Source organism: Pinus tabuliformis, chromosome 7 (genome assembly GCF_031772625.1).
Source record: "Pinus tabuliformis cultivar Carrire ecotype Pingquan chromosome 7, CPIR1, whole genome shotgun sequence".
NCBI lineage: Eukaryota > Viridiplantae > Streptophyta > Pinopsida > Pinales > Pinaceae > Pinus > Pinus tabuliformis.
In genome coordinates this window covers 1,180,460,486-1,180,532,574 of record NC_142293.1, presented here as the reverse complement: position 1 = coordinate 1,180,532,574, position 72,089 = coordinate 1,180,460,486, and the positions used below count along the sequence as shown (strand labels likewise).

At 37.5% G+C, this 72,089-nt stretch overlaps 1 protein-coding gene and 1 pseudogene across 1 annotated transcript; both read right to left on the bottom strand.

Annotated features, from left to right (window-relative positions):
* Positions 1-22,139: 22,139 nt before the first annotated feature.
* On the bottom strand, positions 22,140-22,706 carry LOC149251661 (uncharacterized). Its single transcript, XM_089453956.1, has one exon. It carries the CDS (start codon positions 22,704-22,706, stop codon positions 22,140-22,142), a length of 567 nt encoding a protein of 188 aa, XP_089310082.1.
* Positions 22,707-27,450: 4,744 nt separating this feature from the next.
* LOC149251660 (EID1-like F-box protein 2 pseudogene) lies at positions 27,451-28,203 on the bottom strand (annotated as a pseudogene).
* Positions 28,204-72,089: the final 43,886 nt, after the last annotated feature.

Below are 72,089 nucleotides of genomic sequence, written 5' to 3'. Positions count from 1 at the left end.
TTCTCTTCAAGAAAGAAACTTTTCTCTACATGAAAGTGTGTGAACTTTTCTCTATATGAAAGAAACTTTTCTCTGCATGAAAGTGTGTGAAATTTTCTCTACATGAAAGAAACTTTTATCTTCATGAAAGTGCGTGAACTTTTCTCTACATGAAAGAAACTTTTATCTTCATGAAAGTGCGTGAACTTTGCTACACTGTAATTTATCATCTGAGATGATTGGGTTTCCATCAAGTACAACATATGTATCATAATGCCAACAATTAGGTAGGGACCTGCAGCGTCGATGTTTCTTTGCTTTTTTAGTAAAATATTCCCGAGACTTTAATTTATTGAAAGTTGTAGAATTTAGAATTTATGAATTTTCAAGGTTTAATTTTTAATAGTCTAATTCTTTAAAGGGTGCTAGCTCAATGGAAGAGAACCTGCTTTATGTCAAGCGATAAAAAGGTGTCTTTTTAACTCCTAATTACCTTCACATTAATTGTCAACCCAGGGATGACTTTTTATTTCAAGAGTGTACTCAGTCTGAGGCGGATATTTACTCAAGAGTAATGTTTTACAATATAGTGCTTAAAATCCAAAAGTAAATGAATGCTTGGAAAGAAATCTAACTACAAAAACATAAACTCAAATGCTTGGAAATCCAACTATTCACTCAGCAATCATCAATCGAGGATACAGTAGCAATAACTCATTCCTCTAGAGATTGATACAATTGAAATCAAACTAGGACAAGACAATCAATCTGAGAACGAGGAAGCAATAACCCATGTTCTGTACAATTGACAGCCCTGTATTAAATCAATTAAAAAGGAAATATAATTTAAACTAAAGCTGATATTGAAAGTAAATTAGGAAAACTCTTTTAAAAGGAACTCTTGCAATTAACCAACGGAAATGAACAACAAAGTAAATGGGCAGCAAACTGTAATTAAAGGAATCTGAACAACAAACTCTAATTAATGAAAATGAACAACAGCAAAGCCAAATTAATAGCAATCTTTACTCTAAGAATAAATTGGACAGCACACGGAAATGGAATAGCAGATTAAATCTGAATGTACAACAACCCAAATCAAGCACGCAACACACTTATCATTAAAAGGAATAGTAATCTGAGCTTCGATACAATATGGCTGAATCACAGCTATAAAGTAACAACAATTGTAATGGAACAACCAACCCGAATAAACAACAGTCACAATTTAAGAATACATCATACAATTGTACCGATTTAGGAGCATACAGCGCAGTTAATCTGTAATCGAATGACAATCTGAAAGGAACAACAATGTTATATCAACTATCAAAAGGAACAGCGATGTGATACAAAGTTAAAATGATAACATAGCATTCCTGTTGCAGATAACGATAGTATCCAATCAAGTATATATAACAGCACTGATATGTAAAACAGTAAAGGGCGTCAGATTACTAAACAGATTAAATGAAAGATATCAAACCACACATGAATCGTAAAGATATAATACGGCAGCATACTCCACCAAAGGCTCGACCCTTAGCCGCTAACGGACGCTGCTGGGTTACTTCAGATGAAAAGAATGAACAGCAACTCCCAAATCAGGTATTAATCATTAAATGGTGAAATCATTACAACAGATGAAGCTTTGAGACTTACAGCATGAAACAATCCTTTCTTCCACCTATCCTATCATGAATTCTTAATTCTAAATATCTAATTCTAAATCTTCAATTCTCCATTCTCTTAGCCATCATTTTTCCATCATTTTTCCATCATTGTTCCATCCTCAAATCATCCCCATCTCTGATCTCTATTTTCATTTAAATAGAGAGGGATCAGAGAGAAGTTACAATAAAGATAAGTACAACATAATTTCGATTACAAAATTGGTTTGCTTCCAACCAATTGATCAACAAGAGCAAGGTGAATTTGGCTTTGCAGTTGAGATTTGGAGGACGGCCGCAACAACAAATCTGAGAAAATTATGCTCAAAGAACCCTGTGTTTCTCTTAGCACAAGCCGAATTTGGGCAAACCGTTCTTCGTTAAAGTTAGTTGGGTCTGTTCTAGACGAAACCCATGTTCCAGATTTTATTAACTCTTCTCAATTTGCCCAGAATCTCAACCGCAAAACTGTCACTTATTATTCCAGCGAATTTCTGAGTTGGCATTTCTAATGATCAAATCTTCAATTTGGAAATTATCTTGGAGGTTTAAAAGTGGTGAATAATGTTACAACCAATTTATTGAAACTATCATTGATAAAATCATTCATAATCATCAATTTATTATAAATAAAGGAGAAGAAATAATATTCATCCATAAGAGCATAAATCATTATAAAATAGAATTATATGATAAACTGTGATTAATAACATGATAAAGAAAAGTAAAAATGGATGAAATAAGTGTTAAAAAGGTGGTCGTATTCATGGCCCAACACACCCCCACACCAAATATATTGCATGTCCTCATGCAACAAAAGTTGAATATGTTGCATGTCCTCATGCAACCCAAAGACAAAACCCATGCGTTAACCAAGCAATAAAAAAATTGTTCATCTCATCTCATAGAAAAAATAAATTCTTCCTCACTTAATAAATATTCAAACTTAGCGATTTTGATGAAAGAATAACAATGAAGTTGCAGCAAAATATGATATAAGTGACAACAACCTCATAAACCATTTTCTCAAAACTACAAACCATCTTTTGTTGAAACGTTGCAAGTAGATTTGTAATATATGAATGCCTTTATGATCCAAAAATAAAATCGTTTTGATGCACAGATCATGAGACATAAACAAAATGATTGTAGGTGAGAGTGTATGATTTCCAAAATTTTATCAACCAATTTAACTTGAAATTATTTGGGTTTGTGTATTTTAATGAGACATCTGTGTTATATAGAAATCACAAGAATTGAGTTCATAGTTTTAAAAATATTATGGAAATCAATTTCTACACTGAAATTGTAAGCCTTAAATGAGAAAGAAAATAGAAAACATTCATCATGTGTAGCAATTCCTCCCCCTCTCTGAAAAATTAGCATGCCCTCATGCGATGCGAGAAAACAAATTAAGGTGGTTGCTACCATCTGTTGAATGCTATGCTTGGTGTAAAACAACACGGAATAAGGGAGGTGTTGAGAATGAATAAGAGTAGCAATGGATGATAAAGAATATGAATGACATGGTTATAAGAAAGAAATGAATGAAAGCAACACTCCCCCAAGATGATATGCTGCTGAAAAAAATGGGAAGTGGTAAAGATGTGGAATGAATGATGATAAATAATGCTCAATGGATTTCCATTAAATTCTCCTAAATTCGCAATAAATTAGAAAATTATGCTATTTTACCTCAAGTTTTACCTCAAAAAAAAATGTGGAATGACATATATGTACTGGCAGTTGTTGAAGCTGATGTAGGCAAAGTTGGTGCTGAAAGTGATGCAAAAGGTGGAATCCAGGTAAGCACATCATGTCTGAAGAATTGTTCGTGTTCACGAGTTGCTCGAGCCTCTTCTGTTAGTTGCAATAGTGTGGTCATGCTGTGAATAGAATTTCCCTCGCATACTTGTTGTTCTCCTGTAAACAAATCACACTTGTGCATACAATGTTCTTGAATCCATAGTGTTAGGTTTGAATAGCAACAGATAAGATGCATGCAAAAATTTCAATTAGAAAAACTTTTGTATACATGCAATACTGATATTTTGTCAAATCAACAAGTTATGGCAGAGTGTAGTAATCATATCGCATGCTATCCCATAATGCATACATTCCTCCCTCCAATTGGAAAAGGAATTCCATGACCATAAAGCGTATGAGAGGGGTTATGCTGAAGGCAAGGCAAGGGAATGAACATTACAACAATGAATGAAGCAGAGTACACATATCGATGATAGGATAGCGAGAGTTATGGTTATAATGAAAGCACAGTGTATAAACATAGTTATGAATAAGATATAGGATGCTTTAGATTGATGATAAGTTGTGAAAAAGGAAAAGGACAACAATATGCCAAAAAAATGCTTTGTTGATGGTATTCTAGCTGAAAAATGATGTGATTGATCGGAAAACAATTTCTCATGCGTAAAGGTTCAAAACAGGGAAAAAAATTAAGGAAATAATTTCTCTGATAAAAAGAAAAAATAAGAAAATGGTATTATAGTAATAACTGAGGATAAGATATAACTTCAATACCATAAGCAGAGCCTCTGCTGCCAGTAGGTGTCCATAGCCTTGGCAGGGTTGCTTTTTAACCCATACGAGCCAGGATCATCAATTTATAAATGAAGAGTTACAGTTCTGTTCTACAGAAGAGATCAGTGTGCTAGCGTGGTAACCGGATAACCACAGTGCCATTCACTGGGATGTAGCAAAAGTGATCAAGCCGGCTCGTGATGAGACCTCATGTTCCAAGGATAATTTGGATATCCAATGGATCATAACCCTGGTGTGGTGGCCATAATGGGAATGTCACTCTATTACAACTTTATGAACATGGTAGGCTGGCTCGTAATGAGACCCCCTATCCTCGATTTGCGAACAAAATTTTGTTGTTATTACACATTTTTATGATAAAAAGAGGGAGGCTTAGCACTCCTTAAGAGCGGGGATGGTGGAAGAAGTTGAACGTGTCAATAGAAAAAAATATATCCATAATCTCATTTATTATAGACAGAGAAGATTATAACCAAGGAGGATGGAACCAGCATGGTATTAAGATGACCAATCAATATCATGTATAGCAAAAAACAATGCAGTAAAGTAATATATAAATAATTGTGTCCCTTTTGAAAAGAATCTATCATCAATGAGCTGTCCTGTTAAAAATCATAATGTGAATGATATTAACTCTCTTCAATAGAATCCATAATTCTTGTCCTCAGAAAAATAGTGTACTTCATGCCATGAAACAGAATCAGTAAAATGTGGTTGAGATGAACTAGAAATAATCCCGCAAGAGGAAGGAAAGGCTGCTCTCAAAAATACTCCCAAAGTCTTTCTCTTTTGAAGCAACAACAAAAACACTCAAAAACTGGTGTTCCGTGTAGGGAACAACAAAGAAAATGCATACTAGAAAGCGGAAAGACACATACAAAGTGTTGTTCCCTGTAGGGAACAACGAAAAAATGCATGTGAAAAAGTGTTGTTCCTTAAGAGGAACAAAAAAAATGCGAAAATGTTGTTCCTTTGAAAAGGAACAACAAAAATGTGAAAGTGTTGTTCCTTCAGAAAGGAACAACAAAAATGTGAAAGTGCAGAAGTGTTGTTCCATTTGGAAAGGAACAGCAAAATGTGAAAGTGCAGAAGTGTTGTTTCATTCGGAAAAGAACAGCAACATGAAAGTGCAGAAGCGCTGTTCCATTTCGAAAAAGAACAACAAAACGTCAAATTGCAAAAGTGTTTTTCCATTTGGAAATGAACAACAGCAAGTGAAAGTGCAGAAGTGTTGTTCCATTTGGAAAGGAACAACAAAACATGAAAGTGCAGAAGTGTTGTTCCATTCGAAAAGGAACAACAAAACATGAAAGTGCAGAAGTGCTGTTCCATTCGGAAAGGAACAGCAAAAAGTGAAAGTGCAGAAGCGCTGTTCCATTCAAAAAGGAACAACAAAATGTGAAAAATGAACATCAAAATGAACCGTGGAAAAAGAACGGCAAAATGAACTGTGAGAAAAGAACATCAAAATGAACCATGGAAAAGGAACAGAAAAATGAACTGTGAGAAAGGAACAACAAAATGAACTGTGGAAAAGGAACAACAAAATGGACCGTGAGAAAGGAACAACAAAATGAACCGTGAGAAAGGAACAACAAAATGAACTGCTGACCCAAAAGGTGTTGTTCCTTTGGAAAAGCAACAACAAAATGAAAATGTTGTCCCTTTGAAAAAGGAACAGCAGAAACGACAAAAGCGCACACAAATGTTGTCCCTTCAGAAAAGGAACAACAAAATGCACAAGCATAAAATGCAAGCACGTAAAGAATGAATTAGTTGTTCACTGTATTGATGCTGAGGATGGGTTTCAATTTGAATGAAGCAACACTTGAAACACAAATATAAGAGAAATCAGAAAAGAAACAACAAAAAACAATATGTAAATAAACAAATTAAGTTACAACAACTATGATATTATGTAAAAAAATTGATCTCTTTAAAAAAATGTTTTCGCAGCAGTGATAAGACATGAATCTTCAAATTGAAATCACTTCATTTTTTCTGTTATGAATCCGTTGGGTAATGAGTTGGATGAAATTCCTTTGTTTCACAATATTTCTTTTAAAAATCACTCGTCCATAAATTGATCTTCTTTATTTTCCTAGGACCTGCAAAAAAACGAGTGTTTACCTGCAATAAAACATTAAATCATGGAGAAAGAGAGGTGATCGGGCTCCCCTAATCCAAGAATTATGTAAAAAACAACAAGTAGTTACTCTGTATAACAAATCCACTGATAAAATAACAAAGTAAGATTTATTTCTCACCTGTGGGAGAGCAATGGCCAATCATGCTAACCTGCAGTGTTTTAATCACAACTTCTTTGTTTTTCATCCAAATTGAGTGATTCAAAAACTAGATGAAATATAATTCAAAGGTGTATCTCCAATAGAAACATGTTTTAAAAATTCAATAATATGATATGTCAATTTTAGTTAGAGCAACCTGCATAACATAGTCATTTTCGATTACCCAGCTTAGACCAACAATTGATATTTCAAGCATAAGTTTTTTGTTTGATGTCGGATTCAAATGATTCAAATTAAAAATGAAACTAGGTTCATTTATTTATTTCCAATAGAAACATGTTTTGAAGACAAGAAGAATTGATAGGTCAAATATTGTAAGGAACAGCCGAAAAGACATAGTTTTAAGGGTGCTGATTTACGATAGACAGTTAGTGTTTTGATCATAACTTTCCCATACGATATCGAAAATGAGTGATTCAAATCACATTGTAAACTAGATTTATAGGGGAATCTATCATAGTAACAGGTTTTAAAAATTGAACATTTAGGCCTCCAAAAATTGACTGTCCCAACTCTCTTTCTGAGCTACCCACTAGACGCCCTGTCAATGTTTTGTTTCTAACTTTTTCCTTTCAAATCCAAATTGAGTGATTAAAATTGGGTTAGAAAGTAGAAATCAAGGGCTACTTAGGGTATAAACAGGTTTTAAAAATATTCACTTTTGGTCCCTCAAAGCATGACTGTCCCGACTATTTTTCCAGAAATTTCATCAAGCCCGCAAGCCAAAAAAATGATATTCAAGCATTTTTTCATATTGATGATAAAAATGAATATAAGTGTTTGCAGAATTTTTATTTTTATTATAAATTATCTACATACACAAATGAATTGAAACATTTATCATCGATGTTGATTTCGATAGCGTGTTGCTACAAAAGAAACAACTAGTTTTCCAAAAATAAAAAAATGTGTTTGTTTTATTTCTTTATTTATTTTATTTCTTTATTTATTTTATTTTTTACACTAAGCTATTTTGATTTGAAAAATGAATATGACTACATATATGAGTACTTCCAGTGGATCCATCTTCGAAATAGGGCTTCATGTATGCACATACCCAAATTTGAAAGATGCATATTAATGGATATTAGGGTATGAGAAGCCAACTTCCCTTGAAAAGATGGTATCAAAAATTGTTGAAGCATAGAGTGATGTTGCAAACAAATGATGGAGTGAAACCAATCTTCAATGTATCTGTTACTTTCTTGATTTCCCATAGCCATCATACCATGAAGTTCTTGAGCTTTTAAAATGGCTTGTTGATGCAAACTAAAAGAAACTCCATGTTTTTCCATAACTTCTACAATTTTTGAATTTGAAACATTTTGAATCTCATTGTATGTTTTCTCTAATGGCGCATGTGAGATAGAATGGGTGGGAATGGTGGGTAAATTTTGCAGTTCAACATTGTAAGCATGTTGTACTGGTTTATTGTGGTGAGGGTGTGGAATTAGTTGAGCAGGAAAATGTGTAAGGAATGGAGCATTGTGATGATGTTGTTGATTGGGTTGAGTGGATGAATTTGGTATGCAAGCAGGATGTTGTGGAAGAGCTGGTGAAAAATATGGAGAATATGTTTGTGCTACAAGATGAGGGAGAGTAATCATACAATCATAAGGTCAACCATGCCCAACTTGTAGACAAGATTGGTGGTTATATTGAAATTGACATGGCTTCCCTAACAAATTAGTATTCCATAATGGATTATGCAAGTAAGAGAATGAAGAGGAAGTGTTTTGAACCATACCTATTGACCTTGTTGCAGCTCCCCCATCTCTTTGATATGCCACTTCCAGATTAGATAAGGAAGAACAACCATCTATGGTATGCTCCTTTCGGTCATGAGGGCAAAACACTTCATCAAATTCTTGATTTTTATGAACCTGCAAAGCATCCAATTTTGTATTTAGAGAGCTAATAAAATCAACTTTAAAATTTTCAAATAAAGCATTGATTTCAGCTCTTATGTTCCCTATTCTTGTAGCAGATTTGGAAAACAAAGAACAAACATATCTAGAATTCTTACCAGCCTTGGATATTCCTCTTGAATACCTTATGCACAACTCACAAACATCATCATATGACAACTGAAAAACATCTCCTCTTCCTATCAAATTTAAAAATTCTAAAAATTCATCTTTGATTCCTTTGAGAAGGAGTGTTTTTAAGATCTCTTTTTCCAAATGGTTATGTTTTGATTTTTGAAGGTTGTATTGAAATCAATCTACATAATCCTCCAAGCTTTCATCTTCCCCTTGTGTCATATTGAAAATATCTTCATTGGCCTTGCAATAGTCTTCGTACTTCTTCAAGAATATTTTCTTCATGTCCTCCCATGTTTGGATGCAATTCCCACCTAGGCTCATGAACCATGGGAGAACTGCTCCTTTTAGAGTAAGAGGAAACACTTTCAACCTTTGATCGCTAGTGTAATAATCATATCCTCTACAAAGTATTTTGAATTCAAATAAGAATGTATCTGGATATTCATTTGTCGAGCCATGAAAATTTGGTAGAGAAGATGGGGGAATTATGTGCATTTGTCTCACTCCTCCTAGATCTTTGATAGGAAATTCAAAAGTAGAAATGTGAGTCATTTCTTACCATAATAGAAGATGTTCTTCATGTGTTTCTTTGAGGCTCCTTCTTCAAATGTTCCTGTCAATTGGTTGGTGAAATGGGTGGTGCTTACATCACCACTTGAGAAAAATCATGAGATTTGTTTTTCAAAATTTATATATTTTTTTTTTAGCTATTCACACAAAAACTCAAACATCTATTTCTACCCTAAGTTCTTTAAGAATTCTGTTGGAAAGTGGGTGGGGGAGCAGGGCTTTTACATGCTCATGTACGCAGGTTCTTACCTTCTGTTTTTAATACCCAATTCTTTCCTAACAGGCACTCATCAGATGCACACTATTCTTTAGAAATAGCTACACTCTCCCCGGCAACGGTGCCAAAATGTCGAGCGATAAAAAGGTGTCTTTTTAACTCCTAATTACCTTCACATTAATTGTCAACCCAGGGACGACTTTTTATTTCAAGAGTGTACTCAGTCTGAGGCGGCTATTTACTCAAGAGTAATGTTTTGCAGTATAGTGCTTAAAATCCAAAAGTAAATGAATGCTTGGAAAGAAATCTAACTACAAAAACATAAACTCAAATGCTTGGAAATCAAACTATTCACTCAGCAAACATCAATCGAGGATACAGTAGCAATAACTCATTCCTCTAGAGATTGATACAATTGAAATCAAACTAGGACAATACAATCAATCTGAGAACGAGGAAGCAGTAACCCATGTTCTCTACAGTTGACAGCCCTGTATTAAAGCAATTAAAAAGGAAATAGAATTTAAACTAAAGCTTTTATTGAAAGTAAATTAGGAAAACTCTTTTAAAAGGAACTCTTGCAATTAACCAACGGAAATGAACAACAAAGTAAATGGGTAGCAAACTGTAATTAAAGGAATATGAACAACAAACTCTAATTAATGAAAATTAGCAACAACAAAACCAAATTAATAGCAATCTTTACTCTAAGAATAAGTCATACAACACATGGAAATGGAACAGTAGATTAAATCTGAATGTACAACAACCCAAATCAAGCACGCAACACACTTATCATTAAAAGGAATAGTAATCTGAGCTTCGATACAATATGCATGAATCACAACTATAAAGTAACAACAATTGTAATGGAACAGCAATCCCGAATAAATAACAATCACAATTTAAGAATACATCATATAGTTGTACTGATTTAGGAACAGACAGCGCAGTTAATCTGTAATCGAATGACAATCTGTAAGGAACATCAATGTTATTTCAACTATCAAAAGGAATAGCAATGCGATACAAAGTTAAAATGATAACATAGCATTCCTGTTGCAGATAATGATAATATCCAATCAAGTATATATAACAGCGCTGATATGTAAAATAGTAAAGGGCGTCAGATTACTAAACAGATTAAATGAAAGAAATCAAACCACACATGAATCGTAAAGATATAATACAACAGCAGCAGCAGCATACTCCACCAGAGGCTGGGCCCTTAGCTGCCAGCGGACGCTGCTGGGTTACCTCAGATGAAAAGAATGAACAACAACTCCCAAATCAGGTATTAATCATTAAATGGTGAAATCATTACAATAGCTGAAGCTTTGAGACTTACAACATGAAACAATCCTTTCTTCCTCCTATCCTATCATGAATTCTTAATTCTAAATGTCTAATTCTAAATCCTCAATTCTCCATTCTCTTACCCATCATTTTTCCATCATTGTTCCATCCTCAAATCATCCCCATCTCTGATCTCTATTTTCATTTAAATAGAGAGAGATAAGAGAGAAGTTACAATAAACATAAGTACAACATAATTTATATTACAAAACTGGTTTGCTTCTAACCAATTGATCAACAAGAGCAAGGCGAATTTGGCTTTGCAGTTGAGATTTGGAGGACGGCCGCAACAACAAATCTGAGAAAATCATGCTCAAAGAACCCTGCGTTTCTCTCAGTACTAGCCAATTTTGGGCAGACCGTTCTATACTAGAGTTAATTGGGTCCGTTCTGGACAAAACCCATGTTCCAGATTTTACAGTTTCTTCTCCATTTGCCCAGAATCTCAACCGCAAAATTGTCACTTATTATTCTAGCGAATTTCTGAGTCGGAAATTTTAATGATCAAATCTTCAATTTGGAAATTATCTTGGAGGTTTAAAAATGGTGAATGATGTTACAACCAATTTATTGAAACTATCATTGATAAAATCATTCATAATCATCAATTTATTAGAAATAAAGGATAAGAAATAATATTCATCCATAAGAGCATAAATCGTTGTAAAATAGAATTATATGATAAACCGTGATTAATGACATGATAAAGAAAAGTAAAAATGGATGAAATAAGTATTAAAAAGGTGGTCGTATTCACGGCCCAACACTTTACAAGTAGGAGGTTGGTGGTTCGATTCCATCATGCCCTGACATCCATATGGAATGGCAACGATCAATTTTTGGTGACAGACTCTTTTGACAATCACCAATGAGTTTTGGTGACATTTTTCAACCCTCACCAAAATATGAAATGGTGATGGTCAATGAATGCCACCATATGCATGCATCAATAGTGATGACCCTCAAAGGTTCGTAACCATAAATCATTGTTGTTGATATGAAATTGTGATGGTCGATGTCCATCATTATAATCATTATTTGCGATTGACCTTGAGTGTCACCACAACAATTATACTTCTAACAATGCAGCTTTTGGTGACAGTCAACGAACGTCACCATATATATGCACCAATAGTGACGATCATGAAAGATTCATCACAATAAATCGTCATTTTTCATATGAAATGGTGACGGTCACTATTTTTCATTATAATCAATATTCATGATGGACCTTGAATGTCAGCATAACACCTATACTTTTGGTGATGTTTATTTTTTGGTGATGAAGATTATGGTCTGTTTCCATTGCTCATGAAATGGTGACGATCGTTATCCGTCATTATAAATCATTATTGGTGACATACTTTGAATGTCACTACAACACCTATACTTTTGGCGACACCACCTTTGGTGACGTTCAGTTTTTGGTGACGGAGGCTATGGTACATCACCATTTCTCATATGAAATGGTGATGGTCAGTATCCATCATTATAAATCATTATTGGTGACGAACTTTGATTGTCACTACAACACCTATACTTTTCGCGACGCCACCTTTGGTGACATTCAGTTTTTGGTGACGAAGGCTGTTTTGACTGTCACCAATGAGCTTATGGTGACATTTTTCGCCCCTCACCAATGTCGTTTTCTCTTGTAGTGACATAATGCTAACATTTGGACACTCTTCCCAGCCTCTCATATGTCTTAGGCCTGAAACATGGAAGACAGGGCATGCATCTTAGTATAGGAGGTTTTGGATTTGATTTCATCCCGTCATGAGTGAATTGTAGGAACATGTGCACTGATGGACTATGGCGAGACGATAAATGGGCTGAAGAAAGAGTGAACATGTTGGAAGACTTACTTGCAACTAGAAGAATGAGAGAAGCACATCCAAGAGCAAGTGAAGAGAACACATACATACAACCATCTTGAAAGACCAAGACCGTTGAAGACCCCGCAACATCAAGCCATGTGGAGGAGAAGACAAAGCACACCTAAGAGTACATCCATCACTTAGTAGTGCAACAACTTGACATGGACACCACAGCCAGCTAGTACATGTCAGTAGTGTCATGTCAAGTTGTGTCATGAGTTGTCAAGGCCACATCACTACTATGGGCCATATTTGTTGTAACTGAATGTAATGTAAAGTGGATGTCCAATGGACACACACATGAAGATGAAGAGTCATGTCAGTTTAAAATTCATAGGAAGTTGAACAATCATGAGGGTAGTCCAAGAGTTGCAAAGGTCAAGCATCACCCTTGGCTATATATACCCCTCCCATTGTATGAGCAAAGAATTTTCACCTTGGATCCTCCCACATATCCTTGAGAGTAGACAAATAGTTCTTTGAGGAGAAAGGAGTGGCTCCAATGTCCCACTGCTGGGACTAGTGATGTATGTTGTACATATATGTCATAGGAGTTTTTCTTAATTTACAAGCCGGTTATAGGCGTCACGTTTTCATGCATGTTTTGTAGATGCTTGTGAGATTATGCTTCAACATTTGCAATGCATGTTTGTTTCACTTTTACTAATATAGTTGAACTAATTCGGTTGTTTTAGTAATTACATTGTTTGGAATGTGCTGTATTAGATATCACCACTATCTCATCCCTTTGGACTACTCCGCAGGATACTAGACATACCACCTTCTGTATTGATTATCACCATTGCCACACTCTTATGGACTACTCGTGGCATACTCAATAGACCATCTTTGTTTTATGGTTATAACAATTGTCACATTCATGTGGACTACTTCATTGGGTGGTCTACGTGTTGTCCCCCTAATGTCGATTTAACGACCATCACATTTGTGTGGACTACTCTATTGGGTGGTGTACATTTTGTTCCCTACACTTCATTTTTAATAACTTTGCATCCATTGTCGACTATTATGCTTGATGTTAGAAAAACCTTTCCATTTTGCCTGTGTCTCTTCCTGGTTGGTACTATTATCTCTCACTTAGAGGCTCATTTTACTCTCCCCCATCATAGTAAGAGAACTGAGACATAAGTTACATTACACACTCACCGGGCATACTTAACTTGTTGTTTGAAGATACCAACACAACGCTCTCATGTGTTGACAACTATAGCCAATGCATATCTCTAAGTATAATGCAATCAAACCTTTATACTGGATGGGAATCCTACACCAAATGGTGTGAAGTCCATTTTGGACTTCATACCAAGGAGATCCCATGAATGTTGGCAGGTGCAGCACTGTCAACACAAATTTTAGTCCTAAAAATGAAGGGAACCTGTCTATTACATTATTTCCTTCACAGACTAAGTAGACCTTTATGACATTTAAGGGGCACTCATTCCTAGGATGTCTTTTGGTGCATCTTGGGAAAAAAATAGCTAGTGCCCTTTCAGCGTCCTCCTGCTCTTTTTTTAGTTGCATGGTATCCATTTTCATTGCAAAGGTATGCAACATTTCACTCTTGAAATCCTCCACGTTGCCTATCTCATTCTCAATGGATGATTTGGAGGGAAAGGAATTGATGAAGCATTGACTATCCCGACCCTTCTTTCTAGCATCCCTAGAGTGATTCTTGAACACAATTTTAATGCAATCATAGGAGAACTGATAGATATCTCCCCCACACAAGATGTTGAGGGTCTCCAACATGTCTTCCCTCATCCCTCGGAGAAGCACTAGTTTGAGTGATTCAGGATCAAGGGTGCAGATATCCCTCCTATCGCTGAGCTAAAATCCCTCCTCATAGTATTCTAGGGATTCATCAAGTCTAAGAGTCATCATAAAGATTTCTTCCTTGGTTTCTTTGGACCTACTGTAATTATTGTACTTGTTATTGAAGCCTTCTTGCATTTGGGCCTAGTTAGTGATGTTATCCCTAGCCAGACCAATAAACCAAGACAAGGCTACATATTTTAGGGTAGAGGGGAATAGCTTCATCTTTTTCTCATGAGAGGCATCACCATAGGTCATACATACAACAAAAAATTAAAACATGAAGGTATCAGGATCCTCAGAGGTTAATCCATGGAAGTGTGGAATGGAATAAGGGCTTATATTATTCACTATAGCCTCTCCATTTGTCTCGATGATTTGGAAAACCTAATTGTCCCTATTTTCCGCCATATTTTGGGTAGGTGAAGTGGGTTCTTATTCCTTCCCAATAGGTTCTTCAAAAATTTTAGTTTGCTCATTTATAGGGTTTTCTAACTCCCCTGTAGTTAGAGAATGAAGTTGAAAGTCACTGCAGAAGAGTAAGGGTTTATTGTTTGAGGGTGTGAGGTTTTTTGGTAATAACTTTCCTCGATTATACCTACACCTATGAGGCATGAAAAAAAAGTAATTTAAGTTTCTTTTTCAAAAAATATATGCAAAATAGAAAACAATTCTTAAGAAGAAACAACATATACTTAGACACCTCATCGGAAATTACACCAAAAAGTGGTGAGCCCTGGTATTTCACCAAGAATGTTGCATCTCCCAAGGGATCCTCAACTCAAATTATCAACCCGGGGTTCATACAAACATCTAGGTGAAAGTGTTATATGCACAGTGGATATGATTCCACTCATACCACCCTCGGTTATGACATTAGATCAAAAAGTGTTGAAAGACCCTTCCTCTTGCAAAATCAGAATAAAATATTGATAAAAGGACAATGGGAAAGTGCTTCTAGCTATGAAAACATAAACTCCACTGGCTCAACTTGTTAAAACCTAACTACTTAATTCATGAAAGACAAAGGTTAACTTACTTTCAGAAATGAAGCTATGTTATCTTGCATAATTCATCAAATTACGTCATCTACGTGCAGAAAGGAAACTAGTTTATCTTGCATGATTCATTAAACAACCAATAACTATTGCATGTACCATCTATCTAGCTCACACCTGCTCATAAATCAATAACCTACTCGCATAATAAACAATCTAAATCTACTTTTTTTTTTGCAGTGAAGAAGAGGAAGGTTTGGAGTGGCCTAGGAGCTTTCTCTGATCATGTTATCATAGCTAGGAACAATGTAAACTTTGAAACGGGAACTATAAACTCAAACCGGGAACTCTGGCCAAAAAACCTCGAAAAAACATCAAAAACAGTGCTAAAAATGAAAAGTGTGTATACTGGAACGATGATTTTATTTTTTAGGGGTCAATTTTGAACATGTTTTAAAAATGGCAGTGACTACGAAATTTTCGTGTAAAATATAGCTTCAAAACGAAAAGTGATGATATTGGAACGATGATTTTTTTTTTTAGGGTCAATTTTCAAACTTTTTAAAAAATGCTAGTAAAACCAAATTTTTATGTGTCAAACAAAGTTGTTTATGGGGAAAAAAGCACATTAATGTTTTTGGTAGAACATCATTTTTCTTTCCTACGTATAAATTCAACCTGTTCTCAACCATAACATGCTAGATACAAAAGAAATTGAAATTTTTTCAACTATAAAATTCAAAAACCATGACATGATGATCAGGAATGAACTTCAAAAATTGCAAACCTGATGACGGTGCCCATTCTACAGTAGCTGAATACTTCTTGCGACATATTAGTATTTTTCCATCAATTTTTTTGATACGAAATTGATGTTGGAGCTAATGTCATTAATTTGTTATATAAACATACCATGGACAATACAATTGTGGAAACAACATTTATATTCATTCAACATATCAGTGTTATATAAAGTGGCAGTGATGATATATGGATGACATTGATATTATTTTATTGCTTACACTGCACATTTCTCTATTGTAACATTTCTAATACATCACACCATTTTTCATTCATCACATGAGGGTTTTGGCGCTCATTTCCACATTCGATTCCAACAACCGAACAGGAAACACAATCATCGACATTGTTTATTCTCTCTGTGGATTTGGAGGCCTAAAGAAATAGGAAAAATGATGGTTAGTATCAATTGCACATGTCGTGATGCTAAAATTTCCAAAGACTATGGATATTTTTCTCAGACATCCTCAAACGGAGAATATAATCGTTTTGTTAATTTTTCCCACGTCCTAGTAATTTCTTTTTCCCCGATTCAGTGCTAAAATGGTCCTTACATGGTCATTTATTGCTATTCTACCAATAAACAAAGCCATTTGAGCTCGTTCACCCATCTGATCCCTAGCATCATATTTAAATAATCTTTCAATTGTATCAAAGTCTACAAGGCATTCAGGTGGTACAAGCGTAATGCATTTGAATATAATGCTAATAGTCTCATCGTTATATTGTTCGAAAGAATGACAATTTTCCTTTCGAATTATGGTCAGAAAAGCAGTGTTATATATCCATTCGGCATGACATCTTTGTTGGTGCCTTTAACTTCCCCAATTTTCTTTTACATTGCGAAGAAGAACGTGTTTGGGGCGTTATGGAGGCAACAAAACTCTCCAATCCTTTCGATACTTGTCATGTTTATATGCAGTGTTGGTGGTTGATAATGCAAATACGACAACCAGCTGCTCACTCTGTTCACTTCGTCTCTTTATCTTGCAGGCCTGGTTGCCACATTCGGGGCCTCGCATGTAATGCGAAGCAAGGGGCGAAGAGTAAGCATAATCGTCGGAGGCCTCAATTTCCTCCTAGGAGCAATTTTGAATGCTGGAGCTGTGAATCTCGTCGTGCTTATAGTCGGCCGCATTCTTCTCGGCGTCGGCGTTGGATTCAACAATCAGGTAAGTGATCTTCGGGTTGTGAAAATAGTGCTCAAATCAAGCCCTATTTATTTCTTGTGCGGAATTTCTATTTGCATCAAACCCTAATAAATATCTTATTTTGATGCATTGCTGCAAATTTTACCTCACGAAGAGGAATTCCTGTTCTGGGATTTCTCCGCTTAATACTGTATTGGATGCCCAATAAGCATTATTTGGGGCGATTCGTAGCAGATGGGGTGATTTTGAGAATCGCCAGGTGGAGGGGCGATTCTCAGAATCGCCCCGCCACCGCCCCGCCAGCAGTGGTGGGGCGATGGCGGGGCGATTCTGAGAATCGTCCCTCCACCTGGTGATTCTCAAAATCACCCCATGTGCGCATGACGTAGCAGATTTTGCTTTGAAAAGTCGACAAGAAATAATCCATGTCCGAGATCTTATTATAGATGTGCTATGGCGCCCAGCTGCCCAGTTAAAAAACAGGTTTGATCTCGTCCTTTTTCACAAATTATAATAACAACCTAAAACATAAATAAATAAATAATTTCATAACTTTAATGATTTGTAAAAACATTAGATTAATTATATTTTTCTTTATTTAAAACATCAAAATCCAAAAACTAAAAAAAACATATATATATATATGTTTTTTTTAAATTGTAATTATAATATAAAATAAATTAGAGATTTTTGTAAATAATTTAGATTAAATTTGTTGTAATATAATATATATAATAAATCAAATTTAATATAAAAAAAGAAAATAACAAAGTTATTGTTAAAATCTATATATATTAAAACATTCCACATTAACAATTAACAATTAAAACAAAAACAAAATCAAATAACATTGTGAAAACCATTATAGTGTAAGACTAAACATTTAACATTGTAATATTAAAAAGTAGTTGTATAAAATGTTAATGATCCCAAATACATATTCAAAAGTCTCATGGCCGACAGCATTACCAAAGAAAAACCAAAAAAGCGTTTTTGATCAATGTGTGATTTAAAGTTTTCACATCAACAAACCTCATTATGTATTTGAACGCCGATATTGCAGAATGCCGAGATAAAAATAATTAAACTTTGAATTAATCAGAAGGAGTTGCAGCTCACAGGTGAGAACACCACCTGGAGACTGCACTCAACAAAACAAGGAGGAGACTCTCGCTCACATTCACTCTCTGCCTTACATGAATGAATATTACATATTAAATACATCACTGAAAAATAGGTAGTTGCAAACAACCTCCTAAATTCTAGGAACAACTCCTAAACTAAGAAGATGCGTTACAACCACATAACCATTTCTCCATTATTTCTAACTCCCCCCCTTAATGGAGAAAGGGTTATTTTGCACACCTAACATCCCTCTAAATAACTCAAACTTTACTCGCCCTAGAGGCTTAGTAAAAATGTCAGCTATATTATCACAAGTATTACAGTAATCCCCACAAATTTCCTTAGACTGTATCTTTTCTCGTACAAAGTGAAACTGAGTATCAATGTGTTTAGTATTCTTATGGAAAACTGGATTGTATGCAAGCTTTATTGTGCTTTGATTGTCAGTTTTGATGCTGGTTGCTGCTTTTTGTCCTTCGCCTGCATCACTAAGAAATCTCCTCAACCAAATGGCTTCGCATGTAGCTGCACACAACGCTTGGTACTCTGCTTCACATGACGATAATGCTACAGTGCTTTGCTTTTTACTGCTCCACGAAATAACCCCGGATCCAATACTAAATGCATAACCTGTGATAGATCTACGATCATCCAGGTTGCCTGCCCAATCAGAATCTGAATAACCTGCTAAAGTAACATCAGAAATGTCAGTGTATAAAATACCATAATTGCAAGTACCACTCAGGTACCTCAACACACATTTTGCTGCATTCCAGTGACTGTCAAGTGGTCTGGACATAAACTGGCTGAGCACACTAACAGAATATGCCAGATCAGGTCTAGTTGTCGTGAGATATATCAGGCTTCCCACTAGCTGTCTATACAAAGTGGCATCCACCTGTTTTGTACCATCGTCACTGCTTAACTTGAGGTTCTGCTGCAATGGTGTTGCTGCTGTTTTGCACTGTTCCATTCTGAATCTGTCCAACAGGGTTCTGGCATACTTTCCTTGAGTTAGAAAAGTTTGACCAGAATCTTTCCACACTTCCAATCCTAGGCAATAATGAAGATCACCAAGGTCTTTCATTTCAAATTCCTGTGACATTTGCTGCTTGATTTCTTTGATTAAACTATTTGCATTTCCTGTTATTATCATGTCATCCACATACAAAGAAATCAAAATGATTTGCCTCTGTTTATTTATCTTGGTGTACAGATTTGGATCGTTGAGGCTCCTATGGAAACTATGCTGAACAAAAAATGAATCAATTTTATCATACCATGACCTGGGTGCTTGTTTCAATCCATAAAGTGCCTTATGGAGTTTACACACTAAATGTTCCTTCCCCTTTTTCACAAAACCAGGAGGCTGTACTAAATATATTTCTTCTTTTAATTCTCCATTCAGAAATGCAGATTTAACATCTAACTGGTGTAGCTTCCATTTATGTTTTGTTTCTAAATAGATTAGCATTCTAATTGTATTAAGTTTAGCTACAGGGGCAAAGGTTTCATCAAAATCAATTCCTTCCTGTTGTGAATAACCCTTTGCTACCAGTCTTGCTTTGAATTTTTCTACAGTACCCTCTGCATTTATCTTAGGTTTATACAGCCACTTACAACCTATAGGGGTTCTTCCTTCTGGCAGCTCAACTAAGTCCCAAGTATGGTTTCTATATATGGATTCCATTTCTTCATGCATTGCAGCCCTCCATTCATCTGATCTACTTGCTTCTTCATAATTTGAGGGTTCTACAATATTTAAAATTTTGGACATTAAAGCATAGTCTCTGAATTTTGCAGGTAGTCTAGTCTTTCTACCTGATCTTCTCGGTAAAGGACTTACCTCAACTCTTCCTGTTTCAACACTGTCTGGGCCTGCATCCTCACTTATTGAGCTATCTGCTGCTACTTCTTCCTGTTTCTGCTCCTACTCCATTTCTTCTTCTTCTTCTTCACTGTTTAGTTCTATCAGAAACGGAATGTGGCTGTCACCGTTAGAGTCTTCCTTTCCATCTCCTATCTGTTCATGAAAAATGACATCTCTGCTTGCAAACACTTTATGAGTCACAGGATTATATAATTTGTATGCTTTATATTCTGTGCCATATCCTACAAATATGCATTTCAAGGCTTTGGGATCTAGCTTTTTCCTATCTGCTTTCGGTACATGAGCAAAAGCTTTAGATCCAAATATTTTCAGATGACCAACTGCTGGTTTGAGTCCAAACAATGCTTCAAAGGGGGTTTTGAAGCCTAGACATTTGGTGGGACTCCTATTCTTTAAATAAATAGCAGTATTAATGGCTTCTGCCCAAAGACCATTAGAAATGCCCTTACCTTGAAGCATGCTTCTGGCGCACTCCACAAGGGTCCTGTTCTTGCGCTCTGCTACTCCATTCTGCTGTGGAGTGTGTGGCACTGTAAATTGCTGTATAATCCCATGCTGCTTGCAGAAGTTCATGAACTCATTTAATCTGTATTCCCCCCCTTGATCTGAGCGGAGAATCTTTATCTTCTTTCCTGTTTGGTTCTCTATCATAGATTTGAATTCTTTAAAGTATTGGAAATCTTGACTCTTTTTGCTTAAAAAATACACCCAAGAGAACCTAGTGCAATCATCTATAAACAATAGAAAGTAGTATGCACCTCCTAAAGACCTAGTCTGCATAGGTCCACAGATATCTGTATGCACTAGTTCTAGGATGTCTCTTTGTTTTCTGTTGTCATGCACAGGGAATTCATCTCTATGCATCTTCCCTAATGCACATCCATCACATTCCAGTTTGATATTATGTAAAGCTGGAAGTCCATCGACCATACCTTTATTTTTAAGCAAGATGAGATCTTGTAGATTGATATGTCCAAATCTCTGGTGCCAGAGATTCTCAGCTGTTGATGTTGCTGCAACCATCGCGTGTCGTGGTATGCTCCTTGCATCCAGTTTATACAAATTCCCCACGCGTACTCCTATTGCAACTGTCTCCAATTTGCTATCCTGAATGACACACCCATTCTTGAAGAATTGTACCTGCATGTCCTAGTCTGTTATCATAGAGACAGAGATCAAATTCTTTTTAATTCCTGGAACATATAGAACATTTTTGAGATGTTTGATATCGCCACTAGGTAACTTCACAGGAATATCCCCACAACCTTTGATCTCATACCCACTGTCATCACCCAAATAAATTTTGGATCCACATGTAGAATCTTCAAGAAACTCAAAATATTCTCTCTTACCAGTCATGTGCGAGGATGCGCCTGAATCGACATACCATGTATTGTCCTCATCTCCTCTTGATGCTGAAAGTGCACAGTCGACTGTAAATAGCCGAAGATCATAGCTGTGGTCTTCCTCCTCTTCAGCAAAACAGCCTTGATGCTTCTTCTGTTTACCTCTCCTTTCATCTGTTTGCCTCTTATAACACTCTCTGATCTGGTGACCAGGCTTTCCACAGTAAAAACATCTCTTAGCATAGTTATCATTCATACCTCTAGATGGTCTCCTTTGAAAGGAGTTGACCCCTTTCTGCTGCTGCTGCGGTTGCTGGTGCTGATGTTGGTGCTGGCACTGCTTTCCTCTGTGCTGTCTTTTCTTTGCCATCAGAGCAAGGTCATTGCTCTGGGTCTTCAAGTTTTGTCTTCACTCCTCCTCTTGGAGCAGAATCGCTGTCAGCTCATCAAAAGAGGGGGCTTTCTCCCTCGCTGACAACCCTGAGATGAATGTCTGATATTCATCGGTCATCCTGTTCAGTGTGAGGGTAACTAGATCTGAGTCTGATACCTTTTCTCCAATGGATCCCAATTTGTCTTTCAGATCCTTGATTCTGGCTGTGAATCCATCAACAGATTCATTCTCGTTCATCTTTAGTGCATACAATTTTCCTTTGAGTGCGAGAACAAGATTTGTGTTCTGTGTCTCATACAGACCCTTGATCGTGCTCCAAATATCTGCGGTCGACTTGCAATCTCGAATATGAGGGATAATGTTGTCTTTGACAGACATCTTCAGTATGACTTTCGCCTTTGTTTCTCTTTTATCCCAATCCTGTTCTTGGGTTGTATTTCCGGATCTCTGCTCATTTCCCAAGACGATTGACCATGCGTTTGCACTCTCGAGCAAGGTTTGCATTTTGAACTTCCAGTTGGAAAAAATCGTTCCATCGAGCTTGCCGGACTCGAGGAGGTATGATTCCAAACTGTTGTTCATTTTCGCACTGCTGAACACTTCAACTGGCCACCACCGGGCAAGTCCGATCTGCTACCACCGAACAGATCAGGAACTTCTCTGTGCCACCACCGGGCAAGTCCGATCTGCTGTCTCCAAACAGATCAGGGACTTCACTATGCCACCACCGGGCAAAACCGATCTGCTACCACTGAACAGATCACAGAGCTCTGATTCGCCACCACCGGGCAGGTCTGATCTGCTACCACCGAGCAGATCACAGAACCTCACTTCGCCACCACCGGGCAGATCCGATCTGCTACCTCCGAGCTGATCAAGGATCCTCAATTCGCCACCAACGGGCAAATCAAATCTGCTACCACCGAGCAGAAACCTTCACGTGCCTCCACCGGGCAACTCCGATCTGCAACAAAGATTGCAGATTTACAGAAAGAAAGGGATGGCGCTCAAAACAGCGCAGAACCCGCGCCAATTCCGGAAAATGACAATTCACGGAGTGCAGGAATTTTGGCGCGCTTATCGACCACGGATCCGCGCCAAAATGATCGTTCTTTTCTCTGGCGCGTTTTACAGCCCCAAATCCGCGCTAATTTGTGCGACTGTTCCTGAAAAAACCGCGCCAATCACTGCACCTTCTGTAAAAAAAAATTCCGCTCCGAATTTTCGCTCCAACCCTTCCTTCGGCTCAGTGATGATCAGTCATCTGATGCCTTCTCGCTTCAGGTGTTACTGCAGCTCCACCTGATCACACAGCTATCTCTACATGTACAGATGTGCAACTAATGATACATCCCAGAAAAAACAAAAACAAAAACAAAAGTTAAGGCTACCTCTACCCTAAGCTCTGATACCAAGATAAAAATAATTAAACTTTGAATTAATCAGAAGGAGTTGCAGCTCACAGGTGAGAACACCACCTGGAGACTGCACTCAACAAAACAAGGAGGAGACTCTCGCTCACATTCACTCTCTGCCTTACATGAATGAATATTACATATTAAATACATCACTGAAAAATAGGTAGTTGCAAACAACCTCCTAAATTCTAGGAACAACTCCTAAACTAAGAAGATGCGTTACAACCACATAACCATTTCTCCATTATTTCTAACTTGCCGTGCCAAATCAATATTCACACAATTATGGATTCGGTTACCTCTACTATGGGAAAATATATGCCAGCTTCAATTCTCATTTAATTTCGTATCTTTGCAAAATCAACCATCAATGTAATCAATAGCAACCTTATCACAATTATTTTAAACGCGATTTTTGTTTAATTTTCTGCTCATTTGCAGGTACAAAGATCCCGGTCAACACGCTTATCTGCGAATCAATACAATCAAATCAGTGTTAGCCGATACTCCAATTGTGGGGTCTTGGGTGCATCTCTGAACCTGCATATAATCCGCCATCATTTTAACATATTTATATTAGCAGGCAGGCTTGTTGCATGTATTTCATAGCCAATGAAAGTATTCGGAGCAGATTTCTTTGTGAGAAAGGACGAGATCAAACCTGTTTTTTAACTGGGCAGCTGGGCGCCATAGCACATTTGTAATAAGATCTCGGACATGGATTATTTCTGGTCGACCTTTTAGAGCAAAAGCTGCTACATCATGCGCACATGGGGCGATTCTGAGAATCGTCGGGTGGAGGAGCGATTCCCAGAATCGCCTCGCCACCGCCCCGCCACCACCACCGGTGGCGGGGCGGTGACGAGGTGTGGTAGCGGGGCGGTGACTAGACGATTCTGGGAATCGCCCCGCCACCCGGCGATTCCCAAAATCGGCCCTCTTCATATAAATATCTGTGAATAGTTCATATGTCAATAGCATTCTCATTGGCATCAAGTGGGCATATGTTCTAATATTCTACCCACTGAATTTCCAGCGTTGGCATATACCATGACGTTGGGTTCTCAATTTAACTATCCTAAGCTCTGTGGGCACAAAAATACTTACTCTAAATAGTATTGCGCGATGTCCTGTGCTGGAAAATCATTAGATTAATTATATTTTTCTTTATTTAAAACATCAAAATCCAAAAACTAAAAGAAACACATTTTATTTTTTTTATAAATTGTAATTATAATATAAAATAAATTAGAGATTTTTTTGTAAATAATATAAATTAAATTTGTTGTAATATAATATATATAAATCAAATTTAATATAAAAAAGAAAATAACAAAGTTATTGTTAAAATCTATACATATTAAAACATTCCACATTAACAATTAAAAATTAAAGCAAAAGCAAAATAAAATAACATTGTGAAAACCATTATAGTGTAAGACTAAACATTTAACAATGTAATATTAAAAGGTTGTTGTATAAAATGTTATGTAATGATCCCAAATACATATTCAAACGTCTCATGACCGAGCGCATTACCAAAGAAAAACCAAAAAACGTTTTTGATCAATGCGTGATTTAAGGTTTTCACATCAACAAACCTCATTACGTATTTGAACGCTGAAATTGCAGAATGCCGTGACAAATCAATATTCACACAATTATGGCATTACCAAAGGAAAACCAAAAAACGTTTTTGATCAATGCGTGATTTAAGGTTTTCACATCAACAAACCTCATTACGTATTTGAACGCTGAAATTGCAGAATGCTGTGACGAATCAATATTCACACAATTATGGATTCGGTTACCTCTACGGTGGGAAAATATATGCCAGCTTCAGTTCTCATTTAATTTCGCAGCTTTGCAAAATCGACCATCAATGTAATGAATAGCAGCCTTATCACAATTATTTTAAACGCGATTTTTGTTTAATTTTCTGCTCATTTGCAGGTACAAAGATCCCGGTCAACACGCTTATCTGCGAATCAATACAATCAAATCAGTGTTAGCCGATACTCCAATTGTGGGGTCTTGGGTGCATCTCTGAACATGCGTATAATCCACCATCATTTAACATATTTATATTAGCAGGCAGGCTTACTGCATGTATTTCATAGCCAACGAAAGTATTCAAAGCAGATTTCTTTGTGAAAAAGGACGAGATCAAACCTGTTTTTTAACTGGGCAGCTGGGCGCCATAGCACATCTGTAATAAGATCTCGGACATGGATTATTTCTGGTCGACCTTTTAGAGCAAAAGCTGTTATGTCATGCGCACATGGGGCGATTCCCAGAATCGCCGGGTGGAGGGGCGATTCCCAGAATCGCCTCGCCACCGCCCCGCCACCACTGCCACCGGTGGAGAGGCGGTGGCAAGGCGATTCCGAGAATTGCCCCTCTTCATATAAATATCTGTGAATAGTTCATATGTCAATATCATTCTCATTGGCATCAAGTGGGCATATGTTCTAATATTCTACCCACTGAATTTCCAGCGTTGGCATATACCTTGACGTTGGGTTCTCAATTTAACTATCCTGAGCTCTGTGGGCACAAAAATACTTACTCTGAATAATATTGAGCGATGTCCTGTGCTGGAGATATGTAGTAATTAGGACAATTACAGAGTTTAGTGACTTGTCAAAATTGTTGAGGTTTTACGTAAATTGGAATCATCATGGCTAGTGCTGGCTCTGTGGCCAAATCCCAGGGATGAATAGACAGATTATACAACAAATAATGTGAAATCCCAAGGTTCTGTCGAGCTCGACTTTATAATTAGTGAAAGTAAGTGGGTGTCATGCTGATTGAATGGAAAGTGTGATCGTCCTCAATGTGTCCAGCTGGACAGAAATCTTCATCCCTTCTATCTTTTAGATTTTTAAAATATTAAAAGGAATTAATTTATCTTCAGTGTAGAAATGGACTCAAGACATTGACAAAAATGATAGTGTCACGGATAAAGCATTCATATAAATATCTGTGAAGAGTTCGTATGTCAATCGCATTTTCACTGTGTAAACGAAAAATGATTTTTTGATTCGTGAGAACACTATGGATTGGTGTACTCATTCATGTAAGTTATAGAGCCAATTTTCAATTTTTAAGGTAACACAACAATTGAAATGGAATTGGGTTAAATCCAGAGTTTAGTCTCCAGAAAGATAAATACAAAAAATATTAACTTAGATGTTTAGTTGTTTTTAAAGTTGAGATGGAATTGGATTAAATCCAGAGTTAAGCATTGACTTTAATCCAGCAAAGAGAATTAGGGTATGCAATTACATATCAGATTAGCTGCTACAGACCAATTTCTTTTTATCACAGGGGCCATAACATATTCCAGATCTGCAGAACCAAGCATAATTCTGTCGAGCATTCATGAATTAGAAAATATTCTGATGAACATCACATAAAATCTTTTTTGAAAATATTATTGAATTGAAAAAGGAGTCACGAAGCTAATTATTAGTACAGTTATGTCCACAAATCCAAATATCTAGATGAGACCATAGGCCTTAAATGCCCTCTGCTAAATACTACCTCAATTATTTATAAACTGGTGGGCTGCAGGCCATCAATATATGGGTTGACATAAGATGTTCGATGCCATTCATCCCTTGAAGCCAACCATCTTACATCCATACAAGAATAGATGAGTATGTTCAGTTTAGTTTTCTTCTGTTCTGGAGGCCTCCTCCCAATTCCACAATGCCTTGTGAGATGCTTCTTCACTATGTGATGATAACAGACAAATTTTAGATCCCTCTTATCAAAATACAATGATGTGAAGGATGCCTATGGAGAAGCAAATAGAGCGGGAACTGTCATATGTTGAAAATGTCCAATAGAGAAATTCAACTACCAGCAAAAGGAAAAAGTTTGGAGAGAATCTGTTTTAGACATTAATCTTCTTCTGATGCAGTCTCAGAATCTGAGAGTGGTAAAAGTGTGCAGACTCCAAGCAAGTGCCCATTAAGGCATACAAAATACTCAATCTGGTCTTCATAAGATCACAATCTTCTATGCGCACTTTTAGGGATCATTTTGGCTTGAAGCATGCTTCATACCTTGGCACGACAATATGGGAAAATTTCTTTTGGATGCAATTCTACATGTTTTTCAATCAGCGTTTTCCTTACCTTTGATTTCCCAAAAGCTTTCAATACTCCTCGAAATAATCCCACATCACCGTTTTCTCCTTGGTCTAGATGATCACAAGGATCTGTCACATACAGAGTATCACTTCTGCACTGTGGTACAAGAAAACTCCTGCCAGATGTCCGTGAAAATCTTGCTCTATATACAAAGTGACCTGTTATAGGCTTCAACTGGAAAACATTGCTACTATCAGAGCATCCTGAACAATAGATCATAAGCTTTCCGAGAGCACTCCAATTCCCATCAATGGTGCCATGACTACCTCCATCAAGGAGATCAGCTACCATTTTTGGTGCCCGAGACTTACAAAACTCCTTCCAGAGAACCAGTTTGGCTATGTCTTCAAACCATTTGCAAACACAAGCTATAGAACAAAGTACCCTAGGGTTCGAATTAAGAGATTTAAATACAAGCAGCAACATTGTTTTGCTAAGGTGGCCATTGGCACTGCAAATACAAGAGCCTGAGTGTATGCAATGAAATCTCTTTACCATCATTGTTTAGGATATGTCCCTACTAGCAATTAACTATCTAGACACCAAAGTGGAGCCGTAATGTTTATCTCAAAATGCGTGAAATAAACAATGGTGAAAAGTAAGTACTCGGGATAATAGCTTAGCTATTGATGTGTAGCACTTCCCAAATAATCCAATTCTGTGTCTCTCTAAAGTTTTAGACACCCTTTCAATCAGTTAATAGTTCCAAACGAGCATCCCATTGGCTCATCTTCAAATTGTTTACAAAGAGACTGTCTACTAGAAAGCATGACGCTAAACTTATGAACCTTGCATTTGGACATCATAGGAGTAGAAAAGCGATGAACCCTTATTCCATACAAATGATTTAGCTTAGCTAGAAACCTGAAACATGAACATCAATCGGTATATAAATCAATACAACTGATGGCCATAGATTTCAGTTTTTATTTCCTTCAAATACAAAAGTTTAGTTTCCTTTTTATGCTATATTTATATCTTCAGATACAAACTACCACAAATTGAAAGAACCCACATGAAAAGTGTAACACATGGTACTGCTCTATATTTTATGCTATATGGTAATAGAAACAAAATTGAAAAGAAACATCAGAACAACCCAAATCCACTTAATTTTTTTTCTGCTGGAATTTGAATTGTAAGTACCCTAGTTTCATATAGAAATATGAAGGCTATATACCACTTTTAGGTAAACAATGTTTTCCAACTAGATGATGAAAGGCATTGTCACTATTTTGGGCCATACCCTTTTAGAAACAACAACCCAAACTAAATGATTAGTTACAAAGAATTAGAAATTTCACAAATATAGTAAACCAATATTAAGTGTGATTTATGGCCTTAAATGAGTTTCGGAGGGTAAACTTTGAAATGGCACGGAACTAAAATTAGAGGTCAATAGAGTGTGTGAGGTCCAATTATTGGATAGGGTTCTTGAAAAAATGCTCCTATAACATTAGATTTAAACATGAGGCATCTCAAGTCAAGTGCCTAATGTTTAAGAGCATGTGTTTCCTCCTAAGAGGTCATAGGTTCAAAAACCAGAAGGGGTTAGAGTAGGTATGCCTTCGTAGACAATAATCAAATTGTTGTGTGGAGGTGGGTCTCTTGTCCCACAAACAAGGGGGTTTCATACACCAATTTGGTGTCTCGCCTGGCTATGACCTTAAAATTGGATAATAATAATAATTAGGATATAAATTGTTAGAAATTCATAATCTGTAAGGGTGAAAGCATGGAGCTGGGTTACACTTTTTGGCAAGAGATGGCATGTTTGGGTGGAAAAAATGATTGCTCAATTGAGCCCTTTTTAAGCACTTGATTGAGCTGTTTGAGCACTTAAACAATGTAACCCAATGTTCTTTAGGAGCTCGATTTAGCCATGTCTTTGTGGCAGTCAAATGAAGGAGATTGGGTTTTGGATCTATTTTCTGGCTCAGGTAAGTTTTATTATATGGAATTGAATTTCAATATGTTATTTTTCAATTAATATGTCATTGTACTAATTTAGTTCATTATTTCTTTTGTGCTTGATAATTAGGTACAACACTAGCATGTTGCCTTCAAAAAGGAAGAAATTGCATTGCAATTGAAAAAGATCCAGTACAGTGCAATTTCATTTAGCAAAGAATTAATGCTCTTCAATTTCTTCCAGATGCAATGCAAGAAATTGGGTTGAAGAAAGGGGACTTTAGTGAATCACGTGTGGCAAAAAAGGCAAAGGAACCCCAACCACCATTACATGGAATGTTTGGAAAGACATATATTGGGAGATTCGCAGACATCAAAAATCCATTAGAAGAGGAAGATGAGCAAAAGGAAGCAAAAAATATTGTGGAAGAATACAATGATGAAACTCTAGAGGACGAAGAGTTTGGATTACGTGACATTGTTGATTAAATTTAAGCTATGCTTGGAAATCAAGCTTTGCAATGTTTTGACTTTGACATTTTATGGGAAGAATAAACACTCAAATAGGGTTGTTATGCGTTCAATATTTGTAATATGTGATTTTCGCATTGATTTTTAAGTTAATCATTATTTTTTGAAAAAAAAAGTGATTATTATTATTTTTTTGACATAAAATTCATAAAAAAAGCTATTATTTAACCATTTTTAGTTAAAATTATCGTATAAAAATTGTGATTTTGACATGTCAATTCTAGCAAAAAATTATCAAAACATGTAGTTTTTTAGTTATATTTATGTTAAAAATGGTTATTTTTATGTCCATTGTTAAAAAATATTGTTTTTTAGAAACAATTATTTCATGTGGATTGAAAAATTAATTAAGGATGTATAAATATGTAGAATATCGAAAATTCTAAATATCGACCTCCTAATTTAAAACTGCAAAACAATAAAAACCTCACTAAAAAAAATTAAAATTAAAATTAAAAAACAAGAAAATGTGAAGAAAACGACCACTTCAAAAATTATCAAATTTACAAAATAATTATTTACATTTTATACATTAGAAAATTTAAAGCCAAAAAACAGGTCTTTTAAAAAAAGGGGGTGATGAAAAATACTCATTTTTTAAAATCAGCATGAAAATCACTACCATTCTAAAATGTAATGTACATAAAACTATCCTTCCCATAACATTCCTTTCAAAAACTATGCTCTAAAAAAAACATGTTCGTTCTACATCACCCATTTTCAAAATCAGGTCACTTTTTTGCTATCTCTACGAAACAGGTAACAGTATCAGTTCCCGTTTCAAAGTTTACATTGTTTAGGGGTCATTATGCATCTATGCTAAGTCAGAATTGTAGCCGTGGTCGAAACTGATTAACGAAAAGGCTACTATAGGCGATTTCTATAGGAGTCCTCTAATGCTAGAGGTAGGCTTGTAATGCTACACGAAGGCATGTAATGTTACAAGAGGAAATCCAGGTGGTCTTTGAAGCTGAAAACATTGGCTTTAGGGTATGGAGAGGTGGATAGTACTTGAAGAAAATTAAAGGACATTTGTTTGAGCCTTTGTGCAAGCTCAGGACCTCTCTGAGGCTTATATTGCACTTGGATGAGTGCTCTCGGTGATCTACACAAAAGAGCTTATAAGATAGGGTTTTTGGGACAAAGTTTGGAGGTCGAATGACAAGATGCAAGAGGTCAGGATGGAAGTGGTGAAGGTTCCCTTCCCTATAGATCAATCATCCCTACAATCAATCACATCCATGAATCCATTTATTATTTAGAAAATGAAATAAATTATGATGGAAAATATGAGTTGAATTTAAATGACATCTAATTCATGTAACATCATTAATATAATCACTAAACTAAGTTCTAAACTACAGAAAGAGAATGTAAAAGAGGACACCTAACACTAATCCATTTCCAAGAAATCATAAGCACATTCATTTTGGGTTGTGGCTTTGAATCCTTCCACTCATTCTCCCATAATCAAGGTGGTGTAGAGGCTGCAACCATGGGATTTTATAGGTTAATTTCTACTAAAATGCAAGAAACTATGGACTAGTTGGAATGAAGAAGAAATATAAGTACAAGAAGAGGGGCCAAACCCTTTGGGTTTGCAAAGGGTTTGGCCCAAGCCCAAGGATCTTAGCCCTCTAAAAATAATTCAAATGCAACTTTAAATCCAAATTCTAATTATCAAAATGTGTAGGTTTAATACATCACATAAAAGTTGGAAATAACAATGTCAAGATTAGAGATCAATAGCTACATCTAGCTGAACAAAAACTTTGAATCCTGATGAGATAATTTCCAAGTTTATTTATACAAAATAGAATCTAAAGCAACTATGGTGAAAGTAGGAATGGTTCCATCGTTGATATTCAAAATGGTGGGATTTGTCCTTCTTGATATTCACTTGGACTAGAAGTCACACGACTGCTAATCAATTTGAATTGGTAAAAGAGGATATGGTGATCCCAAGCCTAGTTTTGGGATTTAAGGAGGTGGAGAAACACCTATATTCTCTTATAGTTGTCATATTAAGCCCCTATAAAGTAATAACCTCAAAAATGCTTCATTTTCAACAATTAAACCACATTAGGCCACATACTATGACAAACACCTTCTACTCCCCTTACTAAAGATCATTAGAGAACTTTTGAGGTCTAAAATGGGCCTTCTAAGAAAAATGTATAACCAAAATAAACTTTATAAGAACCAATGTGATTCAAGATAATGATGTCAACCATGGGGGATGATTTTCCATTTTTGGAGAAAAAAGTAAAAATAATAAAAAATAATAAAATAATAAAACTACCTTTTCAACTCGTATTTTCAGCTTATCTCCCTAAGGTTTTACTCAAATTTTGAGCAGGTGTACTCGTTGGATGAAAAATTTAATTCATCATCCAATGAGTATCCATGTTTCATACTTTTGATGGTCCCTGCTACATGAAAAATGAGAAATACATGAGAAAATGTGATTGCAATAACATTTTTCATGTATTTGTCATTTTTCGTGTAGCAGGGTTAATTAAAAGTGTTTAACATGGGTACTCCTTGGATAAGGAATCAAATTTTGCATCTAATGAGTGTTCCTGCTCAAAATTGTAGTAAACCCATAGGGAAATAAGTTGAAAATACTAATTGAAAAAGTAGTTTTTTTCAAATTTTCCCTATAAAATTTGATGATGTAATCTAATATTATTTTATTATTTCCACTATTATTTTATAATTTCCTTAGGAGACCTGTTTTAGACCTCAATACTACTCTAATGAATATAATGAATAATGTGAATTAATGAAAGAGGAGGATAATTTTAAGGTTGGAGGATGGCATATTAATCCTCAAAATGTACCCATTGATGGGACTCATCAACAACTATGAAATACACTATAGATGTTCTAAAAAATGCAATTACACTTGAGAATGACCAAGAACACTTGAAAAATGTGGAATGACTCGAAACGACACTTGATCACCAAATCGAAACTTGATACGACCATTTGGTAGGCTCAAAAGTTTCAATGTAGTGAAATTTTGGAGGGTCTTGTAGCTCTGACAACATTACCATTCATAAACACTAATTTCCACAAGGTATCTCTATGACTATATAGAGAACTAGAATATCAAATTTAAAATAGATGCACGCCATTACTGTTATTAAATATGGTTAAAGTTTCATGGTTTGAATCTTCCCGTAAAAAATGTTACAGTGAAAATGACAAGATTACTTGTTTGAAACTACTTGAATACCAGTAAAAAACCCTAAATTCCACAATGTATATCTCTAGAATTATGTCGAAACCTAATATGAAATTTTGGATATATGTTCTCATTATTCTCAGGATTTATTGTCTGAAACATCCCATAAAAAATAATTTCAGATAAAATTTTGTGTCGATATTTTTGATGTAGAAAAACCTTAGGTTTGTATGCTTTGATACAAAATGTTATGAAAAATGTCCCCTAAAATTTATATGAAACCAATAATTATAGTCCAATTCATTGGGGGGGTATCTTTTTACAATGCAATCCAATTTATAAGACAAGATAAGATGCCCCTAAGACAATGTCTACTTTATGTGTGTGTTTGAGTGTGTGTGTGTGTGACAAAGGGTGAAATAATGATGAAAATATACAATTAAACGTTTTTAATAACATAATAATATAACTAAAAAAAGTGATTAGTCAATATATAAGGCTCAATAATATGTTTTAGGGTTAATATGCATCTTCGTTAAGTGATTAACACCTGATGATCTAGAAAATACTACCGACAAGAAAGTTCTTTTGGATAGAGCTACCAACAAGAAAATACTACTAACAAGAAATTTTTATCACTAGAGCTAATTCATGTGAAACGATGTGGGAAAGAATCATCACAAGTGAATGAAGTGTAGATTATTTCTAGTTTTTTTGAAACCAACCTAGAATTCAAACCATGCAAAGTCTCTTGGAGGCACCCAAGTAGTTGAATGTAAGGTTTTACATGATCACTAGACTTCAATGATTCCTTAAATGATCTACGAGTCCTTCATTTTAGTATCTTAGGCCAGAAGAAATTTAGGTGTCTCAAACTTCATAAGTCTGTTCGCTATTCCAAGCTAGTTTTTACTTCACAAACCATAGTAGTTTGAGCAGAAATATTCATCATTTATCTAATATTCTAAGGGTTATCTGCATTCAGAGTATTATGAAATGAACCTCCTAAGCCTACCTAGGAAATTAGCCTCTAGGCCCCATAAGCCATATTACAATTAGGGCATATTACCAATTTCTCATTAAATGTTTTTAGATCCTTTATATGGAACCTTAGATTCATTAATATGTCTAATGTATGTGACTGACCATTAAAAATTTATGATGGTATGCACCCTACCAAAATCTCTGGGTTAATCCCTAAGCATTAATGGACATTAATTTTCATGATCATTGTAGTGTACACATAGTCACTACGCTATTGACCAACCTTTCATTCCCATGCCTATACTAGCTTGATTAGACATGCAAACACACATACTTAAACCATTAGTCATACAATGGAAAACATTATCCCTTCAATTGGTCAACATGCATAAGCAGTTATCACTTTAGAGTATTATGGGCATACCATATTACTTTAGTAAGGGTAATTACTATTAGTTAGAGAATCCCTAGTCATCTCACATATTCATACATGATCTCCGCATAACAATGTTAGTATATATATATATATATATATATATATATATATATATATATATATATAACTACATGTCATGCTTCCACTAAAACTCTATTCTTGGATGTATAAGGAGTCATATGAATAAAACTGCCATTACTTCCATAGTACTAAAATATCACACGAAAACTAATTATGTGCAATGTGCTACCATATTGCATGGGTATTAAAACTTCCAATCCACTTAAAATTATTTTATAGATAAATTCACACAGGAAAACCACATGCAAGTCGATCATGGGAAATCTAATGCTTTAATGCAAGTATTAACAACTAATTACCATGATTCTACCATTTCTCATATACATTAAAAATCACATACATAAGATAATAATTATTTCCATACAGATACACCTCATCTATACCACTGAGCTATATGATTTAACCATTTCAATAGAAAGGAACAAATATAGAGGTCAGAACCAACATACAAACATTCCACGCATATGACTAAAACCTCACATGGAGAGCGGAGCACCACCACCCAACCATGAATCACATCTGATTCCCCCAGAGCCAATGTTCTTGCCATGGATCAACTGTCCTAAATTCATCAATGCACTACCCTCTTTCACGATTTAGTTTCCATTTGTGGCGTCCTGCTTTTATGGATTTTTCCATTTGCCTAGGTCTACTTTGAAAATTCTCGTCTTTATCTCCCATGAGGCTTTTCGTCATAAAATATTTCCTTTATCTCCTGCAAATCTTTGATGTTTGATGGATATTTATCTCCCATTCATCCAAGCTTATCTAGAATCACATCTATAAGCTTCATCATGAAAGATTCATCTCTATCTGATTCCTCAATGGAATTTGGCAAGAATCTCATCTCTCTTGGTGCTCCACCCTCCAAGTGATTTATTTTATTAATTTATTTAATAACATATGTTCTTTTCATATTCCATATCATACCTAGCTTTCCTCAGCTTAGGTTTAAAATAGTTTAACCCACAAAGGAGGGTATCGCACCTATATTTCCTCAGATTAAGCTTAAAATAGTTTAACCTGCAAAGGAGGGGTATTACACCTAGCTTTCTTCAACTTAGGTTTACAATAATTTAATGCACAAGGGAGGGGTGTTACATACTGCCCGCCCTTAAACTTTACACTGTCCTTGGTGTATCACTATCTCATGTTCGCACTCACAAGTAGCTTATTTCTAAATCCACAACTCTCATGGCTCTACCATCTTATGAAAAACATTTGATGTACATTGGTTACAAGGAGTTCTCCCATCATATCTCCTTCCATAGCTACTTGTAACATTGTTTTCATACCATCTATGAGAAGTTATGGATGTAGAAATTTAACTATGATAAATATCATGATCTATTACTCAATATTACTAATGAAGCTATTGCTCATTTTTCATTTTATCTAAAAAATGGAAGTTCTCTTCTGGCATTCTTCCAAGCCTTTGTGTTCTTGTCGAACACTTTCTTCTTGCAGTTTCTCTGCATAAAACACATATGTTAGTATATTTTCCACATAAATTTGCCTGCAATGTCATATTAGATTAGTTCATATAACCATATATATTCATTATATATTTTCATCATATATATTCATTATAATTGTATGTATGCCAAACTAAAATTAACCATGGTTACGTCTCCTTGAACCACTTTTTACTTTCCTTCTTCTGTGCAACCTCTAGGTCAGTTGCCTGCGATAAATCTACCCAATTGTCACACAGAATAAGTCTATCTTGCAGACAAGATAGACCTTCCTAGAATCTAAAGAAGACATAATGACAAGCAAACCAACCAAACACTATCTTTCTCTAAATATGCTTTAATAAACAATGGAAAACAAGTGTTTTTAGGGCCTACCTTAGGTCCAACGCAAGTTTGTGGATGCCCTCGCTCCTTTGATCCAAATGAGCTCCTTTGTCGCGAATCTGCAAACACAAACAAGGCAAACAAATTAAATAGCACCTAAAAAGCCAAAATCATAAAACATATTTAACATGAAAGTCAAGGAGTCCATGAAGCAAATAACATAAGATACTTGTTGAGAAAAATGAGTTTGATTGTATTAATTCAAAAGAAGAAGAACTTTACAACCTTTGCCTTGACGCTGTACAAGCTCCTCCTAGGGTCCAGCAAGAAGTCTCCTCTACTTTGACAAGTTTCACTCACTCCCCAATGAAGCCAAAAAGGTATGTGATCTCTCCTCTTAAGCTCAAATAGGAAGTCTTGATTTCACCAACATTTACCCTCAAAAATGTGCAGCTTCTAACCTCCTTAGCAACCAGCCCAATGCCTGTATTTATAGTGCAATGGAGGGAGGTTACTAGGTCCTCCTTCAAAGGAATAAAGCCCTCCTTCAAAGGGATAAAGCCCTCCTTCAAAGGGATAGCTCTTCTCATCAAGGGATTAGCTCCTTCTCTTTTGGGATGCATGAACCACCTCAGAGCGAATAATCCACGTCAAAATTCCTTCTAGAAACCTCTAGAATTAACCCAAAGTGAGTTTTTTAAGATAAAACTTGCGCCTTTTGACTTTCACAGGGGTCCGCACCTACACCGTTAGGGATAGAGCGGGCAAGTCCGCAGTTTTTGTAAACAGAAGGTGCGGGACCACAGGTGACAGTGAGAGAAAGTGTGGAACCAGAGTTACATTGATTTTTAATGTCTTTCTCTCATTTCCAAAGCTTGATTTGAAGAGCTGAGGTCTGAGACTTGCTTAGGAGGATAGTACAAGTGATGATAGACCCATACTGACTGCAAATCATCATGGTCACGATATTTTTGTGTAACAGATTGCCCCCTAAAGTGCGAAGTCTGTAGTAGATGAGGATTTCATTGATCATTTAGGAAGAGTGAAGTACTTTATCATTTTGAGGATCATCTTGTGGAGAGCCCGGTTGGAAACTTTAAAAACATTCAATGCAAGAGATATATATGAGATAATATCATCGCTGAGGTAGGAATTCCCATACTCAGATCAAAACTGACTAGAAAAACTAACTATTGTTCTAATATAGGAATGATCTTGTAAAACATCACAAGTATAGACTCAAGTGGACACAGTATGGATGCAACCATCTGTTTATGAATAGTCCATTATATAATGATTACAAAATTCCTCATAGCCTGGATTGTGGAAACTAGATCCAGGGTCTTCATTTCTACTTCCCGAAACAGTACGATTCTATCCATGCGAATGAATGTGTTGATGTCGAACATGGTAGAAACCACTTGATTACCAGTCAATGATGTAAACTGTTAACAAGTGTGAGAGAAACCACCAGTGATGTCAATGGCTCTCAAAGTACCCAGTACAATCCATGAGATGTGAATAAATGTGTTGATGTCGAAGATGTCACGGAATCCTTTGATCGAAAGTCAATGATGCAAACTGTCATCAAAGGCGAGAAACCTACCATTGAGGCATGCATATCTCAAGGTACTGACGATTTCTAGATCATCTTTCTAGATAATGAGATGATGTCGATAGAAAGCGATCTATCGTAGGCAAGCCCACAACACGAAATCATAGATCAAGTTGAAGAAATTTAGTTGCAAAGACTGACTCAGGGATGGTCAAGATGGATGACAGATATTTTGCAGATGAATGGCTTATTGGCAGTGACCTCTTGAACACATAATGACACGACAGATGGTTTGGTGATAATTGACCCAAAGTTAATACCCAGAAACCGGCTGAAGAATTTCAATGTGGTTTGATCAACTGTTAGGCAAAGGATTTCCCAACCCACGTGAATAAAAGTGTCATGTTCAAGAGTGGTTACAAAGTATGACAAACAGACTCATTTTTCTCTCTTTTCCCCCACCATTTCTGGCAAGTACCTCTTTATTTTTGACAAGCTTGAGGAGGATAACATTTGCTTGATTATAAGCTCATCCTTTGGATGAGTCCAACTTAGTTTAAATTCGAACCCTAAGAAGGAGTGGTTCGTTCCTATTTGTAATTGAACATGTCCTTTACTGTGAAATTTTAACGAGTCCAGTATAGGAGAAACTCGGCGTTTTTCAATTTTAGAGAGTCTAAAAAAACTTAAGAAGACTCCAGGGTTGACCTTTTTCGTAAATTTATGTCTCTCAAGTCTGAGAGAGTATAAAATAATACTTGAGAGAATCGCTTGATCTTTTACGACCAAGGAGTACTTTTCGTCATTAGTGCCTTTGACCCGAAAAAGTAAAAAAATGATCAACGACACGTTGTTTTATAACCAATATCGAATTTGAAACGACAAAAATCTAGCAATCTTTTCATGTTTTTATTGTCGGAAAAGAGATGTAAGTGGACCGTATTTTAATTCCGTTTTAACGAGTTTAAAAGAAATGCTCGACAATATTTTCATGATTCAGGAGTCAGAAAAGAGCTTAAAGGTGTCTCTAAATGTTTTTCCGTCGAAAATGATACATTTCGCCTGAATAATCCGTTATCCTGCACAAAAACACAAACATTACTCATACCTGTTTGAAATAGATAAAAATGTCGCAAAAATACCTTTTCAAAGTGAAACATAAACAAATTTGCAATTTATTTACTCAAAAAACTTATAAAAAGGGCCTTCGTCAATTCATTTTTACCGTTTGAGTTTGGGTGAGAAAATAGTGCTTTTGCTCAGAAAACATCCCGTGAAGATTGCAGAAAATTCAACCGTCGGAATCGAGCGTCGTCTTCTCCAGGTAATCCACATCATCCTACTCTTCATTTTTAACCGTTTCAATGTTTGTTTTAGTCATTTATTTTCACTTTTGGGAGGGTTTTTAAGCATAAAACCCGCGCGCGGGGGCCCACAGGTTTACCACTGCCGACCCGCAGACCCCGACTTTTTCTCCATTGGGAAAAAGCTCGGGGTCCGCACCTTCCATGTAGACAAAGTGCGGTCCCATGCACTGTGTCTAACCTGGAGGGTGCGGTCCCCGTTGCAAGGGTTTTTAACCCAAAAATTCTGAAAAATGGACCAATCAAAATAATTTCTAGCAATTTAATTTATCCTTATGCTTGATGCAGAGAGTACATCATGCTAGATTGGCGTGAACGAGAGCATGAGGACGTGGATGTCGCCGCATGGAATCATCAGCCTTCACTTGATGCTTTGAGGGCGTGCGGCTTGTACAAATTCTGGGCCATTCTTGGCATGAGGGCTCAGGTGGATTTCTTACAGTGGATGGTTGATAGATGGAGCATACAGGACCAGTGCTTCTTCATTGGCGGCCACCAACTCGAAATCGAGCTGGCGGACATATATTTCTTGACTGGTTTGCCTAAGAGAGGCGAAGACTTGACTCTATTTGGGGCTAGGGCAGGTGGCCAGTCTGTCGATAGCTTCAGGCTAGAGTACTGCAACAGCCAGGCTAGAGACAAAGGGATAGACATAAAGACCATACCCTGTCCTGAGCTCATGGTGATTGCGTTCACTGTCACCAGACTTTGCGGGGCTGCCGCATTAAATATTGCCACCAGATCCCAGATGTGTATGGTAGTTGATTACTTTCGAGGCACCATCTTCAACTGGTGCGATGCTGTGTTGGCCAATGTGAAAGGCCAACTAACCAGGGCCAACAACGGATGACTAAAGACCTTTGGTTATGGGGCTTTGGTTGTGAGTTCTGGCCTGGAGAGGGTTCCTATGCTGATCCCGCAGCACCTTACTGTTGGAGCTGGGCTTCCTCGAGAGCCCAAACTGATGCGATGGGTCACAGTTATGGCCCGTCACCCGGACGAGAGGACAAAGGTTTCTTGATTCAAACCTGAGTATTTCCAAGGGCTGGAAAACCAGGTCTTTTCTATTCAGGACTTCCCTTATGCTGGGATAGATTTTCGTGGTGACCCAGACATGGTTCTTCCACCAGGAGAGCAGTGGGATGAGTCAGGTAAAATCTTTTTCAACATTTTTCCTATTTTATTTTATTTTTTGTTGCTTTTCCATCGTCTCAAAACTGATAGTAAAATATTTCAAATGCAGATGTGGGTCCATAGCGACCAGCTGCTCTCCGGCCTTACGAGAGGAAGCAACTAGCTGCACCCGCACCAGCCCCACGGGATGGATCAGCAGAGGTTTTGGCTGAGTTGGAGGGTCATCTCCAGCACTTGACAGGAGATATTCCGGAGACCACTATAGATGACATTCCTCGTCGACTTCAGCGCTATGTGATTGGGGTCCCAGGACCTTTTAGGAGGTTCCTTTGCAAGGTGGCCCGTGCAGTGGTTTCTTATAGAGATCATCACCAGTGATAGGATGATCGCCTATTATGGGCACATGTGACATTTTTGTTTTTTGTACTTATCATCTTTTCCGATCATAAGGTGTTTTTCAACCTATGATCGAGGACGATGTATTTTTTGACACACTCCTATATATATATCACTATTACCGGCTTATCTTGTAAATCATGTTATGGAATGGTTTTAAATTTACATGTATGATTATTGCAAATGTCTATTTAACATTCGAGAAGCAATTGCATCTACTAATGTATTTAAATATCTTGGAATATGCTGATATTCAATATAATCAAATTCGCGTTCCAAGAGACGCACTCTCAAAAATAATCTTAATAACACTGGATTTCTAATGGCATACACTCTATTAAGCTGTAATACAATGAGTTTAGAATCTAACCTCACTATCAAACTCCGAATCCAAAATGAAATAGATTCAGATAATAATTCAATCACTGCACTATACTCGGCAATGTTGTTCGTTGTTTGACCGAGGCTTACCCCATGCATAGATACTAACTCGTCAAGAGGGCGAATAGATAACCCAAGCTGCGGAAGATATGTTCCATGTATTATGACAAACACCATCAGCGAAACCAATGTATGTTTGGAGAGGCGTCGACATCTGCAATATCAAGAGTAAAACCAAGATAAGCAGGAATAATGACGAAAAAAAACTCTCTAAGCTAAGCACATTGTTTAAACTAAAACACACCAGCTAGAAAGAAAAACTAACCTAACTAAAAATCTCCATACCCTTCCGTTAAGCATAATACCTCTTCAAGTAAAGACCATTTCTCGGTTTACCCAAAGAGTCCCCGTCAAAGTCTACCAATTCATAGGCCCCTTTGGCTAGCTTTCGCTTGACAACATAGGGACCATGCCACATAGGAACGAACTTTCCAGTGCCTAATTTATCATTAGCTTGATCGTAAACTAAGACTAGATCTCCTTTCGAAAAATTTCGAGGGGTCACATTTCGATCATACTGAGCTTTCATGCGTTTTGCGTGAGTCTCGATCGCCAATGCAGCATCACGTCAATTCTCATCTAATTGAACCAAGTATAACAAATTCTTTTCCTCTTCGGAAGTGGCAGGAAGTAACTCGATGGCCATTTGTAGTGATGGGATTTCGCATTCAATGGGTAACACAGCTTCCAAACCATAGACTAGTTGGAAAGGAGTGAACCCTGTTGATGTTTTTACTGAAGTTCGGTACGCCGAAAGCACTGAAAATAGCATGTTGTGCCAATTCGATTGATGAATCCCAATGATTCATCGGATCATGATAACTAAAACTTTGTTGATGGATTCAACCAGACCATTCGCTTGTGGATAATAAGGGGTTGAACTATCGTGACGTAAACCAAGCTGGCCTGTAACTTCGGTCATCACAACGTTTCGAAAATGATGCCCATGATCAGTGATTATTGCTTGCGGGACACCAAACCTAGCAATTATATGATTGAACACAAAAATTGCAGCTGTCTTGCCATCTGCCTCAAATGTAGGCATTGCAACGGCCCACTTGGTAAAATAATCTACCGCAAGGATGATATACGCATGCCCCCTGGCCGAGTGAGGGTTACATGTAATAAAATCGATACCCCATTTCGCAAAAGGACCAACGGAAATTATAGGGTGGAGAGGAGCAGGTGGAGCGTGCATCTTTCGATCAAAAATTTGGCAGTTGTGGCATTTTCGGACCGCCGTAATACAATATTTAAATAAAGACGGCCAGAAGTAGCCAGCGCGCAATATCTTTTAGGCTGTGGCAAACCTAGACATATGACCGCCACATGCTCCAGAGTGACAGTCATTTAGAACCCTTTCAACTTCCTCGTGAGTTAAGCAACGTCGAAAAACAAAGTCTGCCCCACGGCGATAAAGAGTATCTCCAATAATCCTGAATTGTTGGGACTGGAATCGAATTTTTCGACGTTCTGACCTTGAAATTTCTGGCCGAAAGGATTGGGTCTGGAGATAAACAATGATATCCCCATACCATGGATCTAAAGTGCTGATTAGAAACAAGGATTCGTCCGCAATGGGCTCCTCCACCATAGTTTCCGTGTCAGCACGCGGGAAGTCACACATTAACTTCGCAGAAACTAAAGATTTCTTAGACTTAGACTTCTCAAATTCCAAGTCGAACTCCTGTAGGATAACAATCCATTTAGAGTACTTGCCCCCTAGCAATTGCTTGGTCAAAATGTAGATCATAGGGTTGCAATCCGAAATTATTGTAGTTTTGCGTAGTAAAATGTAGTGACGAAAACGTTGGACAGCTTGAACGGCTGCCAATGCGAATTTCTCCACATGTGAGTACTTTAGCTCAGTTGGATTTAAAGTTCGACTAAGGTAATAGATCACATGTTCAGTTCCGAATTCATCTTCCTAAACTAATACCATTCCAATGGTGGAATGAGAGGCGTCGAGATACAAGAAGTAATCTTGGTTGTAGTTGGGAGGATGCAATAACGGTGCATGGGTCAACGCATGTTTGAGTGCATCAAAAGATTTATGAGCTATCTCATCCCAATAGAATGGAGTATTTTGCTTCAACAACCGGGTAAAACCCTTTGTAACCTTGGCTTAGTTAGGAATGAATCGTCGTAAAAAGTTTGCTTTCCCTTGCAAACTTTGGAGTTGGCGAAGACTCGAAGGAGGAGGCAATTTGATGATAGCTTCGACCTTCGAGGGATTGACGTGAATGCCGGCTTTCGAAACTACAAATCCCAACAGTCAACCCGTTTCTATACAGAAGACACGTTTGTGTGGGTTCAACCGAATCCGATAATGCCTACACCTCATAGAAATTGCTCGTAAATGGACGAGGTGATCAGCTCGATGTAATGAATGAGCAGACAAATCATCGAGATACGATTGCACAATGTGATTGATGTCATGAAACGCATAAGACATCACCCTTTGAAAATTTTATCCGGCATTCTTAAGCCCAAAAGGTAACTTGCAATAAGCAAATGTCCCCCATGGACAAATGAAAGCCATTTTTGGTTGATCGGCAGGTAGAATATTTATTTGATTGTATCTGGAAAAACCGTCCATGAAGGAGAATATTTCGCTGCCGTCACAATCATCAATGATTTGGTCGATATAGGGAGTTGGGTAATTGTCCTTTGGACAGGCTTGATTAATGTCCCTATAGTCGATGCATATTCTTATTGTTCCCTGTTTTTTGTTAACCGGAACAATATTCGATACTCAATCCATTAACGGGATCAGATAAACGAAACCTGCTTTCAACAATTTTTCAACTTCTGCCTTAATTGCAGTAGCGTTTCGTGAGTGAATCTGACGCAAACGTTGCCAGACAGGTTTAGCATCCGGGTAAGTCTTGATCTCATGAACAACAATTGTGGGATCAATTCCTGGCATTTCCTCATAGGACCAGGCAAACACGTCACGGAATTCTTGAAATAGGGCCTTATATAGCTAAATTTCGTTATCTGTACACGAGGCACCTATATGAATGTTCTAAACAATTCTGGGCTTAATCGAAATGTCAATAGGAATAGTTCGAGAGATGTTTCCCAAATTTAACTCTGAATCAGGATGTTTCAGTGGATTCTGAGGTTCCTTGACATATTCAGTTTGTAAAAATTGATGAGAAATCATTTTCCAAACGATCATCCTCAGGCAAAAACGAAGATCTGTGATGGAGATATTCCCATGGTAAATCATCTACACATAGGATTTCACGAATTTTCTCATCAGAGTGAACAAGTTTAGAAAACGTGATTAAAGCCGAGGTTGATGCAAAAATTGATTCCTCACAGACCACATTTATTAAGTCATTTTCGGTTGAAGATGGGTCGGGAAACGACTGCACGGCTTCATAGGAAATTTCATCTAGAATCAAAGGCATGGCATTACCAAATGAGTCTATCTCAGATTCAGAAGGAACGATCCAAGGATCATCATAAACAATGGTGTCTAATGTTATCATATGAATGGTTGCAAATGAAGATGATGCGTTGATCGGAGGAAAAGGAAAAGTTCCCAGTAAATCGACATCTTTAACTAGTCCTACTCCAACATCCTTATATGGGATAGTCGTTTTACCGACATGCTGAATACTCTCAGAAGAGGCTGGGTCGGATGAAAAGTAAGCCACCTTGTCTATTTTTACGATCTTTCCATTATGTGGAAACTTTATTACTCGAAAGACCGATGAAACGACCGTTGTCATAGTGTAAGACCAGCTTCGACCCAAGAGAAGGTTGTAATCTAGAGGGGCATCAACCACCTCCACATCTAGACTAATGATTTTTCCTTCAACCCCTATAGGAAAATCCTGTAGAACGCCAAAAGGATGAAACCCACGGCCATCAAAGGCCTTTAGAATCATCGGGGATTGAATTTAGCGAAGGAGAACCAAGCAATCTCCAACACTGTATCAACATAATACATGTTGAGGCTCCCTCATCAATTACAGTCCGATGAATAGGCCTGTTTTTGACTATCACTGGAATCTGGAAAGCCATTTGATGAGGCAAACGTGGTGTACTATTTTCTATATTGAAAATTATTAGGTTCGAGTCCTGAACGTCAATAGCTCCTATAGCCGACAGAAGTAATTTACGTTGTGCTGGACATGATTGCAGCACTTCCAAAGCCGACATTGCTGAGGGTGAAATAGCTAAATCCTCAACAATGTTATAATTCTAAGCCGCTTTCGCATGTGGATTGAAAGCGGACTTTCGAAGTATACCCTTGGCGGGCGGTTTGATTACCAAGTCTGGATTAGGTTTCTCGATCTGTAGTGGATCGGAAGCGGGCGCTGAGGTTGATGGATTAGAATGAGAAGATTCTGCTTCTTTACCATCAACAGGACTTTTACCACCATAATCTTTTGATCGAGTCACAATCCTAACATGGGACATCATTAGTATGGGTTCTTCATTGGCACTCGAGGATGAACCTATCATCTTACTGTCTTGAGCCGGAAAAGGATCCTTCAAAACAGCAGGAGTTTGGGAACCCTTGACAACCTTCGCAACCTCTGCACGATGAGGGAAGTCTCTTGTAAAATGTTCATCGTCACAAGTGAGACAAGGATAACGAGGTTTGCGCTTTTCATCATTGGATTCTGCCTTTTCAGGTTTCTCCTTTGAACTTTTGTCCGTTTTATTCTTCTTCTTTCCTTTCTTCTTTCCATCGGATTTTGATTTGGCTGTAGATGACTCTACAACGTGAATATCGACGGAAATCTCTGCAGAAGAATATCCTGTTGGGGAATCAGGCAAGGTTATAATAGGAGAAGAATTCTTGGAAGATTTCTTCTTACTTTTAGTGTTAAGTGTACCAATCATACCATCAGCGGCATGAGATCCTGAAGGAGCTGCAGCGATTTGATTTTGCTTGGGAAGATCGGGGATTTTCTCGTGTAACATACCTGACTGAGTATAGACCAAGTCAAGGTACTGTGCTTGAGCAATTACTTGCTCCTCAGTAACAACTCCGGCTTTAGCTACATCTTCAGTGATCTTAGGCAACAAAGATTTTACAAACCACTCGGCCAGGATCGGATCCGGAATAAATACCTTCACTAAACGTTGTCGACGTCTCCACTCATGAATATGATCTTAAATGTAAGTGGATGTAGATTGTTTTAGCGAAGTTAGCGATTCCGTGCCATTGTCGTATCGGACTGGCAACTGAAAATGAGTTAAAAACGAGGTAGCTAACTGACTAAAATTATAAAAAGTGCCTCGCGGTAACTCAATTTACCACTTGGCCGCGAGACCAATTAGAGTGCGCTGGAAAAGTCTAAGATGGATTGAATCATCTGAAATGGAGTTAGATGCACACCAGAGGTGGTAAGTCATCACATGGTTCGATGGGTCCTCTCCTGATTTACCTTCAAACTTGGGAATGTCACTGGGCAACTTATTCGGTATTGGCGGCCAAAACGGAAGATAATTAATGGGATCGTTCGTTAGGCACGACAAGTCAGGTAAGTCCAAAGTTGCGATAAGCGGTAACTGCCGATTAGGATCCCTAAAACTCTGGGTAATGAGACCAGCCCCAGGAGGAGGATATCCAGGATAACTAGGAATAGGAATTGCGTTTGGGATATTGTATCCTCCCGGAAAACCAGGATTAACCAGACTGTACTGGGGTTGTTGAGGTTGTTGATAAGTGTACCGAGGATACGGTTGATACTGGTAGACTAGCTGCTGCACAGCTGGACCGAATTGGTACTATCCCTGGTACGGTTGATAAGTAAATTGTGGTTGACTTGTGACAACCGTACTTGAACCAGGTTGTCTTACAGGCATCTGAACCGAAGTTTGAATCGTCGATCCACACGGTGGTAAAGATGTCTGAGGAATAGATACAGGAATAGTAGAAACCAGAGCTGTCGATACTCCAGAAGTAGGTGGGGTAGATTGAACAGATGTTGCGGCAGTTGTAGCAGTCGTTTGAGGCGGAGTACGAGGTGTATTAGGCCCAGGCTGAGAAACTACCGAAGGTACAGAAGTTTGAATGTCAGACTGGATTGGTTGCTGGGGTGAACCAAAAACTAAGGGTTGTCCAGTTTGAGATGACTACTGTACATTTGGCTGCAACACCTGTTGAGTTTGCGATGGATCCCACACTATATTCATTCCGGGGTACTAACCCATAACAGGTTGAGAATACTGAGGACCATAACCGGGTTGGGGGTAGGATTGATAATTGAAAGGTACATTTCCCGTTCCTTGAACATACGTTTGACCGGAGGGTGGTTGGAAACCTTGGTTCGAGTACTGACCTTGGGGTTGATACCCTTGAGGCACGTACTGATACTGGGGTTGACCTTGAGGTATAAATTGATACTGGGGTTGACCTTGGGGTACATATTAAGTCTAGGGTTGACCTTGAGGAACGTACTGTCCCATAGGTATGTATTATCCTTGAGGTTGCCCCCCAGATGCAAATTGTGTACCTTGAGGTTTCCCCCCAGGCGAGAATTGAGGCTGCCCCCCAGGCGGTAACTGGCCACCTTGAGGTTGAGGATTGGGAATAGAACCTGACATCATGAGAATGTCTTCTATGCTCAATGACTTAGTACCATTACTTCCAGTTAATAACCCTTGCTCAATGGGTTGAGGAGATGCTCCCGAAAAAGTACCCGAAAGGGACTGATACCCGGAGGGAACAGAAGGATCGTCGTACAAAAAAGATTCAGGAGATTGAGTAAACATGGATGATTGTCCTAACATATTTACAGGAGTATAATAACCTCTAGGTGTTGGGTGATAAGGAGCATGAGGTGGTGAAAAACTTAACCCTGAGTTTTCTAAGAAATTAGTCAAAGAAAGATACCAAGAACTGCTCCTAGGTGAACTATAAAAAATTGATTCACGCTCCCTTAGCTCAATAACAGGTTGATTTTCATGGATAGGGATGTCTACTTCTTCTTCCGGAGCAAGTTCTTCAATAGCAATAAGTCCAGAAGGAAGATCTTGGGTGATTACTCTTTCTACCCTAGGTGAACCAGGACCACTAGAAGTTGGAGAAACAAACCCCGATGTCGGAGTAGCAGCAAATTCACTTTTAGGCTCGGATATTTCAGGTTCCTCACCTATATCACTAGTAGATGAAAAGCTAACAGTAACTTCAGAAATAGACACTGACTGTGGATTATAATCTGCCACTAATGGTTGAAAATCAGGATGTACAATCAAAGAAGATTCTCCTTCTTCAAGTGACCCAAATCTACTGTCTCTAGGAGTTACTAGGACTTTCAAGCCTTCAAGCTGGCTCGGTACTTCCTCAGGAGGTTGGCCCCGAAGTCTACAGGACTTCCTCAGTAACTCAGCCACGTTTACAAACTCAGGAGACTGGCCCCGAAGTCTACGGGACTGGCTTGGTAATTCAGCCACTGTTAAAAAAATTTAAATACATCACATGCAAACAAAGTAAAATCTCAATGGAAAGCACCTAAAGTCTCTAAAGAACCAAACAAATTTGAATCACACGCCTAAAGAATCTAGGATATCAAACACACACAAACAGTAACTTTTCGTACTGAAAACACTAGTTGGTGATGAAATCCAGCGTCGCAGAGTTCAATACAGAAATGGTGGTTGGAACAGTTACCTCGGCAACCTGCTTAATGAATAAGCTGGCATAAGTTCCTCCACTTAACTGTCTCGAGTGAAGAGAACCCCCCAGAAAATCCAAGTGAGTCTAGCCGACGTCTGCTCCAGGTACAGTGGGATATTCCCACCACTGTCACCTCAGGAAGAGTCCTAAAGAATATGGCCACTAAGTTTACCAGCTGAAAAGAATATACCTGGGGGAACAGTCTATGATCTGATACGCATGCAAGGGCAGAGTAGCAAGCTCAATCCCCTTGAAGGCTGCTTGACATAATCCAAGGTTTACAAACAAGTGACCCCAGGCTCCTTGACAATGGTTAATCCGAGGTTTACCGTTTTTAATACGTGAATATCTGGCATCGTTCCCAATGAGGAAGGATTGATTCCCACACTGGTTCGGACACGATCTCGTGCTTCTCCTTTAAGAGGAGATTTCCCAGAGCATAAATGCAACAATTGTATTTCTTCCCTACCACAAGATACAACTACTTGTTTGTTTTTACTATCTTGGAGAGTTAATTACTCTGCTACTCCAAGACACTAGCCTAAGCTAAGTTGGTGTATCAGAGCCCTAGAAATAAAAATGTTACTAGATGAATTTTACTTTAAGTGTTATTTTTTATTGGTTTTTGTTTAAGTCAAAAGGTGCGGAGATGAAACTCGTGGTATGATGACTCGACTCAAAATCACTAAAAATGCACCTAATATGATTTAAACAATCTTTTTCTCTTCGATGAACTTCTAAACTAAGAAAGAGTTTGAGAATGCAAATACTTTGTAAACACAAATCTTTCTCAATCAAACAAATTAAAAGAAGAGCTTTTGTCCTTTTCCAATGCACTCAAAGCGAGACAACTAGTTATTTCACAAAAATTTCCTTTTTCGTTTCAAAGCACTCAATCACTACAAAAACAAACGTTTTTCCAAAAGAGATTTTTATATTTTTTATAAAACACTCAAAACTATAAAAATGACTAACTTTGAAATCTATAAATTATAAAAACCTATTTGAGGTCAAAGCCTACTAAATGTCTTTTTTAAGGATGTTTTACCTAGCTAGATGTAAGCTAAGGACCAATTTATGCAGAATCACAAATAAGTCAAGAACAACCAATTTTGTTTTCTTTTTGAAAATGAAAATCCAAACTTTCAAGCACAAGCTTTTCGAAGTTTTGTAAAGAGAAAACTCAAAGCGGATTCCTCAACAAGGGGAGATTTCATAAATGGTCAGACTCAAATAAAAGGCTGGTAGACACTAAGGTGATCTGAAGTCCCTACAGCTTCTAAGCTCAGAGCCACTACACAACCAAAATCAAAAACAAGCCCAATAAGCAAAACTCCTAGGAATTTCACCTAAAACCCTAACGCTAACGAAATCAACCTAAGGAAAGCTTCTGACAAGTTATATGTAGGTCTGGGCAGTGGATAACAATTTCTAAACAAAAAACTAAGTTGACTAACAGAGGAGATCTTAGGTTTTTCAAAATTTTAACAGGGTTCACAGGCCCACAGTTGACACAGGTGCGGTCCCGCTCTGTGCTAAAAGCCAAGCTGCGGGTAGGTATGCACTGTGTCAAATAGCTAGGGTGCAGTCCTCTTCCAAAGCTATGAAAAACAAAAAATAACCCTGGATCTACAAACTCTACCGAATTTTACACACAACAAGCCAAAAACAGAAACAAAAACACAGTTTCTCAGGTCAAAGTAAAAACAAGGAAAACAATCAAGTCCCCAGTGGAGTCGCCATTTTGTCACACGGAATAAGTCAATCATGTGGACAAGATAGACCTTCCTAGAATCTAAAGAAGACCTAATGACAAGCAAACCAACCAAACACTATCTTTCTATAAATATGCTTTAATAAACAATGGCAAACAAGTGTTTTTAGGGCCTACCTTAGGTCCAACGCAAGTTTGTGGATTCCCTCTCTCCTTTGATCCAAATGAGCTCCTTTGTCGTGAATCTGCAAACACAAACAAGGCAAACAAATAAAATAGCATCTGAAAAGCCAAAATCATAAAACATATTTAACATGAAAGTCAAGGAGTCCATGAAACAAATAACATAAGATACTTGTTGAGAAAAATGAGTTTGATTGTATTAATTCAAAAGAAGAAGAACTTTACAACCTCTGCCTTGACGATGTACAAGCTCCTCCCAGTGTCCAGCAAGAAGTCTCCTCTACTTTGACAAGTTTCACTCACTCCCCAATGAAGCCAAAAAGGTATGTGATCTCTCCTCTTAAGCTCAACTAGGAAGTCTTGATTTCACCAGCATTTACCCTCAAAAATGTTCAACTTCTAACCTCCTTAGCAACCAGCCCAATACCTGTATTTATAGTGCAATGGAGGGAGGTTACTAGGTCCTCCTTCAAAGGGATAAAGCCCTCCTTCAAAGGGATAGCTCCTCTCATCAAGGGATTAGCTCCTTCTCTTTTGGGATGCATGAACCACCTCAGAGTGAACAATCCACGTCAAAATTCCTTCTAGAAACCTCTAGAATTAACCCAAAGTGAGTTTTTTAAGATAAAACTTGCGCCTTTTGACTCTCACAGGGGTCTGCACCTACACCGTTAGGGACAGAGTGGGCAGGTCCGAAGTTTTTGTAAACAGAAGGTGCGGGACCGCAGGTGAGAGTGAGAGAAAGTGCGGAACCAGAGTTACATTGATTTTTAATGTCTTTCTCTCATTTCCAAAGCTTGATTTGAAGAGCTGAGGTCTGAGACTTGCTTAGGAGGATAGTACAAGTGATGATATACCCATACTGACTGCAAATGATCATGGTGACGATATTTTTGTGTAACACCAATGTCTTCATGCATACCTACACACAAGGTATATTATACACACTGATATGGGTACTGTATGTACTGTTGTACATAGTATAGTATGTTCTACAACCCATCATACCATCCTCATGGTATCACCTGCATGACATAAGTTTTAACCACATGTTTTCCACTATGTTAGAATCATGCCAAACATTCCTTTATCTATTTATGATAAATAGAACAATCATGCTTAGTTTATAAGGAATTCCCATGAGCATGGTTCATTTCTGTAATCCAAGAAATTTTATGTCAAGTGTAGATCATTTTCAGATTTCATTTGGTTGTAACACAATATTAGTAGCATAGTATTGTATTCATGCATCTTTTCATCTTAATCATACCTTCTTCTTAATGTTCTAAAGCAGACTAATAACTCATAGCTTTTGAAGATTATTATCAGATCAATACTTCATTCTTAATTAATTCATCTCATATGATTGACTATTGCCATTTGTATGCCTCAACAAATGGTTGGAAATGCATAATTTAGTGTAGTTATATATGAAAGTTTTCACTACTTTCAATCCTACCCTATTTTAGTTGTAAGAGTTTATGATCTCAGGGTACTTACACGTTAGCTCCTCTTTAACATTAAATCACCCTTAACCAAAAGATGAGTTATCCATTTTATGAACTCTTGCTTGAATTATACAAGATTGCTTATGTTGTCTAGACACATCATCAATGCAATCCAAAAGATTTCTTGGTACAAATTATGCATTTCAATTTGTATGATATCAATCTATTTAAATAGATTGTTATATACCATTTAATTGACACAATGGTCCATATAATTTGTGCTACTTCACCAATTACTATGGTTGGCTCTCAGGGATACTTATAGGTTCCATTATGCATATCTATAGGAAGATGCATATGTCTCGGAAATCTATTAAAGTTAAGTTTCCCCTTCATCATACTTTCTTCCCACCAAAGAACAAATCACATGTAGGTAGATGCATTAATCAAAGGATTAATTTGAATGACAATTTTTACAATTACATAGTCTTGTACTATAACATGTTCTGACCATCATAAAACTATTTCTTGAAAACCTTTACCACGGTATATAGCAATTTTACCATTTATACCTTTTATAACATGGTGACCATAGTTTACTCTTTGATCGGAATCAATTACCACATAATTCCTAATAAGCATGGTAAATTTCTTTTCTGAAAAAGTGTAATTCTTTCACACATGAAGGAAACATGGTAAGTGTGCCACTCAAGTAATCATATATTCCTTCTATATGAACTACATGTTATTAACCTTAAACAAAATCTAACAACAATACTTTTAATGCATTTTCTCACTAAAGCACATGGAATGCTATAACAACTTAGTGTTACACTAAAAAATGTCACCATGACTATTTACAGTTAGTATGGCTCTATCAACAGTCATGCTATCCTCTTAGGCAAGTCTTATGCCTCTGCTCTCCATGTCAAACTCCAAAAAGAGAGAAAGTCTTTATAAATGTATTTATCTCTGGGTACGCAGGTTCTCTCAACCTTACCTGCGGGTACGCACCCAATCTTCACAAAAGCTGCGTACTTGTACGCTCTATATGTAAAGGGGCAGGTGCGTCCCCCTATAAAGGTCAAAATGCGCAAGTTTCATCTTTAAAAAGTTACTTGTGGTCATTTCTAGAGCATTCTAGAAGGTTGTTCGACGTGTATTGAGCGCCTCCAGATGGTTCATGTACCCCTACCAAAGAGGAACTTATCCCATGAATAAGGGAGCTATCCCATCCAAAGAGGGGATTATCCCATTGATGGTGGACCTGAATAACTTCCTCTAGAGCACTATAAATACAGGCATTGGGCCAGAAGGAGGGGAGGTTGGAAGCTAAACATTTTTAAGGGTAGATGCTGCTGGAATTAGGACTCCCATTTAGAAGCTTGTGAGGAGAGATTGCCATCTTTTCTTGTTCTATTTGGAAGTGGGTGAGCTTTGTCAAAGTAAAGGAGAACTCTTGATGGACCCTGGGAGGGACTTGCACAACACCAAGGCTCAGGTTGTAATTGTTCCTTTTGTTTCCTATTAATGCAAATGAGTCCATTCTTCTCAATAACTTGTTATTTATGAGTTGTTTCATGTACTCCTTGGTCTATGTGTTAAATATACTTTATTCTATGAGATTATCAAGTTCTATTTAATTGTTTGATTGTTAGTGGATGTAGGTTTCAAAGTGAAGGAGGAGCTCATCCAGATCAGCGGAGCTGGACTGCTACAACAGCGTTGGATTACAGGTAGGACCTAAACACTTGATTTCTTATATAGTAAATGCATGTTTATAGAAGGATTGCTCCTATTTGTCTTGTTTGTCACTAGAGAGTCTTAGGCTCCTAGGGAGGTTGGTTGTGTCCGCACTATCGACTCTTTCCTCCTGACAAAATGGCGACTCCGCTGGGGACTCCATTGATGTGAATCTTTTTTCCTTTGTATGAACTTTTGATCTGAGAAAAGTTATTTGTTTCCTGGTTTTTGGCTGTCTGACTGTGTGTTTGGGTGGGCTAGCTTAGGGTTAAATTAGATTTTAGTTTTTCTTTGTTTTGCTAGAAGTACGCAGCCTCTAAGTGGAGCACAGTGCGTACCTGTACGCACTGTCGCTTTGTGCACAGAGCGTACCCGCACCTGTGTAAACAGGTCGCCTGCGTACCCCTGTCAAAACTAAGAAAATTTCAATTTTCTTCTTTTTTGCCTTTTTACATTTTGTTTTTAATTTGTTTTACTGCCCAGATCCATTGGTTACCTGCCATAAATCTTCACCTAAGCTTGTTTCATTAGCATTCCTGCTTTAAGCTTTCATCAATTGGGTGTTTTGAGTTTCTTTTTGAGAAATTATTAATTTGATTTCCTTTGGTCATTACTTGGAGGTTTCTCTCAGTCCTTTCACAATTTTGCATCTTTTTGCTTTCATTTTTGCAAAAAAAATTCCCCCTCATTCACCGGGGGGGGCTAAATTGTGTATGAGTGTTAATTGGCTTTGAGTGTTTTTATTTTTTGATCTTTGGAACTCTCACCCAATTTTCTCGACTTGCACTTGATTGGTTCTTAGATTACATTAGAATCATCTTGTGTTTGAGAATTCTCTTGCATAGATCACATTTGCATAATTAGAATTCTCCTTTTCGGAATATGAATGAAAAATGTGCATAGATTACATTTGCATACTTTTCAAGTGAATTGTGCATAGATTACAATTGCATAGTTTACATTCTAAAAAATCAATCGTAGATTTAGATTAGTTTTCTTTGATTTGAATTTACATAGAAATAAAAATAACAAAAAAAAAAAGGTTTTGGAATTGATTTGCATTAGTTTTTCTTGATGAAATTAGTGCATTAGAGAATTTGTTATATTTTCTCTTAGTGATCAACGTTTTGCATTGTTGGAAGTGAATGGAAACTCTCTCCTTACTTTAGTTAGGATTCATCGAATTGAAAAGATTACATTATCATATTCGATTGCATTCAGTTGAGTCGGGTCATAAAACCATTGGTTTCGTATCCATTTACCCCTTTGAGTAATAACAGCCTAAATAACACAGCGCTTAATTAAAATTCATCTAGTAATTTTTACATTTCTAGGGCTCTAATACACCAACATAGCTTAGGCTAGTGTCTTGGAGTAGGAGAGTACTTAACTCTCCAAGACAGTCAAACCAAACAAGTAGCTTATCTTGTGGTAGGATAAATCCAACTGTTGCATTTATACTCTGGGAAAGCTCCTCTTAAAGGAGAAGCACGAGCTCATGTCCAAACCAGTGAGGGGATCAATCCTCCCTCGTTGGGAACGACGCCAGACACGCACGTATTACAAATGGTAAACCTCGGATTAACCATTGTCGAGGAGCCTGGGGTCACTTGTCGGTAAACCTTGGATTATTGTCAAGGAGCCGGCAAGGGGATTGAGCTTGATACTCTGCCCTTGCGTGCTGTCGGAGCATAGACTGTTCCCCCAGGTGTATTTGTTGCTGTTGGTGACCTTAGTGACCATTATATTTAGGGTTCTACCCAAGGTGACGGTGGAGGGAAGATCCCACTGTACCTGGAGAAGACGTCGGCTAGACTCACTTGGATTTTCTGGGGGGTTCACTTCACTCGAGACGGTTAAAGTGGAGGAACTTGGTCCAGTCTATTCATTAAGCAGGTTACCGGGGTAACTGTTCCACCCGCCATTTCTATACTGAATTCTGCAACGTTGGATTTCATCCCCAACTAGTGTTTTCAGTCCAGAAAGTTACTATTTGTGTGTGGTTTGACTCCTAGATTTGATAGTGCTTGTTAATTTGTTTGTTTTTACTTTTAGAGACCATAGGTGTGAATTGTGAATTTTAATTGTTAGGTGTGAATTGTGAATTGTTAGTTTTAGTTTTAAATTGTTAATAAAATTCACTGAAGTTGAATATAATGGCAAATGTTCCGGAATTTACCAACCTAGGAACCCCTCCTAACGAGAATCTTAGTACTTTTCCTTACTTTGGAAATGTTGGTCCTCCTTATATGGCTACTTTGTCATTACCTAGATTTACAATAGGATTACCGATATGGTTATTTTCAACTTCGTTGGCCCAAAGTACTCCAATTGTTCCACCTCAACTGGATGCTTCACCTCAACGGAGTTCACCATCTCAACATCACCAACCTTCTGTTGACCCTTTACCTTCTTCGCCCAATTTTTCTTCCTCCATTTCTTCCTCTTTGCCTGGTAAAAGCCTTGATGCTAGTAACCAGGAGGCTAAGAAGAAGAAGAAAGGGAAGAAGAAGAAGAAGAAGAAGAAGCAAGATAAGAAAGAAGTCAATCAACCAACCGTGGCTGTAAATGTTAGTGGTGTTGAGGAAACCTCCAACATGCATCGTAAACCCAAATACCCTTGCAGGCTTTGTAAGGGTGACCACTTCCTTGTCAATTGTCCTGGTATTCTAAAGGTCTTGGAAGTATGGTCAGAAAAATCTCCTCAACTTTCCATTGATCCATCAACCAGTGATAGTCAGGTTCCTGGGAAAAAGGGTAAAGTTAGGTTTCCTTGTAAGTTATGCAAAGGGAGTCATCAAACTCACATTTTCCCTCACATGGATGAAGCCTCAACATTGTTGGAAAACCTTACTGTTCCACAGCAAGAATTTCCAACTGGTTACCGTAAACTTTCTCCCAACCTACCGTCAACTGACGGAGTGATTGATCTAAATTCAAGTACAGTCGATCACACTCTCCCATTGGAGAGTGAAACTCATGTCACTCAGGTTGATGATCCATTAGTTGATCATGTGGTCGATTCAATTTCACATTCGGTCGATCACACTTTCCCTATGGAGAGTGAACTTCATACCGCTCAGGTTCTTCTTGTTACATCAGATTCTTCTATGCCGGGGGGCATTTCTCCTGTTTGTACAGAACCCCCTCCAAGCACTGAGGTCTTTTCCTTTGATTGGAATAGACTGACAGAACCTCGTCTTCCTTCCTCCATCCTTTTCCAAATCATTGTCAAGGCTAGTGGTAGGGACATACATCGTACTCAGGTAGATGAAGGTGCTTCTGTTAGTATTTTATCCTCAACTGTTTGGAAAGCTTTGGGTTCCCCTCAGCTTGCGCCTATTACGCAGAATCTGAAAGCTTTTAACAGAACCATTAGTGAACCTTAAGGGATCCTTCCTAAGTTTTCTATTACCTTGGAAGGTAAAATTGTCTGTATTGATCTTATGGTAGTTCGAGGTCCCTTGGATTTCATTTTACTCCTTGGGCGAGACTATGTTTATGCAATGAAAGCTGTCGTATCGACACTCTTTCGCGTGATGTCTTTCCCTCACAATGGCAGTATTGTGACTGTAGACCAGCTTTCGTTCCCTAGTCTTGTTTCAACTACCAATAATATGACACCCCTAAATGTTTCTGATTCTAAAGTGGTATCTACCCCGCCACGGGTTAATTATGTGGCAATTGGTCCCATGTTTTCAGTTACCGATGTAAGTGAGCCTCTCACTATTTGCTCATCTTCCTTTGATTTAGATCCGGTAATTGACATGGAAAACTCTATGGGATTACTTGAACACGATGTTCTTATCCCTTTTGAGTCCCTTGACATGTGTTCCTTCCAGAGAAGTATTCTTCCTTCTGATGACGACCTCTTGGAAGCCATGATCAAGGTGTGTCCACTGACATGTCTTTCTTCCAGTTGGAAGCCATGAATCAGTGATTACGAGGAAAGTTCCTTTTACTGTGTCAACCTCGTTAAAAAATGAATCAGTGTGTACGAGGATAGTTTTTTCCTGTATCAACCTCGTTAAAAAATGAAACAGGCTAGCACGAGGAAAGTTCCTCTTACTGTGTCAACCTCATTAAAAAATGAATCAGGTAGGTAGTTTTTAGGGCATGCGAACTTCTTGAGCATAGTTCCTTATCTTGTGTCAAGCTCGTTAAAAAATGAAACAAGGATAGGTTAGATAGGTAGATTTTAGAGAGTAGTCACGAGCATAGTTCCTTGTCTTGTGTCAAGCTCGTTAAAAAATGAATCAAGGATTTTAAGAGCATAGTTCTTTTCTTGTGTCAAGCTCGTTAAAAAATGAATCAAGGTTTTTAGAGTAAGTTTTTTGTTAGGTAGATTGTAGAGAGTAGTAATGAGCATAGTTCCCTATCTTGTGTCAAGCTCGTTTAAAAAATGAAACAAGGGTTTTGAGGATAGTTCTTTTCCTGTGTCAACCTCACTAAAAAATGAAACAACTCCCACAAGTCTTTCCAAGATCTTGAAAGTAAAGCTTCATTCCATCCACCTCATTGAATGAAATGAAGCTTGGGGGGCATGTACCTTGATTTGCATCATTATGCTCGGGGCATAATTTTGTCAGGCGGAAAGAGTCGATAGTGCGGACACAACCAACCTCCCTAGGAGCCTAAGACTCTCTAGTGACAAACAAGACAAATAAGAGCAATCCTTCTCTAAACATGCATTTACTATATAAGAAATCAAGTGTTTAGGTCCTACCTGTAATCCAACGCTGTTGTAGCAGTCCAGCTCCGCTGATCCGGATGAGCTCCTCCTTCACTTTGAAACCTACATCCACTAACAATCAAACAATTAAATAGCACTTGATAATCTCATAGAATAAAGCATATTTAACACATAGACCAAGGAGTACATGAAACAACTCATAAATAACAAGTTATTGAGAAGAATGGACTCATTTGCATTAATAGGAAACAAAAGGAACAATTACAACCTGAGCCTTGGTTTTGTGCAAGTCCCTCCCAGGGTCCATCAAGAGTTCTCCTTTACTTTGACAAAGCTCACCCACTTCCAAATAGAACAAGCAAAGATGGCAATCTCTCCTCACAAGCTTCTAAATGGGAGTCCTAATTCCAGCAGCATCTACCCTTAGAAATGTTTAGCTTCCAACTTCCCCTCCTTCTGGCCCAATGCCTGTATTTATAGTGCTCTAGAGGAAGTTATTCAGGTCCACCATCAATGGGATAATCCCCTCTTTGGATGGGATAGCTCCCTTATTGATGGGATAAGTTCCTCTTTGGTAGGGGTACATGAACCATCTGGAGGCGCTCAATACACATCGAACAACCTTCTAGAATGCTCTAGAAATGACCACAAGTAACTTTTTAAAGATGAAACTTGCGCATTTTGACCTTTACAGGGGGACGCACCTGCCCCTTTACATACAGAGCGTACAAGTACGCAGCTTTTGTGAACATTGGGTGCGTACCCGCAGGTAAAGTTGAGAGAACCTGCGTACCCAGAGATAAATACATTTATAAAGACTTTCTCTCTTTTTGGAGTTTGACATGGAGAGCAGAGGCATAAGACTTGCCTAAGAGGATAGCATGACTATTGATAGAGCCATACTAACTGTAAATAGTCATGGTGACATTTTTTAGTGTAACAGATTGCCCCCTAAAGTGCGAAGCCTGTAGTAGATTAAGGTTTTGTATTATCTAGGAAGGGTAAAGCGCTTTATCATTTCAAGGATTATCTCGTGGAGAGCCTGGTCAGAACCTGCAATTTTCAACACAAAATACATGTATAAGATTATATCATCACTGAGGTAGGCATCCCCATACTCAGATCAAAATTTTAACTAACAGACTAACTATTCTGATACAGGAATGATCTTGCAGTACATCATAATCGTAGACTTTCTGTAGACACAGTATGGAAGCAGCCATCTGTTTATGATTAGTCTACTAGATAATGAATACAAAACTCCTCGCAGCCTGGATGGTGGAAACTAGATCCAGGGTCTTCATTTCTACTTCTCGAATTGGTACGATTCTATCCATGCGAATAAATGAGTTGATGTCGAACATGGTAGAAACCACTTGATTACCAGTCAATGACGTAAATTGTTAACAAGCATGAGAGAGACCATCAGTGATGTCAATGGTTCTCAAAGTACCCAGTACAATCCATGAGATGTGAATGAATGAGTTGAAGTCGAACATTTCACGGAATCCTTCGATCGAAAGTCAATGATGTAAACTGTCGTCAAAGGCGAGAAACCTGCCATTGATGCATGCAGACCTCAAGGTACTGACGATTCCTAGGTCATCTTTCTAGATAATGTGGTGATGTCGATAGAAAGCGACCCGTTGTAGGCAAGCCCGCAACGCGAAATCATAGTTCAAGTTGGAGAAAATGTTGCTGTAAGGACTGACTCAGGGATAGTCAAAATGGATGACAAGCATTTTGCAGATGAAAGTTTTGTTTGCAGACCTCTTGAACACATAACGACACGACAGATGGCTTGGTAACGAATGACTCAAAGTTAATCCCCGGAACCCGGCTGAAGACTTTCGATGTGGTTTGATCAACTGTGAGGTAAAGGATTTCCCAACCCAGGTGAATGAAAAGTGTCGTGTCCAAGAGTGGTAATAAAGTTTCTTCTGAGACAAAGGATAACAAATAGGCTCATTCCTCTCTCTTTTCCCCCACCATTTCTGGCAAGTACCTCTTTATTTTTAACAAGCTTGAGGAGGATAACATATGCTTGATTATAAGCTCATCCTTCGGATGAGTCCAACCTAGTTTTGATTCGAACCCTAGGAAGGAGTGGTTCGTTCCTGTTTGTAATTGAACAGGTCCTTTACTGTGAAATTTTAACGAGCCCAGTATAGGAGAAACTCGGCGTTTTTCAATTTTAGAGAGTCTGAAAAACTTAAGAAGACTCCAAGTTGAACTTTTTCGTAGATTTGTGTCCCCCAAGCCCGAAAAAGTATAAAATAATACCTGGGAGAACTGCTTGATCTTGCGACCAAGGAGTACTTTCATGTTTAGTGTCGTTGACATGAAAAGTAAAAAGTGATCAAGGACACGTCGTTTTATTTCCAATATCGAGTTTGAAACGACAAAAACCCGACAATCTTTTCGTGTTTTTACGGTCAGAAAAGGGCTATAAGAGGACCGTCTTTTAATTCCATTTTAACGAGTGTAAAAGAAATGCTCGGCAATCTTTTCATGTTTTAGGAGTCTAAAAAGGGCTTAAAAGAGAACTCCAAGGTGTCACTTTTTCGTAAGTTTTAACGAGTTCGAAAAAATGATAAAAATGTACTCATATGTCCGACTTTCAATTTAATTTACGAGCAGGAAAAGACGGAAAGAACTCGGCATTTTCATTTGTTTTACGAGAATGAAAAATAGCAAAATAATCTCGGCATTTTCATGAGTTTAACGAGTCTTGAAAATAACTGAAATTGACTCGAAATAGGTTTCATTTTTACAAAAGCTTGAAACAAAGAAAAACTATGCTTCAAAGTAGTTTCATTTTTACACAAGCTTGAAACAGAGAAAAAACTATGCTTGATGCCCCCTAAGCATAATTGCTAGAGCGCATGGCCCCCCAGCTTCATTTCATTCAACCAGTTGGATGAAATGAAGGTTGAGTTACGAGATCATTTGAAAGACTGGACCTAAAACAAAAAACTGAAATAACTAACCTAAATATACAACTTAACATCTATGAGATCTAGTCAAACTCTCGACTCAATTGGAGGAGGATTTGTTTCATTTTTTAACGAGCTTGACATAGGAAAAGAACTATGCTCGGATTCGGTTTCACGTTTACGCAAGCTTGAAACGAAAAACTATGCTTGTTATAAGTTCACATGCCCCCAGCATAATGATGCAAATCAAGGTACATGCCCCCCAAGCTTCATTTCATTCAATGAGGTGGATGGAATGAAGCTTTACTTTCAAGATCTTGGAAAGACTTGTGGGAGTTGTTTCATTTTTTAGTGAGGTTGACACAGGAAAAGAACTATCCTCAAAACCCTTGTTTCATTTTTTAAACGAGCTTGACACAAGATAAGGAACTATGCTCATAACTACTCTCTACAATCTACCTAACAAAAAACTTAATCTAAAAACCTTGATTCATTTTTTAACGAGCTTGACACAAGAAAAGAACTATGCTCTTAAAATCCTTGATTCATTTTTTAACGAGCTTGACACAAGACAAGGAACTATGCTCGTGACTACTCTCTAAAATCTACCTATCTAACCTATCCTTGTTTCATTTTTTAACGAGCTTGACACAAGATAAGGAACTATGCTCAAGAAGTTCGCATGCCCCCAGCATAATGATGCAAATCAAGGTACATGCCCCCCAAGCTTCATTTCTTTCAATCAGTTGGATGGAATGAAGGTTTACTTTCAATATTTAACTTGAAAAGGGAGTTGTTTCATTTTTTAGTGAGGTTGACACAAGAAAAGAACTATCCTCATACCTGATTCATTTTTTAACGAGGTTGACTCAGTAACAGGAACTCTCCTCGTTCTATCCTACTTTCTAACTATCTATATAACCTAAAAACTACCTACCTGATTCATTTTTTAACGAGGTTGACACAGTAAGAGGAACTTTCCTCGTGCTAGCCTGTTTCATTTTTTAACGAGGTTGATACAGGAAAAAACTATCCTCGTACACACTGATTCATTTTTTAACGAGGTTGACATAGTAAAAGGAACTTTCCTCGTAATCACTGATTCATGGCTTCCAACTGGAAGAAAGACATGTCAGTGGACACACCTTGATCATGGCTTCCAAGAGGTCGTCATCAGAAGGAAGAATACTTCTCTGGAAGGAACACATGTCAAGGGACTCAAAAAGGATAAGAACATCGTGTTCAAGTAATCCCATAGAGTTTTCCATGACAATTACCGGATCTAAATCAAGGGAAGATGAGCAAACAGTGAGAGGCTCACTTACATCGGTAACTGAAAACATGGGACCAATTGCCACATAATTAACCCGTGGCGGGGTAGATACCACTTTAGAATCAGAAACATTTAGGGGTGTCATATTATTGGTAGTTGAAACAAGGGTTTTGAGGATAGTTCTTTTCCTGTGTCAACCTCACTAAAAAATGAAACAACTCCCACAAGTCTTTTCAAGATCTTGAAAGTAAAGCTTCATTCCATCCACCTCATTGAATGAAATGAAGCTTGGGGGGCATGTACCTTGATTTGCATCATTATGCTGGGGGCATGTGAACTTATAACAAGCATAGTTTTTCATTTCAAGATTGCGTAAACATGAAACCGAATCCGAGCATAGTTCTTTTCCTGTGTCAAGCTCGTTAAAAAATGAAACAAATCCTCCTCTAATTGAGTCGAGAGTTTGACTAGATCTCATAGATGTTAAGTTGTATATTTAGGTTAGTTATTTCAGTTTTTTGTTTTAGGTCCAGTCTTTCAAATGATCTCGTAACTCAACCTTCATTTCATCCAACTGGTTGAATGAAATGAAGCTGGGGGGCCATGCGCTCTAGCAATTATGCTTAGGGGGCATCAAGCATAGTTTTTTCTCTGTTTCAAGCTTGTGTAAAAATGAAACTACTTTGAAGCATAGTTTTTCTTTGTTTCAAGCTTTTGTAAAAATGAAACCTATTTCGAGTCAATTTCAGTTATTTTCAAGACTCGTTAAACTCATGAAAATTCCGAGATTATTTTGCTATCTTTCATTCTCGTAAAACAAATGAAAATGCCGAGTTCTTTCCGTCTTTTCCTGCTCGTAACTTAAATTGAAAGTCGGACATATGAGTACATTTTTATCATTTTTTCGAACTCGTTAAAACTTACGAAAAAGTGACACCTTGGAGTTCTCTTTTAAGCCCTTTTCAGACTCCTAAAACATGAAAAGATTGCCGAGCGTTTCTTTTACACTCGTTAAAATGGAATTAAAAGACGGTCCTCTTATAGCCCTTTTCTGACCGTAAAAACACGAAAATATTGTCGGGTTTTTGTCGTTTCAAACTCGATATTGGAAATAAAACGACGTGTCCTTGATCACTTTTTACTTTTTAGGTCAATGGCACTAAACATGAAAGTACTCCTTGGTCGCAAGATCAAGCGGTTCTCCCAGGTATTATTTTATACTTTTTCGGGCTTGGGGGACACAAATCTATGAAAGAGTTCAACTTGGAGTCTTCTTAAGTTTTTCAGACTCTCTAAAATTGAAAAACTCCGAGTTTCTCCTATACTTTGCTCGTTAAAATTTCACAGTAAAGGACCTGTTCAATTACAAACAGGAACGAACCACTCCTTCCTAGGGTTCGAATCAAAACTAGGTTGGACTCATCCGAAGGATGAGCTTATAATCAAGCATATGTTATCCTCCTCAAGCTTGTTAAAAATAAAGAGGTACTTGCCAGAAATGGTGGGGGAAAAGAGAGAGGAATGAGCCTATTTGTTATCCTTTGTCTCAGAAGAAACTTTATTACCACTCTTGGACACGACACTTTTCATTCACCTGGGTTGGGAAATCCTTTACCTCACAGTTGATCAAACCACATCGAAAGTCTTCAGCCGGGTTCCGGGGATTAACTTCGAGTCATTCGTTATCAAGCCATCTGTTGTGTTGTTATGTGTTCAAATGGTCTGCAAACAAAACTTTCATCTGCAAAATACTTGTCATCCATTTTGACCATCCCTGAGTCAGTCCTTACAACAACATTTTCTCCAACTTGAACTATGATTTCGCGTTGCGGGCTTGCCTACAACGGGTCGCTTTCTATCGACATCAACACATTATCTAGAAAGATGACCTAGGAATCGTCAGTACCTTGAGGTCTGCATGCATCAATGGCAGGTTTCTCGCCTTTGACGACAGTTTACATCATTGACTTTCGATCGAAGGATTCCGTGAAATGTTCAACTTCAACTCATTCATTCACATCTCATGGATTGTACTGGGTACTTTGAGAACCATTGACATCACTGATGGTCTCTCTCGTGCTTGTTAACAGTTTACATCATTGACTGGTAATCAAGTGGTTTCTACCATGTTCGACATCAACTCATTTATTCGAATGGATAGAATCGTACCAATTCGGGAAGTAGAAATGAAGACCCTGGATCTAGTTTCCACCATCCAGGCTGCGAGGAGTTTTGTATTCATTATCTAGTAGACTAATCATAAACAGATGGCTGCATCCATACTGTGTCTATAGAAAGTCTACGATTATGATGTACTGCAAGATCATTCATGTATCAGAATAGTTAGTCTGTTAGTTAAAATTTTGATCTGAGTATGGGAATGCCTACCTCAGTGATGATATAATCTTATACATGTATTTTGTGTTGAAAATTGCAGGTTCTGACCAGGCTCTCCACGAGATAATCCTTGAAATGATAAAGCGCTTCACCCTTCCTAGATAATACAAAACCCTAATCTACTACAGGCTTCGCACTTTAGGGGGCAATCTATTACACTAAAAAATGTCACCATGACTATTTACAGTTAGTATGGCTCTATCAACAGTCATGCTATCCTCTTAGGCAAGTCTTATGCCTCTGCTCTCCATGTCAAACTCCAAAAAGAGAGAAAGTCTTTATAAATGTATTTATCTCTGGGTACGCAGGTTCTCTCAACCTTACCTGCGGGTACGCACCCAATCTTCACAAAAGCTGCGTACTTGTACGCTCTGTATGTAAAGGGGCATGTGCGTCCCCCTGTAAAGGTCAAAATGCGCAAGTTTCATCTTTAAAAAGTTACTTGTGGTCATTTCTAGAGCATTCTAGAAGGTTGTTCGACGTGTATTGAGCGCCTCCAGATGGTTCATGTACCCCTACCAAAGAGGAACTTATCCCATCAATAAGGGAGCTATCCCATCCAAAGAGGGGATTATCCAATTGATGGTGGACCTGAATAACTTCCTCTAGAGCACTATAAATACAGGCATTGGGCCAGAAGGAGGGGAGGTTGGAAGCTAAACATTTCTAAGGGTAGATGCTGCTGGAATTAGGACTCCCATTTAGAAGCTTGTGAGGAGAGATTGCCATCTTTTCTTGTTCTATTTGGAAGTGGGTGAGCTTTGTCAAAGTAAAGGAGAACTCTTGATGGACCCTGGGAGGGACTTGCACAACACCAAGGCTCAGGCTGTAATTGTTCCTTTTGTTTCCTATTAATGCAAATGAGTCCATTCTTCTCAATAACTTGTTATTTATGAGTTGTTTCATGTACTCCTTGGTCTATGTGTTAAATATGCTTTATTCTATGAGATTATCAAGTGCTATTTAATCGTTTGATTGTTAGTGGTTGCAGGTTTCGAAGTGAAGGAGGAGCTCATCCGAATCGGCGAGGCTGGACTACTACAACAGCGCTGGACTACAGGTACGATCTAAACACTTGATTTCTTGTATAGTAAATGCATGTTTAGAGAAGGATCGCTCTTGTTTGTCTTGTTTGTCACTAGAGAGTCTTAGGCTCCTAGGGAGGTTGGTTGTGTCCGCACTATCGACTCTTTCCGCATGACACTTAGTTATAAGATTTTTCCTAACTATAATGACTAATAATCTTTAGTTTCCTTTTCTAGCCCTACTCTTAGACATAATCATAAGTTATTCATGCATACTTTGCCTATTTATTGTTGGAACATAACAACCCATGCATGTATAACTCGATTTAGGCTCAAGACTCTTTATTATATGGATGCATTAAACGAAGACCATCCTATAATCAACCAATTGATAAATCCAATATTCTTACAAGTCTATAATACTACACACACATGTGCTTGCATGGTAAATTCATATAATTGATTAATATGCATGGATATTAAGTATGATCCTCTTCAACATGTTTATCTTAATGAATACTTAAATAGACTATGCCAACAATATGCAAAACCATTCATGGAAATGCATAGGTTTATGTATCATTACACAGCAATTAAGCCTAGATACAACCATGGGCTTCCTCCATTGTATAATCCTCCTTTCAGGTATTAGGTGGAATAGATTTTATTCACCAACCCCTATTTAAATCTCTTACCTATTGGAACAATCAATTCCAATATATTTTTCCACATGGTTCATCAACTAGTAGATGTTATGGATGTCATGATTTGGAATTTTTGGTCCCTTGGTAGAAATTGTGTTAGAGCTTTAACGAAAACCCTACTAATTCCTTAAAAGCATAATACCCTTTTTTTTTTGCCCAAGCTTTCTTTATGTACATCTAGTTTTTATCATGCATATATATGTATTTTACCTTCACTTTTGAAACCACAATATGCACATGCTCAAGCATGAATAATTTCAAGATTTACATGAAAAATCAACCCACTAAAATAAACTAGAATTGTAGGTAGAAAATTGCCTTTGCTCATATACAAAAATAATTATACATGAGGATTTAAATCTTCTATGAAATTTAAAATAAGTAGTTATTTTCTCATGCATAAATATTTATATAGTTATCAGTTAGAAGTATACTATGTTCCATACTAGACATAGTGATGATGAAGTTAAGTCTTAAAAGAGGTCTCACCCATCCATATACGTTCAGCTCATAGAAAAATATAAATATAAGTACTTCTACTTATGCATCATAGTCCTTGCAGAGGCTATCATGAGTAGGATATCTCTATGGCCCAAGTAATAACAACTACCTGCTATGCCACTTACCACTAACTCTACTCTTTGATGAAATAGATATACATGCTCTTTATATTCTTAACATTTTTCATCGGAACTGTTGGGTCCCTATAATACTAGTGATTACCCCATTACTATTGTAGTTATACCCCTTATTTATATTGTTCTGCCTCTATTACCCCCATGTTGTTATTTATGTGCCCCATAGAATCCCTCTATTGTTATTTTTGTGGCTTTATATTATTATTGTTAGGTCGGCTGCATTATATTGTGACTCCTTAGACTCCTATATATAGAAAGGAGGTTTTATCATTTGTATCATCCAATAATTGTTCATTTATGTAATGTAAAGGAGGTTGTCCCCTCGAAGAGGCTGAATTCTAAGGCGTGGATCTCACTTTTCTATCTTTTTGTGAGCTGGTTTCATAACATTTGGTATCAGAGCTTTGGATTCTAGGGTTTCGCTGCCCCAAACAGGTCATCGTGGAATTTTCGCTATAACTTTTTTTTTTTGTGACGTTTTAGAAGTCGCAAAAAAAACCCATTTGAGAAGAAATCACGCTGAACCTTGGATCTGAATTTCAGAGCTTTTTGCATGATATTTGCGGAGATATGATCTGAGGAAGTTGGTCTTTTTGCAGACTCCTGAATTACATTCAAAACAGGTGACCTGGGGAAAATCATCATAAATTTCTCTCTGGGGATCGGATTGAAATTTCGTAAGAAGGTACAGAAAGAGGAAAGACTGTAGTTTCTTGTATGCGTGTTTCAGATTCAAAAGTTGAAACAGTGACGTGTGGCACGTCGTACAAGTTCGCTCTACTGAACTAGTCTAAAAGAAAGTCACTGTGGGAGATTTCACATAACTCTTCCATGGAGAATCCAATTTGGGTCAGAATTGTGGCATTGGAAAGAGGACATAGAAGGCTACTACAGGTGACAATTTCAAAAATGGATGATCCTAAATTACAGAGATACATCAGATTCAATATCAGGCTTCTATAAAGTGAAAAAAAAAAGGTGTGTAGTTTTTTTTTTAATTTTTGTGTAAGCTTGGTTTAACGGAATTCAAAGGGCATAGTAAAGCATTATTATCGGTAATTGATGCCCCGAGGAAAGAAAATGCAAACACCTAGTAAGTAACCTGAAAGCTCTAGCATGACTCATGAAGAAGAGGAAGAAATGCTACATGATATATCAAAATTACAAGAACAAGTGCAACAAATGTCATGCTCACAAAAGCTAACAGAAGCTAAGATAAGTGGTGTGGAATCTAAGGTAAATGGCATGGAATCTAAGATAAATGGCATGGAAGCTAAGATGGACGATTTTAAGATAGATTTGAAGACAGATTTGAAGAAAGACATGGCAAATTTGAAGACAGATTTGAAGACAGACATGGTAGATTTCAAGACAGATTTGACAAATTTTCTACAAGAGATACTTACTAATGGTGAAAAGGTTGTAAAGGAAACTCATGATGTGAACAAAAGTAATGTTAATCATGATTCCATAGATTCTAATGTTGGATCGAAGACCCACCATATTCCAAAAATCGATATGAGGAAGTTTGATGGCAAGGATCCCGCCACATGGATATTACAGATGGAGCAGTTCTTCGATCTCAATAATGTGCAAAACACACAAAAGGTACGTATGGCAACTGTATATTTGGAACCAAATCAGTTTGTATGGTATCAATGGCTTTTCTCTCGTAAAAATTTATCACTTGGGCAATTTTTACGGAAGAATTGATAGCACATTATGAAGATACAAAAAGCAACACTTTTTTTAGCCAATTGATAAGTCTCAAACAAAAGGGTTCAGTAATGGAGCACATTGAGGAGTTCCAAAAATTGAACATAAGGGTAAAAGATATTCCAGAGGAGCATAGGATTGATGTGTTCATAGGGTCTTTAAAGGATAATATCCAACATGATGTTCGCCTTTGGGAACCTGATTCATTAGAGAAGGCATTCAGGTTAGCAAGAAAAATGGAAAGCAAAATTATGGCAACCAGGAAGCATACCACTCACAACTATAAAGACGGAAGTGTTGTTGCCCCTAGTCTTCCACAACCTATAAGGTTGACACCACAAAAATTGGAAGAAAAAAGAGCAAAAGGGCTTTGTTACAGTTGTGATAGCAAATACACTAAAGGTCATAAGTGTGCTGAGAAGAAATTATTCTACATAGATTGTGAAGAGGAAGAAGAAAAGGAGCAAGAAAGGTCAAAAGAAGAAGATATACTCCAGGAACAAAGCCTAGATGAAGAACAAATAAATCCGACCATATCTTGTAATGCATTGGCGGGAATTACCACTCCTCAAACCATCAAGATAGAAGGACAAATCAAGAAGAAAAAGGTAATAGTGTTGATTGATTCAGGAAGCACCCACAATTTTATTCATTGTAGGGTAGCAAAAGAATTGAATTGCTTCCTATATCCAGCACCAGAGTGTCAAGTGATGATTGCAAATGGAGGAACAATAAATTGCTCTGGAAAGTGCCATAATATCAAGCTATCCATGGGAGAATATGTATTGACTAGCCCAATGCTTTCCATTCCAATGGGAGGTGTTGATGTTGTACTAGGAGTCCAATGGCTACAATCCTTGGGTACAATAGCTTTTAATTTTCAAGAACTTTTCATCAAATTTTCTACGGAAGGAAAGGAAGTTGAATTAAGGGGTATTGCAGGGAAACCAGGAAAGATAATCAGCTCTAATGGTATGACAAAGCTTCTAAAAAAGGAGCAAAGAGGTGTAATTGCACAATTATGTTCGCTAGATGTTTCCACATTGGAATCATCTATTTCTCCAGATCTCCAAAAAGTCCTGGACAATCATTCCAAGGTATTTGAGACTCCCAAAGGTCTCCCACCTATGCGTGATCATGATCATGCTATTCATCTGATTCCAGGAAGTGTTCCTCCAAACATCAGGCCGTACAGATATCCCTATGTCCAAAAAAGTGAAATTGAACGTATGGTTGCAGAAATGCTAGAGGCTGGTATAATTCAACCAAGTCAAAGTTCTTTCTCTGCTCCAGTAGTATTGGTGCACAAGAAGGATGGATCATGGCGCATGTGTCCGGATTATAGGGAGCTCAACAAGCTCACTATTAAAGATAAGTTCCCCATTCCTGTCATTGATGAATTACTGGATGAATTGCATGGATCAATTTACTTCACCAAGTTGGATCTTCGTTCGGGATATCATCAAATCAGAATGAAGATTGAAGACATTCCGAAAACGGCATTTAGAACTCATGAGGGTCATTATGAATTTTTGGTCATGCCTTTTGGCCTTACCAATGCACCTTCAACATTTCAAGGTTTGATGAATTCAATTTTCAAACCATTCCTTAGAAAATTTGTGTTAGTATTTTTTGATGATATACTAATCTACAGCAAGTCTTGGAAGGATCATGTTGAACATGTTGACAGGGTGCTACAACTATTGGAGGAGAAACAATTATATGCAAAAAGATCCAAATGTTTCTTTGGAGTCCAGGAGGTGGAATATTTGGGTCATATTGTATCTCATGAAGGAGTTAAGGTAGACCCTAGAAAATTAAAGCCATTAAGGAATGGAAAATTCCCACATCCATAAAGCATCTGCGAGGATTTCTTGGGTTGACAGGGTATTATCGCAAGTTTGTTAAGAATTATGGGAGAATAGCAACACCTCTAACAACATTATTGAAGAAAGAAGCATTTTCATGGACTCCGGAAGCAACAAAGGCCTTTGAACATCTTAAAGAGGCAATGTGCCAAGCACCAGTCTTAGCTACATCGGACTTCACAAAAACCTTTATTGTGGAATGTGATGCTTCAGGAAATGGAATTGGTGCTGTTCTAATGCAAGATGAAAGACCCATTGCTTTTGAAAGTCGTCCAATCAAAGGAAAGTTTTTAAGCAAAGCTATTTATGAGAAGGAAATGTTGGCAATACTCCATGCACTTAAGAAATGGCGACCCTACCTAATGGGAAGACACTTCAAGGTAAAAACAGATCATGATAGCCTTAAATACTTTTTAGAACAAAGATTATCCTCTGAAGAGCAAAAAAGTGGGTCACAAAGATGTTGGGTTATGACTTTGAAATCATCTACAAAAAAGGGAAGCAAAATGTGGTGGCAGATGCACTCTCAAGAAAGGATGAGGATGTGGAAGCATTGTTGTGCGCCATTTCTATTATCCA

What these genes read in the sequence shown, in the direction of transcription:
- LOC149251661 (XM_089453956.1), bottom strand. Translation starts at nt 22,706, where the DNA reads ATGAACAACAGTTTGGAATCATACCTCCTCGAGTCCGGCAAGCTCGAT.